Source organism: Rhinoderma darwinii, chromosome 10, assembly GCF_050947455.1.
Source record: "Rhinoderma darwinii isolate aRhiDar2 chromosome 10, aRhiDar2.hap1, whole genome shotgun sequence".
NCBI classification, from domain to species: domain Eukaryota; kingdom Metazoa; phylum Chordata; class Amphibia; order Anura; family Rhinodermatidae; genus Rhinoderma; species Rhinoderma darwinii.
Genome location: NC_134696.1, coordinates 101,910,132 through 101,982,220, shown reverse-complemented (window position 1 = coordinate 101,982,220; position 72,089 = coordinate 101,910,132). Strand labels below are relative to the sequence as shown.

General features: G+C 45.7%; 3 protein-coding genes across 3 annotated transcripts; all 3 read left to right on the top strand.

The window, feature by feature from the left end:
* The first annotated feature begins 19,770 nt into the window (after positions 1-19,770).
* LOC142661647 (uncharacterized) lies at positions 19,771-24,441 on the top strand. Its single transcript, XM_075839067.1, has 3 exons — positions 19,771-19,955; positions 22,005-22,088; positions 23,709-24,441. The coding sequence occupies exons 1-3, from the start codon at positions 19,780-19,782 to the stop codon at positions 24,301-24,303; spliced, it is 855 nt and encodes a 284-aa protein (XP_075695182.1). The 5' UTR covers positions 19,771-19,779; the 3' UTR covers positions 24,304-24,441.
* Positions 24,306-36,125, top strand: LOC142662700 (uncharacterized). Its single transcript, XM_075840913.1, has 5 exons — positions 24,306-24,309; positions 30,174-30,773; positions 31,447-31,728; positions 33,749-33,968; positions 35,044-36,125. The coding sequence occupies exons 1-5, from the start codon at positions 24,306-24,308 to the stop codon at positions 35,198-35,200; spliced, it is 1,263 nt and encodes a 420-aa protein (XP_075697028.1). The 3' UTR covers positions 35,201-36,125.
* Positions 36,126-42,555: 6,430 nt separating this feature from the next.
* LOC142661646 (uncharacterized) lies at positions 42,556-66,891 on the top strand. The gene is made up of 5 exons (XM_075839066.1): positions 42,556-42,708; positions 59,052-59,108; positions 60,223-60,510; positions 61,528-61,714; positions 64,255-66,891. Exons 1-5 carry the CDS (start codon positions 42,654-42,656, stop codon positions 64,367-64,369), a joined length of 702 nt encoding a protein of 233 aa, XP_075695181.1. The 5' UTR covers positions 42,556-42,653; the 3' UTR covers positions 64,370-66,891.
* The last annotated feature ends 5,198 nt before the right edge of the window (positions 66,892-72,089 follow it).

Below are 72,089 nucleotides of genomic sequence, written 5' to 3'. Positions count from 1 at the left end.
AGAGACTTAAGAGTAGAGTCAAAAGAAAAGTGGCAGAGAAATGGCCAGAAGTAGGACATTTTGACAGGTAGGAGAGGCTTGTGGCTTAAAAGAAATTAGGACAAGAGCGCAGGTGGGAGTGAAGTGCTGGAGAAGGGCATCCAAGGAATAGGAAGGGTGTTGGGTTGTAGCTCACCTGTCCAGAAGCTCATGGAAATATAAGATAACCTGCTCAGCGTGTAAAGCAGGGGAGTGTCTATAGTATGTGCATGCTGTGATAGGTGGGTGGCCGTCCAGAGTAAGCAGGGGTGTTTACTCAGGGGAGGAGTTTACCTACAGAGTTGGGTGAAATAAGTGGTGGCTGGGGGTTTCAGATTGTGTATATATATATATATAGTAAAACAAACTATACTACAGAACTATATATATATATACACATACATACACTGTATATATTTTGGACTGAGCTAAGTCATTTTTGGAGTATTTTATGTAGTCCTTTAAGGTGACGCATGAAGGCCACTGTTTGTGATATTGACCATCAGTTATTTACTTTTCCCATCATTACTAAACTAGGTACCAATCAGAACCGCTGAGCTCAGAGGGATCCACATAAATAAAGGGCTGAAATACATCACAGCTTGTATGTGATCTGGTCCAATTAAATCAAATGTCAGTCAAGTCCTGTGTCTTATCCCTCTAAGAGTCTGACGACACATCCAGGGACTGTGAAATAATAAAATGATTGACAAATAATCAGTACTTGATCCCTGGCGCTGGGGTTACCTCTGTACCAGGTACGTCATCCTTATAAATGATATATATATATATATATATATATATCATAGTATAACACTATGTTATATACACAAACAATAACACACCAGGGGCGTGGCTAGACGACCTTCCAGCTTTGACTTCTCCTGCCGCACTGTCAGTCTTTCTGCAATGGCGACTTCTCATTGGCACCCCTTCGCCATCCAACACCTGAGGCAGATGCCTGCCAGTCTACACCCCTGTAATACTCTATTAGCTTTTGATTGCTGTTACCACTAATCCCATAGATCTTTCAGATCTGCGATGTTAAGTTACTGTTTTACTAGTCTACCAAATCAATTAAATGTTTAATATCAGAAGAAAAATATGTGGGAAAAGTAAAAACTTCCTTTTTTTCGCCACCATTTCTTTGCCTCTTTGTCCTAATGACAACACTTCCCTTTCTGACCTTATTCGGCTTGGTCATATAGACATTGTGTGGATTCATTGCTCCATCAATGTCCCCATCCATACACATAAATGCCACTGTACAAGCCAGCTATTATGTGGGCACTGATGTTGATGAAGGGTGGACAAGGTCAGGGGACAGGCAGTGTTGTCATGAGCAGGGCCGGCCTTAGGATAGATGACGTCCTGTGCGAAATTACCTTTTGACGCCCCACCCCATCATAAAAATAATGCCCCATAAAAAAGTATAAATTATAGTGCCCTTTTTAGTGCGTCCACGCAGTATATTGGCCTTCACACAGTATAATTCCCCTTTAGTGTCCCCCATACAGTATAATGCCCCTATAACTGCCCCCACACAGTATAATGTCCCCACAGCTGCCCCCACACAGTATAATGCCCCCATAGCTGCCCCCACACAGTATGTCCCTATAGCTGCCCCCACACAGTATAATGCCCCTTTAGTGCCCACCACACAGTATAATGTCTCCTTTACTGTCCAAAACAGTATAATGCCCCTTATTTCCCACCTCCACAGTATAATGTCTCCATTAGTGAGCCCCACATCGTATAATTCCCCTTTAGTGCCCTCCATACAGTATAATGCCCTATAATTGCTCCCACACAGTATAATGCCCCCTTTAGAGCCCCACACACTGTATAATGCCACCTTTGCTGCCCCCACACAGCATAATGCCCCCTTAATGCCCCACACAGTATAATGCCCCGTTTAGTGCCCCCCTCCACAGTATAATCTCCCCCAAGTGCCCCCACAGAGTACAAATAATGCCTTGGTGCCTGGAGGCCCAGGGAGCGAGCAGTGGTTGATTTTCACTCACCACTCGTAGCTTCTGGGCGCTCCTTCTCTGCTTCGGCCCCGGCGCTGCATAGAGTCTAACACACATCGCATTGTAATGACATGTGACACGTCACGTGTCAGTTTCAGTGCAGCGCCAGCACCGTAGCAGAGATGAAGGCAGCTACAGAGTCGCCGGGCCCGGGTGCTACAGAAATGCAAGGGGAGCCAGTACAGCTCCCCCTTCCTCTTGCTGGAGTAATGCGTCCTATGCGATCGCACAGGTCGCACACCCCAACGGCTAGCCCTGGTCATGAGGATATAGGCGTACAGCAGCTGCAGGAATGGGACCGTTAACATCCAGAACTAAAAACATTGAGAATAAAAAACAGCGTAATAAAATGAAGCCACGACTAATTCTCTTGTGTGGTTCCAGAGCTGACCCTCGGGTGTTGTACAGAGAGATGCAGACCGATCAGGACTACAACACTCAAGAGGAAAATGTTGTGCATCTATGGGAAAATGCTGTGGACCAAAAAACATTCGATTCTCCAAGAGATGATCGGGACAATCTTGTGCAATCAATGAACGAATTGCAATTGGGTAAGTGTCCAACAACCAATAGATGTCTCTGACCTGGAACATTGTAACGAACTGTCCTAATCCTTCATACAAGGGTCCTTCATGTTTATTTTTGGATGTCTTTTATCACTGCTCGAAGATCAATGGGACCCCGACTTGGCCAATCTGAAATGAAGCTGTCAGATCTTGAGATGTTCCTACTTCTCAAACTTGTCATCTGAGAACTTCTATGCTCCATCAGTCAGGGAGGAAGTGGTCCACGTGTAGAGCACCGGCAATAATGATGTTGTGGTCTTATCATTGGCAGCAGAATATGACAGCATAGTCGCAACAAGAGCTTCTTCTTCAGCCTCGGAACCGAATCACACTCGAAAGTGGTCATCCAATGCCAAAAGGTAGGTAAACCAATAGCTTACATGACATAGGAGGTCAACATGGAACCCTTGGGGAATAGGAGACCTGCTCAGGTTATCTCCATCATGTAGGAACCTGAGCAGGGTTCCCCTATCCATAGACATTATAATGTTAGAAAACCAATGAAGATGGAAACCAGTGTGGGTCATGCCACCAATATCTCATAAAATGTATTTTTTTATAGCACTTCTCGAAATATCCAAGTTCAATTGACTTCCTCTTCTGGCACGCCGGGGCGTGGCGCCTCTGATACCGGGAATGATCATCAGGATCTACAGATGGATGGGGATCACCATTTCTCCATGTATATTTGCGCCAGTATGAAGCAGCTTCCTCTGGAGAAGAGTTTGGCATGCAAAAAGGACTTAATAGAGGTTCTCCACAAGCATCTTCTCGCCTCAGCAATATCATCATAGGAGCACAACCCCTTCACCCTACATATCTCCATACATCTACTACAAATTAAGAATGTAACGGACCCACCTTAAAGACAAAAAAAAAGCCCTTAATACAAAATATGATCTGGCTAGATATATTTATAAAGGGTCCTCACCAATATAACCTATTCCCGCTGATTGTATAGTGGACGTTAATATTACTCGTGACCGGCGAATCAAAAAGGGGCAGATATCAAATTACTATAATTGTACAAAATGATATCGGTCACAAGAAAAATCTGTCGCTAATGTCCTGATTTATTTCTAGTAATAAATTATTCTGTATAAATAAGTCATTTATTACTTGTTTATCCAGCGCGGGTCAGTGGTTGGGGGTCAGTGGTTGGGGGTCAGTGGTTGGGGGTCAGTGCTTATGGGCAGTGGTTGGGGTCAGTGGTAAGAGTTAGTGGTTGGGGTACCAGATTTTTCAGCCTTCCTCTACCATATCCAACCTCACAGCCCTCCAAAGTATTTTCAGGTGTTTCTCAGTTCTGATCCGAGACCCGCATCCCATTAAAGCAGAATCAGCAGGGCCTTCAGAGAAGACCAGTTTATGATGGACGATGCCCTGTAGGGTGCCTTCTGTGCCCCCCTCCCCCATATGGTGTACGTCAGAGTATACAAATAATGATACCACACAGTGCCTTATTAAGCACCATACAGCCTGGGCATAAATAACTACGCCATATGTTGGCCAAATAACAGGGCTTTACAGTTGCCTAGATAACAATGCTGTAGAGTGCTCCTACCGCCACACACTGAACAAAATATACGCTTTACAGTGCCTAAGTAGCAGTGTCACACAATGCCAGACTAAGAAAATAAAACAAAACAGTGCTCAAACAATACCACCATACAGTCGCCAAATAATAATGACATATTGTGCTCAAATAATACCAACATACAGCGCTCATATATCACCATACTGTGCTCAAATAATACCACCATACAGTGCTCACATAATACCAACATACACTGCTCAAATAATACCAACATACAGTGCTCAAATAATACCAACATACAGTGCTCACATAATACCTCTATACAGTGCTCACATAATACCACCATACAGTGCTCAAATAATACCAACATACAGTGCCCAAATAATACCACCATACAGTGCTCACATAATACCACCATACACTGCTCACATAATACCACCATACACTGCTCACATAATACCACCATACAGTGCTCACATAATACCACCATACAGTGCTCAAATAATACCAACATACACTGCTCAAATAATACCAACATACAGTGCTCAAATAATACCTCTATACAGTGCTCACATAATACCACCATACAGTGCTCACATAATACCACCATACAGTGCTCAAATAATACCAACATACACTGCTCACATAATACCAACATACACTGCTCAAATAATACCAACATACAGTGCTCACATAATACCACCATACAGTGCTCAAATAATACCAACATACAGTGCTCAAATAATACCACCATACAGTGCTCAAATAATACCACCATACAGTCACCAAATAATACCACCATACAGTGCTCAAATAATACCACCATACAGTCACCAAATAATACCAACATACAGTGCTCAAATAATACCAACATACAGTGCTCACATAATACCACCATACAGTGCTCAAATAATACCAACATACACTGCTCAAATAATACCAACATACAGTGCTCAAATAATACCAACATACAGTGCTCACATAATACCTCTATACAGTGCTCACATAATACCACCATACAGTGCTCAAATAATACCAACATACACTGCTCAAATAATACCAACATACAGTGCTCACATAATACCAACATACACTGCTCAAATAATACCACCATACAGTGCTCACATAATACCACCATACAGTGCTCAAATAATACCAACATACACTGCTCAAATAATACCACCATACAGTGCTCACATAATACCACCATACAGTGCTCAAATAATACCAACATACACTGCTCAAATAATACCAACATACAGTGCTCAAATAATACCAACATACAGTGCCAACATACACTGCTCAAATAATACCAACATACAGTGCTCACATAATACCACCATACAGTGCTCAAATAATACCAACATACAGTGCTCAAATAATACCAACATACAGTGCTCAAATAATACCACCATACAGTCACCAAATAATACCAACATACAGTGCTCAAATAATACCAACATACAGTGCTCAAATAATACCACCATACAGTCACCAAATAATACCAACATACAGTCACCAAATAATATCAACATACAGATGGAATGAGCTCACTTTGCCACGCGCCCCCAGTGGCCAACAGAGCACAAGCAAGAGCAGGAACACTTATGAGGTCATGCCTGAATTAAAAGCAGCTGGGTGAGCTCATTCCATCTGTTCACATGTTGTGGTGCTGTATGGTGGTGTCTGTTGCTGTAGTGCTGCACTTGTGGGGGGACGTGGCCCAGAGCCAAGGAGGCTTGGCACGGTCTGTTAGCATGGGTGCTTTTGGACCACTGGGTTGCTCCCTCTGCAGGAGCGGTGCTGCGGTGGCGGGGGCCGCCATGCGGTGCTGCAGCCAATAGAGTAGGGACCCACTTTAAAGAGGTCGCCGTGAAGTGGCAAGTGGGCTTATACAGTTTGATCAAAATGTTTACAAAGAACCTCATGTTCATGTTTCTAAATTATGCCTAGCGGCTCAGATCAACGTATATACTGTGGATTGTGCGGTCCATGTCTAGTTTCTCACAATGCTGATACCTCTAGATAATAGTCATACAGTACCACTATACAAGGACCATATAATACCTCCACACCATGACCACATATTAACCCCCTCCAGCACCTTCCTGCCCTCTACTCAGACCCCAATCCTGCTGCCTCTTCTAACAGTGCCACCCTACTGCTTCCCCAATACTGTGCCAACCCCAAATATAGTGCCTGTGTGCCGACCAGTGTTCCCAAATATAAATTATAGTGAAATAGCTGTAGTTACCCTAAAAATAGTATTGCCACACAGATCATGTCCCCAAAAATAATAGTGTCACAGAGAGTGGGTCTTGAAAACAATAGTGTCATAGTGTGGGCCCCGAAAAAAAAAGTGCCACAGAGTCGGTCCCAAAAATAAAAGTGCCATAGTGTGGGCCCAAAAAATAATAGTTCCACAGGGAGTGGGCCCCAAAAAAACTAGTGCCACAAAGTGGGCCCCAGAAATAATAGTGCCATAGAGTGGGCCCCAAAAAAACTAGTGCCACAAAGTGGGCCCCAAAAATAATAGTGCCTCAGAGTGGGCCCCAAAAATAATAGTGCCTCAGAGTGGGCCCCAAAAATAATAGTGCCAGACAGATAGTTCCACAAAAAAAGTGCCAAAGTTAGTGCCTAGACAATAATAGTGCCACACAGTGCCCCAGAGAATAATTCTGCAAAATAGTGCACCTGATACTTATAGTGCCACACATAATGCCTTACACAATAATTGTGCCCCTGATTGTAATATAGCCACAGACATAGTGCCCCAAAAATACTAACGTCAATACTGACCAAACTAATATATAATAATGTATCATTTTTATCTAAAACTGGGGAACACCGGCAGAGCTGCATGGTTCGTTACCGTTACAGTGTATCAGAACTCTTCTTTGCTTTAGGCAATAACTTTTACTATTAACAAGTGACTCTGATTCTGAGGTTCCCGTTGGTGCCAAGTCTTTTCTGGGAATATTACACTGTGTGTTGCGTAATTCTTGGATCCCTTGTACAGATATCTAGGATCCTGCCAGTAAGTTATACCCTCAGAATTGGCCAATGTAATCTAGAAAAAGTACAGCGCCCCGCACACAAAATGATCACATGAGAGTTGAAGGACACGTAAACCGAGCGCCGCGGAAACGGGAACATCAAGTGTAACGATAGCCCTAATGTATATTTAATAATCTATGCACTTGGAGGGGTGGTCACTTCCCCCACATAGCAGTAAACCGGCAAAAAGTCCCACATTATAATGAAATATGGTGTGATGTGATCTCTGCTTGCTGTCATTGAATGGGACTATTAATACTTACATCCAGATGTGGAAAATCCTAAGACCTAACACTTCTCACGGATGGAGGTTTGCTACATTTGTATCTTATCCAGTAAATCCTCTGTGAGCTAAACAGTCTGGACTCCAGGCTGATGATATATTTAATCTGCACTGATACATTGTAGCAAACTATCAGGACTTGAATAAGAATGGGAAAGTCCAGAACTTATCGCTAATGATAAAAATCTATTTTATTCCATTTGATTAAAACAGTTAGTAACGCAAAACACCACAAAAAGGTGAGGTGCATAGGGAAGGGTCCCATGTAGCGACGTCCGCAAAACATGGCCGCATGCGGTAGGCGGGGCTTTCAAACAGATTGATATTGGTCGCCGATAAACAGCAGATTTACCTGCAGAACTGCGCGACCATTAACAAGAAATCTTATTGGCCGCATGATTTTGTAGGTAATACTGATGTTTATGTGAAAAATCGCGCAGCCAACAACAATCTGTTTGAAGCCCCGCCCACCGCCTGCGACCATGGTTTGCGGATGATAGATGGCGCCCCGTGCAAAATTTTCTTTAAGCGCCCCACCCCATCATTAAAAAAAAATGCCACATAAAAAGTATAATGCCCTTTCTAGTGCCCCCACACAGTATAATGCCCTTTAGTGCCACACACACACACTATAATACCCCCATAGCTGCCCCATATAGTATAATAATAATATTTAATAATTAATATATTATAACCCCTTTGAGGATGCAGTATAATGCCCCCCCCCCAAGTATATGGTCCTTCCTCCCCTGCCCTGGGGGCCACAAACAACCCCCCTTGTAGATAGTGCCCCCGGAAGATCGTGCCACAGAGCCCCCCTGTAGATAGTGTCATACAGCCCTCACCTCCTCCTTGTAGATATTGCCATACAGCCCTCACCTCCCCCTTGTAGACAGTGCCATACAGCCCCCACCTCCCCCTTGTAGATATTGCCATACAGCCCCTCACCTCCCCCTTGTAGATATTGCCATACAGCCCCTCACCTCCCCCTTGTAGATATTGTCATACAGCCCCCCACCTCCCCTTGTAGATATTGCCATACAGCCCCCCCTCCCCCTTGTAGATATTGCCATACAGCCCCCACCTCCCCCTTGTAGACAGTGCCATACAGCCCCCCACCTCCCCTTGTAGATATTGCCATACAGCCCCCCACCTCCCCTTGTAGATATTGCCATACAGCCCCCCACCTCCCCCTTGTAGATATTGCCATACAGCCCCCACCTCCTCCTTGTAGATATTGTCATACAGCCCCCCCTCCCCCTTGTAGACAGTGCCATACAGCCCCCCACCTCCCCTTGTAGATATTGCCATACAGCCCCCCACCTCCCCTTGTAGATATTGCCATACAGCTCCCCACCTCCTCCTTGTAGATATTGCCATACAGCCCCCCACCTCCCCCTTGTAGATATTGTCATACAGCCCCCCCTCCCCCTTGTAGACAGTGCCATACAGCCCCCCACCTCCCCTTGTAGATATTGCCATACAGCCCTCACCTCCTCCTTGTAGATATTGCCATACAGCCCTCACCTCCCCCTTGTAGACAGTGCCATACAGCCCCCACCTCCCCCTTGTAGATATTGCCATACAGCCCCTCACCTCCCCCTTGTAGATATTGCCATACAGCCCCCCCTCCCCCTTGTAGATATTGCCATACAGCCCCCCCCTCCCCCTTGTAGATATTGCCATACAGCCCCCACCTCCCCCTTGTAGACAGTGCCATACAGCCCCCCACCTCCCCTTGTAGATATTGCCATACAGCCCCCCACCTCCCCTTGTAGATATTGCCATACAGCCCCCCACCTCCCCTTGTAGATATTGCCATACAGCCCCCCACCTCCCCCTTGTAGATATTGCCATACAGCCCCCACCTCCCCTTGTAGATATTGCCATACAGCTCCCCACCTCCTCCTTGTAGATATTGCCATACAGCCCTTCACCTCCCCCTTGTAGATATTGCCATACAGCCCCCCCCCCCTCCCCCTTGTAGATATTGCCATACAGCCCCCACCTCCCCCTTGTAGACAGTGCCATACAGCCCCCCACCTCCCCTTGTAGATATTGCCATACAGCCCCCCACCTCCCCTTGTAGATATTGCCATACAGCCCCCCACCTCCCCCTTGTAGATATTGCCATACAGCCCCCACCTCCTCCTTGTAGATATTGTCATACAGCCCCTCCTCCCCCTTGTAGACAGTGCCATACAGCCCCCACCTCCTCCTTGTAGATATTGTCATACAGCCCCTCCTCCCCCTTGTAGACAGTGCCATACAGCCCCCCACCTCCCCTTGTAGATATTGCCATACAGCCCCCCACCTCCCCTTGTAGATATTGCCATACAGCTCCCCACCTCCTCCTTGTAGATATTGCCATACAGCCCCCCACCTCCCCCTTGTAGATATTGTCATACAGCCCCCCCTCCCCCTTGTAGACAGTGCCATACAGCCCCCCACCTCCCCTTGTAGATATTGCCATACAGCCCCCACCTCCTCCTTGTAGATATTGTCATACAGCCCCTCACCTCCCCCTTGTAGATATTGTCATACAGCCCCCCACCTCCCCTTGTAGATATTGCCATACAGCTCCCCACCTCCTCCTTGTAGATATTGTCATACAGCCCCTCACCTCCCCCTTGTAGATATTGTCATACAGCCCCCCACCTCCCCTTGTAGATATTGCCATACAGCTCCCCAACTCCTCCTTGTAGATATTGCCATACAGCCCCTCACCTCCCCCTTGTAGATATTGCCATACAGCCCCCCCTCCCCCTTGTAGATATTGCCATACAGCCCCCCCCCTCCCCCTTGTAGATATTGCCATACAGCCCCCCCCCCTCCCCCTTGTAGATATTGCCATACAGCTCCCCACCTCCTCCTTGTAGATATTGTCATACAGCCCCTCACCTCCCCCTTGTAGATATTGTCATACAGCCCCCCACCTCCCCTTGTAGATATTGCCATACAGCCCCCCACCTCCCCTTGTAGATATTGCCATACAGCCCCCCACCTCCCCCTTGTAGATATTGCCATACAGCCCCCACCTCCTCCTTGTAGATATTGTCATACAGCCCCTCCTCCCCCTTGTAGACAGTGCCATACAGCCCCCCACCTCCCCTTGTAGATATTGCCATACAGCCCCCCACCTCCCCTTGTAGATATTGCCATACAGCTCCCCACCTCCTCCTTGTAGATATTGCCATACAGCCCCCCACCTCCCCCTTGTAGATATTGTCATACAGCCCCCCCTCCCCCTTGTAGACAGTGCCATACAGCCCCCCACCTCCCCTTGTAGATATTGCCATACAGCCCCCACCTCCTCCTTGTAGATATTGTCATACAGCCCCTCACCTCCCCCTTGTAGATATTGTCATACAGCCCCCCACCTCCCCTTGTAGATATTGCCATACAGCTCCCCACCTCCTCCTTGTAGATATTGTCATACAGCCCCTCACCTCCCCCTTGTAGATATTGTCATACAGCCCCCCACCTCCCCTTGTAGATATTGCCATACAGCTCCCCACCTCCTCCTTGTAGATATTGCCATACAGCCCCCCACCTCCCCCTTGTAGATATTGTCATACAGCCCCCCCCTCCCCCTTGTAGACAGTGCCATACAGCCCCCCACCTCCCCTTGTAGATATTGCCATACAGCCCCCACCTCCTCCTTGTAGATATTGTCATACAGCCCCCCACCTCCCCCTTGTAGATATTGTCATACAGTTACAGTCTCCTTGATGACGATACGACTCCTCGTCATGTGACCAGCCCCAGTATAATCTATGTACAAGCAGGAGCAGGAGTGCAGCGATTACATAGAGTACAACGGGGTCAGTCACATGACGAAGAGTCGTATCGTCATCAAGGAAGACTGTGCCACTAGACATCCGGTCCCCCGCCAGTGCTATAAAAATGTCAGAATCAGCGCGACGAGGGACTGTATATTAGCGAGTGTATCACATACTGCAGGGACTACACGGATAATAATTCTACACCCCACATAAGACCTTTAATTTACCCTGTTGCTTTAACGTATGGAGTTGTCACCGGCTACAATGTCCATCACAGTCCGAGGGTGAACAACAAATCAAACAGAAAGCCGCCGTCTGGGTTGATTGTATGGCCGCTTACTTCTTGTGGTACAGCTTCTATGTATCCTGTATCTATCGCAGCGTCAGACAGGTAGACCACAAGTGGGATGTGGTGGAACCACACAGAGGTTTATTCACAGCAAATTAAACCGGGTGTTTTTCCAACCACAAATAAATCCAAAGGAAAAACAATAGATGCAATAGAACAATAGAAATTCCTACAGAACCTTGTGTCTTATTAGTAACCAAAACTCACCCAGGAACCTCGTCGTGTCTGGCCATAGATTTCCACTTCAGTAGAGGCCACCGGACTCCGCACTTCACGTCCTTGCAGCTCACACATAGCAGCTTCACTGCCCGTCAGCTGGTCTCTTAATTAAACTAGGAGCCGCACCTGGACTCTTAGGCTATGTTCACACGGGGTATTTTGCCGAGTTTTTTGACGCGGAAACCGCGTCGCAAAACTCGGCAGAAACGGCCCGAGAACGCCTCCCATTGATTTCAATGGGAGGCGTCTGCGGCTTTTTCCTGCGAGCAGTAAAACTGCCTCGCGGGAAAAAGAAGCGACATGCCCTATCTTCGGGCGCTCCCGCCTCCGACCTCCCATTGACTTCAATGGGAGGCAGGAGAAAGCGTATTTCTCGCTGTTTTATGCCCGCGGCGCTCAATGGCCGCGGGCAAAAAACGGCGCGATAATTGCCGCGAAAATCGGCGTGCAGGGAGAGGAATATCTGCCTCAAAGTTCCAAACTGAATTTTGAGGCAGATATTCCTCCCCCAAAATACTCCGTGCGAACATAGCCTAAGTCTCTGTTCACATGGAGTTTTTTGCAGGCAGAAATTCTGCCTCAAAATTGCATGTGTAATTTTGAGGCAGATTTTCCTCTGCCTGCACGTAGTTTGCAGCGTTTTTCGCCCGGGCAAAAAACAATGCCAAATACACTTTCTCTGCCTCCCATTGATGTCAATGGGAGGTCAGAGATGTAAACGCCCGAATATAGGGCATGTCCCTTCTTTTTCCCGCGAGACGGTTTTTCCGCTCGCAGGAAAAAATACGCCTCCGCCTCCCATTAAAATCAATAAGAGGCATTTACGGCCATTTTTGGCGCTTTTTCCAACGCGGTTTCCGTGTCAAAAAACGTGTCAAAAAAGTCAGTGTGAACTGGCCCTAATGGTATGTTTACTTGGAGTTTTTTGCAGGCAGAAAATTCTGCCTGGAAAAATCAGCTCCGTTTTTTTTTAAGTGGTTATGCACCACACGCGGATTTTGACGGGATTTTTGACGCGTTTTTCTGAGTTTTTTTATAAGCTAACTTTTCAACAGAAAGATGGATTAATCGCGTCCACAAAACGCGTAAAAAAAACACATTTATTTCCGTCTCCCATTGATTTCAATGGGGTTTATGAGGCGGAAAACAACTCAAGATAGAGCATGCCGCTTCTTTTTCCCGCGGTAAAAAAACGCCTCCACCTCAATTTTGGCCGTTTTTTGCAGCGGTTTCCACTGCAAAAACTGCAGCAAAAAACTCAGTGTGAACAGGGCCTTAGTCAGACAGGGAAAAAACCTGAAGGTGGGCGTTTGCTCTGGGGTTAATAGCACCGCAGTCACAGTGGCACATACTTGCCATCTAGCACTTTGCCTGCTAACTGCTTACACTATGTATGCTGTAAAAGCTGAATCCGTCAGGTCAGCTGGACTGACGGCTCGGCTGAACGCTGGTCCTTCATGTCTCTCACACGCAGGATCCAGTTATTATCAATCACATCTAAGTTCATGAACTTAGATATGATCGATGATAATCGGGACACCAGAGTTCACCGACGCCGTCAGTCCTTCTGACCTGACGGATTCGGCTGTGACCGCTTGATACAGCTTTTACATATACAGAACACAGAGAAGCTGTATCTCAAAAAGGAAACATTTTTTACAATAAAAACCAATGTAAAAGTTACATAAAATCTAATAATACAATGTTCTGTTTAACAAAAAATAAATAAATGAGTTTAAAGGTTTGTGTTTCCTTTATGTAAACGTCTCTTCTCGTAGACACTTGTTTACTATGACGGGAATGTTTGCAGCAGCTTTTATTTGTCTGCCGGGTCAGATTTTTTAGCGCTATTATTTCTACAGCTCTGGGGCAGCAGCGCATCAAATACCTTTCACTGTGTTGTGTAGTTCAGCGCACAGGCGCACGTACACCGGCGGGAACTTATTGTGAGGTCACATGTTGCGGCATTGGAGCTGAATTTTTTGCATCATTTTTGCCGAAAATTGCAAAATCACAACAGAACCACAAAAGATCAATAATAAAACGATCGTAATTGATCGTGCCACTAAAAAAAATCATCGTTATTGGCGTCACTATAGGTGGAAGTGAATGCTGCTCATAGTGACATTTAGGCTGGGTTCACACACCCTATTTATGGACGTAATTCGGGTGTTTTAACCTCGAATTTCGTCCGAAAGTACGGCTCCAAAGCGTCGGCAAACATCTGCCCATTCATTTGAATGGGTCTTACGATGTTCTGTGCCGACGGTCATTTTTTTACGCGCCGCTGTCAAAAGACGGCGCGTAAAAAGACGCCCGCGTCGAAGAAGTGCATGTCACTTCTTGGGACGTAATTGGAGCCGTTTTCCATTGACTCCATGGAAAAACAGTTCCAATTACGTCTGTAATGGACGCAACGAAAAACGCCTCAACATGCCGTTCTGGCTGAAATGACGGAGCTGTTTTCTCCTGAGAACAGCCTCGTAATTTCAGGCATAACGGAGGCTGCCGTGTGAACATACCCTTACACTAACCAAGAGGGGCATAGGTTGTGTTCATCAGTATATCTGGTGCAGACCATTGGATAACATGTCTGTACATGTATACATAATATATATATACATGACCCTGGATGTGGCCATGAAAACCTCCATTCTTTATACTGCAGGCTGCACCCAGAGAACCATCAAACATTCTGACTCCTTTCTTCATCATCGTCATTATTATTTCTAATATTATTACTATTACCATCATCAACATATAACAATCAGTTGGATTTGAACCCAGCGTTACAAGGTCACAGGGATCCACAGATAAACATTGAAGAGAGGGATTAAAGGCCCTTTTACATCGGCCAATTAGCAGCCGGTGCAGCCGAGCGCCGATCAACGAGACATCATTGATCGTCGCTCGTTTGCTTCAGTCACACGGAGCTATGTATGGGACGAGCGGTCATTACTCTGATCACTCGTCCCCATACATCATCATCATGTCGGCAGCGCGTCTCCCTGTTTACACACCAAGGTGCGCTGCCGACAACGATAATATTTCACTTTTTTAAAACGATACGACCAGCGGATGATCCGGCGTTTGATCGTTCATCGGCTGATCGCTGATCTGTTTACACAGGACAATTATCGGCAACGAGTGTTAGGCATCATTTACATTGAAGTCAATGGGTGCGTGAAAACCACGCAGGTCGCACGGAAGCACTTCCGTGCGAACTGCGTGGTTCGCGCAACGGCTGTCATTCTCTGAATGTAAACAGAAAAGCACCACGTGCTTTTCTGTTTACAAACATCCAAACGGAGTGTCAAAATGATGGCGGATGCGAGAAAATCTCGCAGCCGCGCATCATACACTGATGACACACGCAGCTGTTAAGTGCCTTTTGAGCATGCAAAACGCCGCGTTTTTTGCATGCACAAAATACACACGCTCGTGTAAATCAGGCGCAGCTGTTGTGCGAACCACGTCGTTTTCATGCACCCATTGACTTCAATGGGTGCGTGATGCGCGAAAAACGGGGAAATATAGAACATGTCGTGAGTTTTACGCAGTGGACTCACGCTGCGCAAAACTCACGGACTGTCTGCACTGGCCCATAGACTTGTATAGGTCCGTGCGACCCGCGTGAAAATAACGCGTGTCACACGGACGTATATCACGGTCATGTAAATGATGCCTAAAGGCGATGTAAACCTTTGAAAGGGATTTATTTTTTATTTGTTTTTTTAATAAAAAAGTCAATCACTGTGTTTGGGGAAACTTTATAATAAGTTTTTATTAAAAAAATATTTGTACTTTTTGAGATACAGCTGCTTTGTATCGTGTGTACAGAGCAGCTGTATCGTGCGCTGAGACCTGAATCCGTAAGATCCGGGGGACTGACGGGTTCAGTGACAGCGGGTCCTGCCTGTCTCTGAGACGCAGGATCCACCTATAATCTATCACATCTAAGTTATGAATTTAGATGTGATCGGTAACAGCTCGATCCTGCGTCTCAGAAACAGGCAAGACCCGCTGTCACTGAAACCCGTCAGTCCCCCGGATCTTACGGATTCAGGTCTCAGCGCACGATACAGCTGCTCTGTACACACGATACAAAGCAGCTGTATCTCAAAAAGTTAAAATAATCTGTAATACAAAACTAACTATAAAGTTTCCCCAAACACAGTGATAGACATTTATATATAAATCCCTTCCAAAGGTTTACGTTGCCTTTAATGCAGCTTTGAGACTCTGGCCGGACGTGACGTGATGACCCAGGAAGAGATCGAAGGAGACAGAAGTTGCGTACATGAAGGAACGTGGAGTCACCGGATTTCACATCTTGCTCTCGGGGAAGTGACGGCTCTGGGTATAAAGGTCGGTCCATGTGTTTTATCACTTTATGTTTGTATTAGACGTTGCCTGGGATCTGGGTGTTCCTGTCTTCTGTTCTCGGAGCGTTCTCTATTATGGCGTCCACAGGCATTTCTATGAGAGCTGAGATCAGGGCGTGGATATATAGGGGGTGCAGAGGTATCAGTCCCATCCTTACCCTGGTGCCTGAGGGCAGCGTCAGACTCAGGATCTTTGGGCCCACCAGAGGAGATGATTCTGAGGGACCAAACTCCATCTTTATAGAACTTTTAACTTCATCATGGTCCTTGTTGTCATCGTTGTACACACAGGATATCTCATCAGTAAAGTCTAATAGGTAAGTTGTAAATAATCAGATAAGAAATAGACCCCAGTGGTAAGTGATTGGCTCCAAAAAGCTCCAAATGGGGTTGTCTTCTGCTGGACCATTATTGTGCCTGAGGGGGCCGCTCTGCCACATAAGATGACACCAGTGTTATATTGGCACATGGTCGGGGGACAGTTATAGATTTTGGATTGGGGTCCAGGAACTTCAAGTTACGCTTCTAAGACAACATATCTGCTTGTCTGGGGTCTGTATTTATTTAGGGGGTCTGGTCTGAGCTCTGTTCTTATGTAGAGGGTCTGGTCCTTGGTCTGTATTCATTTAGGTGGTGTGGGTTCCCTATTTACGTAGGGGGTCTTGGGTCTGTATTTATTTAGGGGGTCTGGTCTGGGGTCTGTATTTATTTAGGGGGTCTGGTCAGTATTCTATTTATTTAGGTGGTCCATTCTGTATTCATTTATGGGGTTCTCTATTTACTTAGGTGGTATTGGGTCTATTTATTTAGGGGTCTCGTCTGGGGTCTATATTTAGAAGGTCTGGTCTGGGTTCTGTATTTATATGGGGGTCTGTATTTATTTAGGGGTTCCAGTCTGTATTCACGTATGGGAGTTCTCTATTAACTTAGGGGGTTTTGGGTCTATATTTATTTAAGGGGTCTGGTCTGGGTTCTGTATTTATATAGGGGGTTTGTATTTCTTTAGAGTGTCTAGTCTGTAGGGAGTGTGGGTTCCCTGTTTACTTATTTGAGCAGTGAATGGCGGTATTATTTGAGCTCTGTATGTTGGTATTATTTGGTGACTGTATCGCAGTATTATTTGAGCATTGTATGATGGTATTTACATAGGCTTTGGGCTGCATTGCTAAATGGTACTGTACAGTATATTATTTTTGCACTGTTTGGCATTGTTGTTTAGGCTGTGGCGAAACCAGCCGGTAACACATTTCAATTTTTGCAGCTGTTTCATCCTGTGCAAAAAAACTTGCAAAACATATACAGGGTGGGCCATTTCTATGGATACACCTAAATAAAATGGGAATGGTTGGTGATATTAACTTCCTGTTTGTGGCACATTAGTATATGGGAGGGGGGAAACTTTTCAAGCTGGGTGTTGACCATGGCGGCCATTTTGAAGTCGGTCATTTTGTATCCAACTTTAGTTTTTTCAATGGGAAGAGGGTCATGTGACACATCAAACTTATCGAGAATTTCACATGAAAAACAATGGTGTGCTTGGTTTTAACGTTACTTTATTCTTTCATGAGTTATTTTCAAGTTTCTGACCATTTATAAAATGTGTTCAAAGTGCTGCCCATTGTGTTGGATTGTCAATGCCGCCCTCTTCTCCCACTCTTCACACACTGATAGCAACACCGCAGAAGAAATGCTAGCACAGGCTTCCAGTATCCGTAGTTTCAGTTGCTGCACATCTCGTATCTTCACAGCATAGACAATTGCCTTCAGATGACCCCAAAGATAAAAGTCTAAGGGGGTCAGATCGGGAGACCTAGGGGGCCATTCAACTGGCCCACGACAACCAATCCACTTTCCAGGAAACTGTTCATCTAGGAATGCTCGGACCTGACACCCATAATGTGGTGGTGCACCCTCTTGCTGGAAAAACTCAGGGAACGTGCCAGCTTCAGTGCATAAAGAGGGAAACACATCATCATGTAGCAATTTAAGATATCCCGTGGCCTTGAGGTTTCCATTGATGAAGAATGGCCCCACTATCTTTATCAGAAACGTGTAAATAACTCATGAAAGAATAAAGTAACGTTAAAACCAAGCACACCATTGTTTTTCTTGCGAAATTCTCGATAAGTTTGATGTGTCACATGACCCTCTTCCCATTGAAAAAAACGAAAGTTGGATACAAAATGGCCGACTTAAAAATGGCCACCATGGTCAACACCCAGTTTGAAAAGTTTCCCCCCTCCCATATACTAATGTGCCTCAAACAGGAAGTTAATATCACCAACCATTCCCATTTTATTTAGGTGTATCCATAGAAATGGGCCACCCCGTATAATATGTGAGTCATAACAAAGTACGCCATGCACGATCATGCCACTTTCATCGACAGCATTACTTGTTTGCTCACATTCCTTTTAACCCCACACCAATTAACCCCTTCACAACTCGCGCTGTAATACTACAGAGCAGAGAGTAATCCAAAGAGGACCTGCGCTGTACGGTTACGGCACACTGACCACGTGGGTACTGCTACTATGCCCAGTTCCGCATCTGTAATATATAGTTGCAATCCTGCTCTGACCATTGAAATCAGAGAAACAGCTGATCTCTATCATTGAACCCTTTGTATGTCACTATTAAAGCAGATTGCAGCACACATGGGCAGTGCAAGGAGGCATTCCTCTCTGATCGCATCACAGGGATATGTCTATATGCAAACACATCATTAAAATTGATTAAAAAAATCTGTGAAAAGAGTATGGATTTGAAGAATATGGCCGCTTTCTTGCAAAAACAGCGCCACACCTGTCCATAGGATGTATACGGTATTGCAGCTCAGCCCCATTCACTTCAATTGAGCCGGCTGCAATACCAGACACAACCTATGAACAGGTGTGGTGCTGTTTCTGGAAGATAGCTGCCATATTTCTCTAAACCTGAACAACCCCCTTACGACTAAAAACGGACCAGTCTTTAAGGGTTTTTTATCAATCATTATCGGATCATATTATAAATATATTCTGCTCTATGGGACTGGGATTTTTTTTACAAAAACTGCAGCTCTCCCCAATTTTAGCAGCTAATTGGCCGATGATGTCATATGCTGCTTCAGCTGATTGGTCAGAGCCCTCACTGCAGCTCCAGCCTTTAGACTCTTTCAGAAGCAAGACTCAGACTCATTCACTTTAAAGTCAAAGTTACTGGAAAAATTGCAGAAAGGGACTCAACAAAAGTAAAAAATATCACAAAAATAAACTAAAACAGACAACATCCCAAATATTGAAGTGACTCAAAGAGTCAGTTACTGACTCAGACGGGATGATGAAATAAGTTACATGTTTGGGTAACTTGCCAAAAGGACTAAACCACATAGAGGGGGGGTGATAAATTACTACTTCCGGGCATCACAGCTACTGTAGTTTGGTTTGAGGGGCCCTTGCTTGTCCAGGGGCCCCTGATAATAGATCAAAGTTCCATAGTTTGAGTGTTTTTTAAAATTTTGGTAAATAATTTTTTAATACTTTTTAACAGGGAAAAATATTCTTATATGGACTCTACCAGAGAAATGATTCCGCGACGTCCCTGTGTACAGTACATTGTGAGATCTGACTGCAACAAGGATTTACTGCGGAGCTCTCCCTTACATCACCCCCGCTTTGTCCCTGCTGCACCCCCACATCACCAGCGACTGAGTGAGGAAGAAGAAGACGGAAGAAGTGACAGGTAACTTTTAGAGGGGAGATCATGCCCGGTATAAGGAAGATTTCCAATATCTTTAGTTTAGAAAATCAGTCACCAAATTGTAGAGGATGAGCGAGGATCGGAGACGTCACCCTGCCGGGAAGGATCCTCCAGATTTATACATTGTTGCATTTCATTCACATTTAACAGTGATGGGGGGGGGGGGGGGGGATTTCTGCGCTTCTTATCCCATTGCAGAACACAATCCAGCTTCTTACTAGCCTGAAACGGCTGATAACAGAGAACAAGCGCTCATAGAGTTCCATCCAATCTGGGATTTTTTGGTTTTATTATTGCTTTTTTTAGTTTTTTCTTTTTTAGTTAATGTATTCCTTCAGGATTTTAGAGGCAGATTTTGAAATGCCGGTGATGCTTTTTTTTTTTTTTTTTTACGGTATTCTTTAGGTGCTTTTTTTTTTCCTAATAAATCCAGTGCATAAACCACGGCCAAAAAAAAAGCTTCAAACGGGCGGCGCATTTTTTTTCTGACTCCCATGGATTTCAATGGAGGTTCAGAGGCGGAAACAACTCCAAGAACGGACATGCTGCTTTTTTTCCGCAAGCGGGTTTACTGACCTGAATAGCGCTGTCTCCCTGATTCCAGCGCTATTTTCTTTTTTTCCTGGACCCTCCCTGTTCCAGAGATATGGGGTACATGCAACGTTTTCATCACTTTTTATTTAATTTATTTGTGGGAGATGAGGAGACCAAAAAATAGACATTCTGGCGTTTACAATTTTTTTTTTTAAGGCGTTCACCGTGCGGGATAAATAATGATATATTGTGATAGTTCAGACTTTTACGGACGCGGCGATTCCAGTTATGTTTATTTTTTATTTTTCTTACTATGCTCTAGGGGGAAAATGGGAAAAGGTTTTTTTTTTAACTTTTAATTTTTATTTATATTTTTACATAAAAAAAACTTTATTTTAGCCATTTTTCCTTTTTTTATTAGGCCCCCCTAGGGGACTTCATCCAGTGATCGTTAGATCGCTTGTACTGTATACTGCAATATAATGTATTGCAGTATATCATCTTTGTGACAGGCCGGAGGCAGCGCTTAATAGGAGCACAAAGATGGCGGACCTGGGGGCAGCCATAGCAACCATCGCTCCCCGCGATTTCATTGCGGGTGGCGTGATGAGCTGTTAGAGGGGGTCGTCCCCCTCTTTCTAACAATTTAAATGCTGCTGTCGCTATTGACCGTGGCATTTAACGAGTTAAATGAGTTGGATCGCGCTCGAAGCCGACACCAGCATCATATGGAGCGGGTTCATTCCGTGAGCCCCTTCTATACTTCCCCTACCCGAATTTGGCGTATGGGTACGTCAAATGTCGGGAAGGGGTTTTAAAGCTTGTCAGTTTATGGCGTATTGCCAAGTATGAACTTTCTAAACACCAGACAACGAGAGTTGACAAAACAACTTTCATGAAATAGTTTTTGATAGCTTTTGGGAACACCTAAGAAAAACACACGCTCTCGGCTGTTTTCTACAAGCTGAGATATGTGTAACACTCTGTACACGGTTTCGGTTCCCTGCAGCAAAATTCAAAAATTCTAAATTCAAAGGGGTGAAAAAAATGCAAGAACTTACGCGTTTCAGATCCTTACATCCACCACAAGAAAATTCACGAGGCAGCTTGAGGGTAGTTCATGCCCGTTGGCTCACTACCGCAAATTAGCATATAGAAAGTCAACACAACAGTGGCCATATCCCTGGAAAAGGGGAGTCCAGGAAAAAAAGATTAACCGCGCTGGAATCAGGCAGACAGCGCTACTCACGTCAGTAAAACAGCCCAACTTATATGACATATGAAGTCCTCTTTAAGTTTGTTTTTATTCGATAGTTTCAGAAAAGAGTAATACCGGGGAGTGGAAATGGATTCTCTCTCCAATTATGAAAAAGGCGTCAACAGCAAGACGGGTATATAGAGGGCAAAACTAGAGATTCACGTTACGCTTGTTTTTAGGCAGTGACTTTTGATGCATAAATATTATATATCTTCTAAAAATATATGTTTTATTTACAGGGGAAAAGTGAGTGCAAAGAAAATGCTAGTTTTTCCAGTACAAGAGGCATTAAGTCAAAAACGAAGCAGTGCAATGGATTATGGGTAATTCATTTTTATCTAATTCTTGAAATAAACTATTCTCAAAATGTTCAAAAATATGTCACTAGTGAACAAAACGCAGTGCGGTATTCTAATCATTAATTCAGGCGCCAAACATAATATATAAATATATAAAAAAAAACAAAAATCCACCCACAAGTTACTGATCAAATCTAAGATTTACTACTGTATATATTTAAGAAATGATTAAAAAGTAACAAATGGTGCTAGAGCAGTGATCCCCAACCACCGGGTCGCGGACCAATACCGGGCCGTAGATCATTTGGTGCCGGGCCGCTGATCATTTGGTGCCGGGCCGCGGATCATTTGGTGCCGGGCCGCGGATCATTTGGTGCCGGGCCGCGGATCATTTGGTGCCGGGCCGCGGATCATTTGGTGCCGGGCCGCGGATCATTTGGTGCCGGGCCGCGGATCATTTGGTGCCGGGCCGCGGATCATTTGGTGCCGGGCCGCGGATCATTTGGTGCCGGGCCGCGGATCATTTGGTGCCGGGCCGCGGATCATTTGGTACCGGGCCGCGGTATCTAGTATCCTCCCTGGTGGCCTCAGGGAATTGTGGTGCAAATAAGCAGCGTTTACGTAAATACAATTGATATGCTGCGGAATAAAATTCTGCACCGCAGGTCCATTTCGGAGCGTTTTTTCTTCTCATTATTTACGCAGCGTGTGGATGACATTTGTTCTCTCTCATCCACTTTGCTGCTATTGTATTATGCTGCGTATTATAATACAGGTATGCGCCATATTTACGCAATGTGTGAACTGACCCTGACCCCCCCCCACACACACACACACACACACACACACACACACACCTGCCGGACCCTGGAAAAAAATTTTGGGGATAAAACTAGTCCTCGGTGCAAGAAAGGTTGGGGAACGCTGCGCTAGAGAAACCGTTTTCTCCCATCTGGAGATTTATTTTGCCCACATTTCCCAAGGATCGTCCTTAAGACTCTCTACCAGCTGTATCTCCGGAAGGAGAATCAGTGCCTTCCAAGAGCTGCCGCAAAGGCATCTCACCCATCCAACCAGAACCTTACTAAGTGCTGATGAGGAGCAACAACCCTGAAACAGATGGATCTCCCAGGTTTGGCTACTAAAGTTGTTGTCCTGGTAGGACAACCCCTGTTTGAATTCCCTAATAGGACTTATAGATGTCTTAGAGGGAAATCCCCCGCTTGGGAGCCTCTCTGTGTTCCAAAGTTTGACTCCCGCTCTAGCACCGGATAGGTCATCAGTATATGATTGATCCGGGTCCGAGACCTGGACCCTTCATTGATCAGATTCATCTAATCCCTTCTTCAGGTACAAACATGATAAACAATCTAAAAAATATGATATTGTTTGCATCGGATGAGGAGATTAGATCAATCCTGGAACGCTTACTACATTCCTACAACCACCTGCATTGTCAGTGCCCGCAATATACCCCGCTTTATTTCCCATACGTTTGGTGGATATCTATGAGGTTGTTTTGTCCGGAATATCTTTTAGGGTTGGAGCAGAAGTCAAGTTTTCACTACTGATTGATTATTGCTGAGCTTCGCACATTTCAAGACTTTCTAACCAATCAATTTCCTCCCCTCACTCGTTCTCTAGATCTTTCGAGGGGACGATTCTGAGCATTGAAGAGACGCCCAGCCAAATAATAGAACACAAACACGGTGAAAAAAAGAACTCAACATCTACCGATAGCGGAAAACGTAACAATGTTGGCGTAAACAAGACACAGGAGACAAATATAGACGTCACCTTAGGTGGCAACTGTGCAACTGAAGATCGTGGTCCAGATTCCAAGTCTCCCATGGACAATGGACAAGACAACACTGAATTGTTATGCACCAGCCCCAACAGTAATGGATCTGAAGCCTTTGAAGACCAAAGTAAAACCTTTGAGGGCACTAGTCCCGAGGAGAACGCTTCTACAGATGTTCAACAAGATAATGTCCAAGAGGCCATGAAGCTGGATGACAACACAATAGGGTCTTGTGCACTTTATAATGATGCCCCCATAGTCCCTGAGTCCGAGGATAGTACTATAGCAGGTTTTGAAGAGAAGAACCTGGCACCTGAAGGCCATGTGGTTGGCAAACCCAATGATGATAAACTTGACCATCATGAGACTAAAGAATGGTTTTCTGGACCCATTCAGACTAGTGGGAATACCACCAACTTTATCGAAAGTGATGATTAGAGATGAGCGAACTTATCAAAAGTTCGGTTCGGCTAGTTCGCCGAATTTCACAAAAAAGTTCGGTTCGGACCGAACTAGTTCTGACCGAACCTGTCACTTACGTGCGCCGAGCATGCTACTGTCCAGGGCGCTGATAGAGTTAATGGGCTGCGCTAACTCTTTCAGCAACCTTCACAGTACATGCTCGGCGCGCGGAAAATACCATTTAAATGTAATAAAAAAATAAAAATGATACGTTCGTACTTACTTTCCTCCTGTCCGGCCTCCAGCGATGACGTTTCATCCCTTTCGCCGCTGCAGCCAATCACAGGCTGTAGTGGCGGTCACGCACGTCAGGATGACGCTTCATCCCACGTGACCGCCTCTGCAGCCAATCACAGGCTGCAGCGGCGACATGAATGAAACGTCATCGCTGGAGGCCGGACAGGAGGAAAGTAAGTATGAACGTATTATTATTATTTTTTGGCATGTATGTATGTTGGCATGTATGTATGTATGTATATCTGTGCATGTATGTTTGCATGTATGTTGGCATGTATGTATATATGTGCATGTTTGTATGTATATTTGCATGTATATATTTGCATGTATGTATGTTTGCATGTATGTATTTTTGCATGTATGTTGTCATGTATGTATGTATGTATGTATGTTGTCATGTATGTATATATGTGCATGTGTGTATGTATATTTGTATGTATGTATGTATGTTTGCATGTATGTTTGCATGAATGTATGTATATTTGCATGTGTGTATATATATATATATGTATGTATGTTGTCATGTATGTATGTATGTTGTCATGTATGTATATATGTGCATGTATGTTGGCATGTATGTATATATGTGCATGTGTGTATGTATGTATATTTGCATGTATGTATGTTGTCATGTATGTATGTATATATGTGCATGTATGTTTGCATGTATGTTGGCATGTATGTATACATGTGCATGTTTGTATGTATATTTGCATGTATATATGTTTGCATGTGTGTATGTATGTTTGCATGTATGTATGTTTGCATGTATGTATGTTGTCATGTATGTTTGTATGTATGTTGTCATGTATGTATGTATATATGTGCATGTATGTGTTTGCATGTTTTTATTTTTGCATGTATGTTTGCATGTATGTTTATATATGTGCATGTATGTAATTATGTTTGCATGTATTTATGTTTGCATGTATATTTGTGCATGCTTGTATATATGTATGTATGTATCTTTGCATGTTTGTTTGTATGTATGTATGTTTTCATGTGTGTGTGTATGCATGTATGTATGATAGTTTGCATGTATATATGTATGTATGTTTGTATATATGTATGTATATTTGTATATATGTATGTATGGCCATGTATGATACTGTCTGCTGGCGCCCTGTATCTAAGTCAACTTCGCGGCAGGCTTCTATACATGGTATAACAGTCAGTATCACACATTAAACTGAATCTAAGCCTACAACATGTTTTATTTCATTATTTTATTTTTTTACAGGTTTGGTGTTTGGACTACGTCGGTTTCGAGGACTACTTAGATGACGGTTTTTTTTCTACAATAAAATGGTTAATGAGGGTTGTGTTGGGGGTGCTTTATTTCAATAAAATATTTTATCTATATCTTTGTCTTTTTCTTTTCAAATTTTATTATTACCACTTTAGTAATGACCGCTGTCTGAGTGACAACATCCATTACTAATGCGAGGCTTAGGGTATGTTCACACGGCGGGGGTCCGTAACGGCTGAAATACGGGGATGTTTCAGCCTGAAAACATCCCCGTAAATTCAGCCGTACCGGCATGTGCAGGCGCTTGAACGCCGCGTCAATTACGGCCGTAATTAGCGCTGCTATTCATTGGAGTCAATGAATAGCGGCTCCAAATACGGCCAAAGAAGTGACAGGTCACTTCTTCTACGCGGGCGTCTATTTACGCGCCGTCATTTGACAGCGGCGCGTAAATATACGCCTCGTGTGAACAGACAAACGTCTGCCCATTGCTTTCAATGGGCAGATGTTTGTCAGCGCTATTTTCAGACGTAATTCGGGGCAAAAACGCCCGAATTACGTCCGTAAATAGGCCGTGTGAACATACCCTTAGTGTTAGCCGGTGCAGAGGCTAACACTAACCACCATTATTACCCCGGTACCCAAAACCACCAGGGGTGCCGGGAAGAGCCAGGTACGATCCAGTACCCGACCATCTGTTGTGATGGTCGGGTCCTGGGGCGGCCGCAGGCTGGTATTACGAGGCTGGGAAGGGCCAAAAACAGTGGACCTTCCCACCCTTGTAATGCTAGGCTGCTGCTGCTGTGTTGTATCTGGCTGGTTATAAAAGTGGGGGGGACCCCACGTCATTTTTTTAAATTATTTATTTATTTACATTTTTTTTTTAAAAAAGACATGGGGTTCCACCCAATTTATCATAACCAGCCACATACAACACAGTGTTATTAGCCTGGGAATGGACAAAACCAGTGGCCCTTCCCACCCATGTAATGCCAGACTGCTGCGGCCTTGTATATGGCTGGTTATTAAAAATGTGGGGGACCCGTCTATTGCTAAATTTGTTAAATTCCAAAAAAAAAACGACGTGGGGGTCCCCCCCATTTTTATAACCAGCCCGATACAACACAGCAGCAGCAGCCTAGCATTACAAGGGTGGGAAGGTCCACTGATTTTGGCCCTTCCCAGCCTCATAATACCAGCCTACGGCCGCCCCAGTACCCGACCATCACAACAGATGGTCGGGTACTGGATCGTACCAAGCTCTTCCCGGCACCCCTGGTGGTGGTGGGTACCGGGGTAATAATGGGTGGTTAGTGCTAGCCTCTGCACCGGCTAACACTAAGTACCGCCTTAATAATGGACGCTGTCAATCAGCCAACCACCATTATCTAGGCACTAATAAAGTTTGAAAAAAAAAACACAAAGACAATTCTTTTTTATTGAAATAAGAAATCCCCAACAAAACCCTCGTTAACCATTTTATTAAAATTTGAAAAAACGCAGATCTACGCAGTAGTCCAACGAATCGAAGACGTAGTCCAATCGGTACATCAAAATCTGCAACAACATAAAAAAACAGTTATCAATGTGAACAATACCAATACTTCTACTCACCTACACACATATATACACGCACACACAAACAAACAACCATACACAGACACACACATATATACACAAACACAACAAGATATACACACACACATAAACAGACAAACACACACATATACACGAACTCACACATATACAAACAAAAACACACATATCCAAACACACACACACACAGTTATACACACATACACGAACACATATACACAAACACATATACAAACAAAAACACACATACCCAAACACACATATACACAAACACATATACACAAACACACCCATATATACACACAAACACACACCCATATACACACATATACACATATACAAAAACACACACAAACATCTACACACAAACATATACACAAATACACCCATATATACACAAACATATACACAAAACACATATACACAAACACACCCATATATACACACACACATATAAAAACAAAAACAGACAAAGTCACATACCCAAACACACATATATACACAAACACACATACACAAACACGGTTTCTTTTAAATGCTGCTGGGGAACCCGCTCGATCCACTATATACGGCTGCGCTACAGTGCAGCATTTAAAAGAAACAGGATCCTGACCTGTCCATAGAGTTTAAGGCAGCACAGAGTATTTCAGGAGATGAGCGTGCAGATTCAGTGCTGCTGCGAACTCTGCTCTTACCATTACGTAGCTCTCAGTCTGTTACCTCTCCTCCACTCCTGTCCTCCAGAACACCTTCACATGATTGGCAAGTCACCACGTAATGGTAAGAGCAGAGTTCACAGCAGCACAGAGTATTTCAGGAGATGAGCGTGCGGATCTTGTGCGGGGTGGTGACTTGCCAATCACGTGAAGGTGTTATTGAGGACAGGAGTGGAGGAGAGGTAACAGACTGAGCTACGTAATGGTAAGAGCAGAGTTCACAGCAGCACTGAATCTGCACGCTCCTCTCCTGAAATACTCTGTGCTGCTGTGAACTCTGTTCTTACCATTACGTAGCTCAGTCTGTTACATCTCCTCCACTCCTGTCCTCAATAACACCTTCACGTGATTGGCAAGTCACCACCCCGCACAAGATCCGCACGCTCATCTCCTGAAATACTCTGTGCTGCTGTGAACTCTGCTCTTACCATTACGTGGTGACTTGCCAATCATGTGAAGGTGTTCTTGAGGACAGGAGTGGAGGAGAGATAACAGACTGAGAGCTACGTAATGGTAAGAGCAGAGTTCACAACAGCACTGAATCTGCACGCTCATCTCCTGAAATACTCTGTGCTGCCTTAAACTCTGTGGACAGGTCAGGATCCTGTTTCTTTTAAATGCTGCACTGTAGCGTAGCCTTATATAGTGGATCGAGCGGGTTCCCTAGCAGCATTTAAAAGAAACAGGATCCTGACCTGTCCACAGAGTTTAAGGCAGCACAGATTATTTCAGGAGATGAGCACGGGCAGCCGTTCGTTTTTCCGAGCCGTGCTCCCATCATGCACACGACCGTAAAAACACCCGTTATTGCGGGTCGTAATTACGACCCGCAATAACGGGCTCATAGACTTCTGTTACCCACGGGTACCTTTCCGTATTCTCACGGGAAGGTGCCCGTGCCGTTAAAAAAATAGAACATGTTCTATTTTTCTATTTTACGGGCCGTGCTGCTATAATTATAATGACAGCACGGTTCGCAAAAGCGGCCAGCTGCCCGTGGCCGGCCGGCCGTGCTCGTACTTACGAGTCGTAATTACGAGCACGGCCCGTAAAATAAAAAAATAGAACATGTTCTATCTTTTTAACGGCACGGGCACCTTCCCGTGAGAAAACGGGAAGGTACCCGTGGCTAACAGAAGTCTATGGGCCCGCTATTTCGGGTCGTAATTACGACCCGTGATAACGGGTGTTTTTATGGTCGTGTGCATGAGGCCCCGTAATGATGGGTGGCTACATGTGTGCACCCGTCATTACGGCAGCGTTGCTAGGCGACGTCAGTAAGGGTATGTGCACACACACTAATTACGTCCGTAATTGACGGACGTATTTCGGCCGCAAGTACCGGACCGAACACCCTGCAGGGAGCCGGGCTCCTAGCATCATATTTATGTACGATGCTAGGAGTCCCTGCCTCTCCGTGGAACTACTGTCCCGTACTGAAAACATGATTACAGTACGGGACAGTTGTCCTGCAGAGAGGCAGGGACTCCTAGCATCGTACATAAGTATGATGCTAGGAGCCCGGCTCCCTGCACTGTGTTCGGTCCGGTACTTGCGGCCGAAATACGTCCGTCATTTACGGACGTAATTAGTGTGTGTGCACATACACTAAATAGTCACTGTTCAGGGTGCTGAAAGAGTTAACTGATCGGCAGTAACTGTTTCAGTACCCTGGACAGTGACTACCGATCACAGTACCTGTAAAAAAAAAGACGTTCATACTTACCGAGAACTTTCTGCTTCCTCCAGTCCGGTCTCCTGGCCGTTGCCTTGGTGACGCGTCCCTCTCGACATCCGGCCCGACATTCCTTGATGACGATGCAGCCTTGTGAGCGCTGCAGCCAATCACAGGCTGCCGCGGCCTCTGCAGCCAATCACAGGCTGCAGAGGCCTCTGCAGCCAATCACAGGCTGCTGCGTCAGAAAAGGTCGGACTGGAGGAAGAAGAGGGACTCGTCAACAAGACAACGACCGGGTACGTATGAAATGCTTTTTATTTTATTTTTAATCAGCAGCCTCTTTTCTCTATCAGTGATTGATAGAGATAAGTGGCTCCCGATTTGTATAATGTTTTTGACCGGGTTCGGTCAAAACGGGTTCGGCCGAACCCGGTGAAGTTCGGATTCGCTGCGAACCGAACTTTACCGGAAGTTCGGACCGAAACCGGGTTCGGTTGTCCCGGTTCGCTCATCTCTAGTGATGATGATACTAATAAAGATGCTAATGTGAGAAGAAGTAGGAGCAAAGCTAGAAGGAGAAGGAGCAAGCCCAAAAGACGAGGTAATAACATCTCCGAAGACAATAATCCAGAAGATAAAACTTCCCCAGCTCATGGAAAAGACAACAATGGCGTCTCACCCAAGAGACTCAAGAGCCAAGATCAAACTCAAGCCGCTAAAAGACGTTCTAATGCCTCGGCCACCACTAGTCCCACCTGCTTCCAACAAGATGGCAATGTTCCAGTGGTCACTAGACTCGATGGCCATACTGCCTCGCCCTGTGGATCTGAGACCTCAGGGGTCAAGGTGGAAAAGCCAAATTACCGTAGAAGTCCTTTCAAGTCCTCGAACAAGAGCAACGGTTCATGGAGCGCTACAATTTCTGTTTGGATAATTGTGTTTCTGATTCTGCCTCTAACACAAGTGCAAGGTAAATACAAATTTTAGTCCTATACAGCTTACATAATACCGCCATGTGGTGGCAAAATAATACTGTTATATACATCTTACATAATACAGCCATATGTTGCCAAAATAATACTGTCCTATACAGCTTACATAATACCATGTGGTGGCAAAATAATATTGTCATGTACAGCTTACATAATACAGCCATATAGTACTAAAATAATCATGTCATATACAGTCCACATGCCACTATATACTTCTCAAGTAATATGCAGTATCCCAATAATACACCCTTAAAGAAACCACATAATATTGCCATTTAGTCCCCACAAAGTACTGTCAATACCACCATACAAAATAAAACTGGGTGGTTTTTGGGTCAAGATATGTAGGGTGTTTACAGGTTACACCACCTAGTGATTAATGGTGATATCCTAGCCCAGGCTGTCAATGGCTACTGGACCGGTTTATCCGCTCCACCCTCAGGTTACTCTTGGTGGTCTTGTCTTCAGGAGCCCCATGGGAACCCAACCCTGAGGAGGTGACGTTACAGGGGCACAGGCAGAGGAGCTCCAGGAACTTCATAGTTAATACCTCTGCGCAGGAATAACTGGACTCCAGGCTGATACATTTTAGTACCTGCACTGATACATTGTAGCAAACTCGTTAACTGTATATTTATTGTTTGTCTGCAGCTTCCACGGCAGAGCCACAATGGCGGCAGTCCTTGTTCTGTACGAAGAACGTATCGCTATTCAATCAAATTCTAACCTTTAGGAACATGGAAAGCCGCGAGTATTGTTCATTCAACTCTACGAACGCTCCGTCCGTCCATAACTGTTCCCAATTAAGATCTTGGGTTATTGTGAAAAATGAATTCTGTGTAGAAATGTTGACGGAGGGCCAGGAGAACATGGACTGTAGAATGGAGTATGGAAATAATCAGAATGGAGAGTCCATGAGTTCAGAACGTGGAGGTAAGAAGTATTTATCTGGTGTGATCTGCTCAAAACGTCACCCTGAGCTTCCTATTTCCTTGTGGAGCTTCCTCCGTGTCATAACTGAATACAGCACAGAGTATTTCAGCATGTGATGTGAAGAAGCGAATAGAGAGAAGTGGAAGTTTAAAAACTTAGAAGGAAATTTACTATTACATTTGCGCCAATATTCTGGTAATGAGAAGTGACACATAAGAGCGCACTAATAATGTGTCGAAAAAGGGGGCTGGGCTTAGCGGGAGGGGCGGGGGCATCATTGTTCGGATAGATTTATAATAATTTATGCCAGATATTGGTATAAATTATGGCGCTGATAGCAGGTATAGTAGCGAGCCCCTAATATTAAAGTTAAGAAGACTCCAGAGACTGGACCAAGTATAACAGGGTTAAGGGGTTAATAAGACTTTCAGGCTTTTAAAGGGCCAGTGTCCATCCCTGAGAAAATGGCAGCACTTAACTCCAATCCCAATTAAGCTGAGTCCGTTGCGAATAATAAAGTTAGTCCTGCTGTAACATTGTTTGCATCTGGTGGTGTCGCACATGTGGTGGGTATGACTGAGGTCACTGCTTTCTGGTGGTGTGGCACATGTGCTGGGTATAGCTACCTTCTGGTGGTGTGGCACGTGTGGTGGGTATGACTCAGGTGGTGACCTTCTGGTGGTGTGGCACGTGTGGTGGGTATGACTCAGGTGGCGACCTTCTGGTGCTGTGGCACGTGTGGTGGGTATGACTCAGGTGGCAACCTTCTGGTGCTGTGGCACGTGTGGTGGGTATGACTGAGGCGGCTCACTTCTGGTGCTGTGGCACGTGTGGTGGGTATGACTCAGGTGGCTCCCTTCTGGTGCTGTGGCATGTGTGGTGGGTATGACTGATGCGGCGGCCTTTTGGTAGTGTGGCACGTGTGGTGGGTATGACTCAGGTGGTGACCTTCTGGTGCTGTGGCACGTGTGGTGGGTATGACTGAGGCGGCTCCCTTCTGGTGCTGTGGCACGTTTGGTGGGTATGACTCAGGTGGCGACCTTCTGGTGGTGTGGCACGTGTGGTGGGTATGACTCAGGTGGCGACCTTCTGGTGCTGTGGCACGTGTGGTGGGTATGACTCAGGTGGCGACCTTCTGGTGCTGTGGCACGTGTGGTGGGTATGACTGAGGCGGCTCCCTTCTGGTGCTGTGGCACGTGTGGTGGGTATGACTCAGGTGGCTCCCTTCTGGTGCTGTGGCATGTGTGGTGGGTATGACTGATGCGGCGGCCTTTTGGTAGTGTGGCACATGTGGTGGGTATGACTCAGGTGGCTACCTTTTGGTGCTGTGGCATGTGTGGTGGGTATGGCTGAGGTGGCTACCTTTTTGTGCTGTGGCACGTGTGCTGGGTATGACTCAGGTGGCTAGCTTCTAGTGATGTGGCACATGTGGTGGGTATGACTCAGGTGGCTAGCTACTAGTGGTGTGGCACATGTGGTGGTTATGATTGTGGTCACTGCTTTCTGGTGCTGTGGCACATGTGTTGGGCATGACTGATGTGGTTGCCTTCTGGAGGCTCTGACATGAGGGTTCAATAGTGGTAGTGAGAGGGACTGTCAATCTTTCCTTCTGGATAGAGAACATGGCCTATTCCCCTTCTGGGATGACAAAAGGGGTGAAACATCATGGTCTCTCCCTACAGCCAGGCCCGGTGCAGGAATGAGGAATGTAGTCCGTCTTCTGGAGAAGCAGTGAAGCATGTCCTCACCTCCTAGGTCTAAAATGGTGCAGCTTCTCATAAATATATATATAAAAGGGGGTAGATATTGTGTATGTGTGTATATAAGGGGATAGTTTCAGGAAAGAATTGCGCAGATCTTGTGGAAGGTCACAGATTGACAGTTATATCATGGAAGGAGCATGGTTCCAGCAGCACAGAGTATTTCAGGAGAGGAGTGTCAGCACCTTGAGTCTTTCGTTACTTTGATGTCATATGTGGCCACTTTTATCACATGATTGACAACTAGTTTTATTTTTCAGCGATGCTCAATGAAGAAGCAGTGATGGACAAACTATGGCAATACTCCCATCCTCCTGCCACCCATCCTCCTGTCACCCATCCTCCTGACAGGGCAGCAGAGCCACAGCTTGATAAGGACAACCCCGATATCGTGAAGATATTTCTAGGAGTTCTTCTACCTGCTATTATTCTTGCTCTTTTGTTTGGGATATTGTACAAATTCTCCCCAAAATTTAGGAGGTAACTTATACATTTAACATTTCATAAACAAACAAAAAATTGCCTATGGGTAGCGACCAATCAGAGCTCAGCTTTTTCTGTTTGGAAAAAAAGGGCTTTATTGCCAATAGTAACCGCACAACTCCGCTGACCCTTGACCCAGGTACCCCAAACTTTGTTCTTCACAGCCAAAACCCACTAATACAGCACCCTCTGGCTTATTCATGGAGGGGCCCATGTGGGTCCACAATTTCCCGGGCTCTATAACACTAGTGCTGATGGTAAAGGCAGGACGGGTGCATACATTGGCAATGTGGGGACAATCATCCGCGCTGGTGCAGGCATATTATGCCATTACAAAACCCTTGTAGCCCTGTAAGATGTTGACCCTCGTGGCCGCGTCTGCCAGGGATGCCCTATTGGCCCACATTACGGATTTGCACAAGAGAAAACAAAGTGCGAGACTATTAGCTCCTCAAAACCCAGCATGAGACTATCTTTGTAGCATGCCAGATTACCAGGTGTCGGACTAACAGACTTTTACTGCATCATTATTATCATTTTATTGCCTTAAAGGGGCTTCAAATGCAATGCAGGGGCGTAGCAAGGGAGGGGCTCCCAGGGCATGTGCCTTGGGGGCTGGGTGCCAGGGGAAGAGCAAAAATAAGTTATTTTGCCCTGGCCAATTTATTTAGATACGAGGCCGGGCAACAAACTGATCCTTGGCCCTGGGTGAAGGAAAACTCAGCTACACCTGAGGCTCAATGGTAAATATTACGTCTCGCAGTATTGGACCCGTGGCCTTCAATCAGCCCGGGGCAACATATCCATAGGGGTTGTATATCTTACGTGGATTTTGGTGTTTTCTTACTCCCGGATTTGAAAAAATTCCCAGCAAATTGTCTTCCTATGAAGATGTCCCTATATATACTTTATGTATGGGTGAGATGAGGGAGCCCCAATGGGGCAATGGTCAATGAATATGGGAATGTGATTATTAGAGGGTAAATCAAGGTCAGGAATAGACTCACTGGGACAGTTTTTCATAGGACGTTTGGACCATTTAACCTCATATACTTTTCAATTACTTTGACAGCAACGTCAACTCCCTCATATCTTCTCTAAGAAATTGCTGGACCAACAGTAGCCGCAAAACTGACTCCAACGCCAACCCCAGTGCCATACCGTTACAATCTGTTTCTTCCACAAATGGAGCCGTCAACGGACATCTTCTCAAGAACAATATCATCTGAGCTGCTCCTCGGCTGGATATCCTTCTCAATCAAATAGACGACTCGGCTCTTCCGTTTCCTTTGTGTTCTTCTTCTTCTGGATGATTTTTAGGACTCGTTCCTCTATCAGAACCATGAATTAATCATGTATTTTGAGCTTTATACCCTAAAGGTGTGGTCTGGCTCAGAAACCCCCTTTCAAATGCCCTACAAGGATATGTTGCGGTAATAAGGGGAGGTCCACCAGTTGGGAACCATCTTCTACTCGCTAGAACCAAGAGTTGTGTCAAGTTCAGTTCTGGTAAACTCTAGTGTTCGTTGACATCAAGGGAGGCCATTGAACGGTGCCAAAGGTACAAATCTATTCCCCAGAAATGTAAATCAGGGAAATTTGATATCAATTCCTAAACTGTGGTCAAAGATGATGATGACCAATAATGTTTACTTTATAAAAATCCACTAATGGTAAGACAAACCCCAACCTCAACCTATGGTTCTGGCGGCTATCTTCCTCTCCCTGGCAGCCAGGATTGGAAGCACTGGTGGCTCATATGAATGGACACTCGCTTGCCGACCATCCTTTAGGCCCATCTGGATGGCTGGATGGTCATTGGCCATACAACATTGACGGCTGGACATTTGCTTGTTTTCCGCCTTATGATAAGTGGCATGCACTGGTTAGGCATGGTAGCCAATCAGTGATCAGAGTCTGGTCACACTAGCGCTGTTAGGATATGTTCATATGAGGAACATACCTTAACATAGATCGTATAGCATTAACAGATTTTTGTTTTATATTATTGTCCCAAGATACTAGTAAAAAAAAAACAACTTATGTCAAAGTTGACCTTCTGACGATCATCATGTGAATCTGAAATTATAAAAAAAAAATTAAAAGCAAATCTCCTCTGGTTTGTTGTCTACAGCTCCTACGAAATCCTATGCATCTCCATGGTAACAGACTACAAGCACACTCTGTGTAGTCTGATCCTGCAGTCATACTCCCATCTGATCTTTATTTTTATCCTTAAGGGACAGGTAGAAAAGAGTAACATATGTTTGCAGGACCAGACTACACAGGGCTTGTTTGTAGTCTGTAACCATGGTGACACACAGGTCTTTATAGGAGTTTTATACACACAAAATAGTAGGGCCTTTTTAATTGTGATTATTTGCAAAGTTACTTCATTTTCTATTTTAGATGCGCTAGAACAATGGAAAATAATGTGAATCTGGGCCTTCACCGTAAGCCATACACGGCTCAATATGTTGGCCCACTCAGCCACTAGTTCGACCATTAACTATTCAGTGTCAGACATTGCTTCTACTAGAGCAAAATGTTCTCAGTGGACCCATCCAACCCTAGCACTATTGAGCCCTTCTAATGATCGGAAGGGTTTATGCAAGGACATTTTTATGTTGAACAATCTCCTTGCGATGACGCAATTCTTCCCCTTGCCCACCAGGGGCTCATGCACACAGCGTATTACAGATCTGTGCTGCACAGATGTCTAATACTGCACCCGTAGACTGTTATGGGCTCATACTGTACCTCCATGAGCCTCTGATTTTATTTGGATGCTCAGAGATTATTTCTCACAGATTTATATGGAATCCTTGAGAAAAATAAAAAAATTGGATGCCATATTACCGAGGTATTCTCCTATAGAAACATTGCTCCTATGGGGAATACGGTGGATAACAGAAGCACCAATCTGCGGTACATGGAGTATCCATGGGCCCATAATAGGTGTGCCGCCATACAGGGCTTTGCCATATGCATGAGACCTAAAGGAAATGATCAGACTCCAGTTGGGTTGGTGGTCTACGAACCAGAAGATGCACCGCCACTCATTGGAGTCAGGTAGACATCTCTGATAATTGCCAGCTTAAGGCTATGCTCACACGTGACTTCCATAGGCACATCCGAAGTGGATTTTTTAGAAAAACCAATGGCAGAAATCTTCAGCCAAGACACGGGTTCCTGCAGCGGATTGGCCAACGGATCCACATGCGGGTTAGCTCCACGGTAATTCAGTTAGGCCAATCCGCAGCTTTTTAGCGCAAAATTTGCACCAATATTAAACACGCTGCATATCCTTAAATTCTCAGCGCGCGTAAATGTTGCTGAGCGTGTGAATAAAGTATCAAATATCCCATTCACATGCGTGGCCGGCGGTTTGTGAGCAGATTCTGTCGGATTTAGTTGTGGAAGCTGCACTTTAATCCTAACAGAATCCCGAGCGTGTGTGAACATGGTCTAAGATGTCCCAGGAAACTTTGACACGTGGAGGCGCGGTTTCCTGGGATAATTCCATATATAGTAATTGTACAATTTTTTGTATTTTTTTTAACGGAAATTTTTGAAAAAAATAAATATTTATATATATATATACATAAAGGGGGAGAATTATAAAAACTGAACAGTAAATGTGGAGCGGTCATCCATACAATTTTTATTACAAGTAACTAAAATATAAATATATTAGTCATTATATTCAGCAAGGTGCAAAAGTTTTAGGCAGTTGTGGAAAATTTCTGCAAATTTAAATGCTTTCCAAAATAGAAGTGCAAATATATATTATCAATTAACAAAATACAAAGTGAATGAACAGAAGAGAAATCTAAATCAAATCAATATTTGGTGTGACCGCCCTTTACTTTCAAAACAACATCAACCTCTTCCCGCAGGTCAAACATATTTAATCTGAAATTGTTCTCAGTGTGTGTAGAGATTCAGAGATTCGATTGTGAGCCGGACAGGGATGGATGGGAGAGAATATAATCTGTGTACTGCGCTACAGAATATGTTGGAGATATAGCAATCTGGGAAATGATTAATTCATGATAGCTTATGATTTTTTTTTTTGTATTGGAAACTATTGTTCTGTAAAATTCCAATGGAACCTGATGAGTGGATTATCGGACAGTCATAGGAAAGTATATTATCTGTATATTATCGGTAAGAATCGAGAACCTCCAGAGAGGCGATTCCAGATAAAAATGAACATACAACCCGCTGCTATCACTCTCTAGTCTCATAAAGATCAAAATTCTGGATTGTTGGTTGCTGGATTAAAGGATATTTATGCTATTTAGAAAACCTGAATATATTTCGATATTTAATTAGTGTAAATGTTATATATTCCGTAAAGGAAAATTCAGGGGAAAACAAATACATTGTGTTATGTCTACTGCGTGGGCTAAGGGGCGGGGCACGACACAGACTTCTTTGCTGATCTGTGAGTCCTAGTTTCATGCTCCGCCCCCTCCACTAGACACAACACAATGTATCTCTTTCCCCCGGAATGTTACAATGTTCATCTCTGAGGACCTGGAGTATAAATGATCTTGTCCATCAAACTGAGGATTCGCCAATGATTAGTAAATGGGAATGAGAAAGAGATGGAGTAGTTTCCTATCTCAACATCACTAGTTTTTCTTGTTCTAATCTCTTTAGTAATATGCTGCTTGTAATCTGTTAAAATTATTAATCGCTGATATAATTTTTTTGCCGAACTGAATCATATTAAATAAATAATACAGAGGAAATGTGTGTGTTCTGCTTTACTACTACAAGAGCTTATAGTCGACCTCCAAAACTGGAAGCCAGAAGATCCTTTCTACAGGGGGAACTTTCTAAAGGGGGCACTGTGTGTGGCACTATCGAAAGGGGGCACTGTGTGTGGCACTATCTAAAGAGAGCACTGTGTGTGGCACTATCGAAAGGGGGCACTGTGTGTGGCACTATCTAAAGAGAGCACTGTGTGTGGCACTATCTAAAGGGAGCACTGTATGTGGCACTATCTAAAGGGGGCACTGTGCATGTGGCACTATCTAAAGGGAGTACTGTGTGTGGCACTATCCAAAGGGGGCACTGTATGTGGCACAATCTAAAGGGAGCACTGTGTGTGGCATTATCTAAAGGGAGCACTGTGCATGTGGCACTATCTAGAGGGGGAACTGTGTGTGTGGCACTATTTAAAGGGGGCACTGTGTGTGGCACTATCTAAAGGGAGCACTGTGTGTGGCACTATCTAAAGGGAGCACTGTGTGTGGCACTATCTAAAGGGGGCACTGTGCACTATCTATGCTGTTTTTTTAACATTATTATTATTGGTCTGCACATATCCAGTAGCCTAACCCTTTATATTAGGGCTCGTAATATAAACGGCTAGGCTGGTGGAAACATGCGGACCAATACTTGTAGTGTAAAAGCCAGAGGGTAGTGGGAGCGTTGTGAAAATAATTTGTTTTAAAGTGTATGCATTTGGAAACCCTCCTTTAAAAATTCCTGAGTTTGCCCCTGGCAGGAAATCTGGAGTAGAATTACCTTATATAATCTCTGTTACCACTGTATAATGAAGAGGGCACACTTCCTCTACAGGCAGAAGACAGGCGACCCTACGCCCTCTGTGGTCTCTTTATAGACTCTTCATACAACATCAGCGCGCATGAGTCAACGTTTCACTTCCCTACTAATATGTGGTGTCCAAGCACAGGTCAGTGAACTATCATTTTAATTTTTATTTTTTTTCTACGTCAACTCCCCCGCTGCTCAAGGAGAATATTTTATTTAGAACGCTGAAATCTCCGAGCTGCGGCTGTTAGTTTACAGCTGAGGGCTTGGAGATTAGGTAATGCACTGATTTCATTGGTCGCTGGAGGTGTGATCGCTGTGATGAGCCCAAAGTGGAAATTGTGGTCTGGCGTCACTTCACACAGAAACATCTAAACAATAAGCGTCCTTATATATCCACACTAGAACAAAGTACCTATAGAAATGTGTTTTGCATATAGATCCCCCAAAGAAACCCCCAGACCACAACAAACACCACAACACGCGTTTCGCCGTCTGCTTTTTCAAGGGGTAATAAATAGTGAGGAAGCTTGGTCTTAAGTCGGAGGGATAGTCAGATAATCCAATCAGGGCGCTTCATGCATGCTGCACACAGGTGTTACACAAAGACATGGATCTCCAGTTAATTAATCACCTTGCAAATAACCCTGCATAGCGTCAATGCGCGCATGCGTGATACTCACTCACAATGCGTAACGCCATCTTGAAAGAGGGCAACTCTGTTTCCATACCTCGTATCTATCCCAAACTGACATTACTCGACTGGTAAGTGATATAATATAATAATAATTAACTATATGAATATCTAGTACGATATGATCGAGTGGTCCCATATACTGCACATTTAAAAAACTGCCATGAAAATGCTAAGATGAATGTGCTGCACCGAATACAGTGCCGGGAGCCGGGCTCCTAGCATCATAGTCCCTGCCTTTCCGTGGAACTACTGTCCCATACTGAAAACATGATTACAGTACGGGACAGTTGTCCTGCAGCAAGGCAGGGACTCCTAGCGTCGTACATAACTATGATGCTAGGAGCCCGGCTCCCTGCAGTGTGTTCGGTCCGGGACTTGCGGCCGAAATACGTTCTGTCCTTTACGGACCGAACATGCTCGTGGGAATCCAGCATTAAAGTAAAAGAACTATTAAAAATCTTATGTGGAAAAAGTAATATCCTGTCAGTAAATAACGCTGCCGTGATGAACTCCTACACACAGAGATAAAAAGTGCTCAAAATCAAAGTAACGCTGCTATAAATATACAACACAAAGTACAGCACAAACCCCCCCCCCCGCCAGGAAGAGCATCGCAGCACATTGATCTTAGCATCGTCATGGGAGTTCTTCACGCGTGCGGTTAATTCATTCTCACATTCGCCTCATTCCAGTACAGAGGGGTTTTTGTTTTTTTGTTTAGTGTTTTTTGGCTCGGTGCCGTGTCGCCTGCCAGACTCGGACAATTTCAGGCAGTTGGTGATTCTTTTTTTCATATTGACCTCATTGAGTGTTGAATTTTTTTAATGGTATATATATATATATATATATATAACAAAAAAAAAGCTTCATTGTAATGATGGGGGTAAGGAAACAGACAAGTGAGCCCTAATCTACCCGCCACTCAGTCCCTGCCTACTTGCAACGACCCGCCCTAGGCGACGGGGTACAACTGGGCGGCGGTCCCTACGCTCAATAAGTGCATGACAGACAACAGACAAGGGTACACAGAAGCAAGGGAAAAGGGGCAGTTGCCCACGGGAACACCGTGAGCAACAAGAGTGGTGAACGAGCCGAGTCAAACCAGGAGTGTACGAGGTACCAAACGCAGAGCAGGAGAGTAGTCAGTAAAGCCAGGGTCAAACCAGGAGTGTACGAGGTACCAAACGCAGAGCAGGAGAGTAGTCAGTAAGCCAGGGTCAATATGAAGCAGGGTCAAATAGTTCAAGAAGCTGCAGCAGGGCCAGGAAACCACACGAGAAGAATCACAAGCAAAGGAGGAACAGGAAAGGCAGGTATAAATAGACAGAGGGCGGGAGCTAACTCCGTCTGGCCAGTCTGTGATAGGCTCTCCCACTCCTAAGCCTGCCATCCTGAGTGGTGGAAGATTGAGTCAGTCTCACAGACATAGAAGCAGGTGCAGACTGATTACCTATGGGAGTATACACAGAAGCTGTGCCTGGCAGATCCTTAACATTCATACTTACTTGTAGCCATGGCGGCACGTCCCTCTGCCGACCTGCAGCCCGGTCTCCTGGGAAGACGTATCATCCAATGTGACTGCTGCAGCGGTCACATAGGATGAAACTTTACCCCAGGAGGGCGGCCTGGAGGAAGAAACACAGAATTCTGGGTAAGTATAAGATTTTTTTTCTAAGTTGCGTTTTTTGTGGCGGAATCACTGCGCATCTCCCGAAAAAATCGCAACATCTGCTAATTGTTGTGGATTTGACCTCCTATTGAATTAAACGGAGAAAACTCGCAACAAATAAGCAGCGGATACAAAAATACATACCGCTCATCATTTACGCAGCGTGTGGAGGAGTTTTTTCTATCTCATCCCCTCTGCTGCTAATTTATTACGCTGCAGATTTTTTGCCGAAAATTCTGTTGCGCAAAATGCGCAGCTGATCCGCCCAGTGTGAACCGACCCTATAAATTGTGGGATTTTCCACGCTGACGTTACACCGTATACGTGGTGTGAATTTAGCCGTACCCATATTGCGTGCAATGCTCTGCAGCCTCGAGTCACTAGACCTTCAGACTTTTCTATATCAGGTCAGTGTGATACTACAACTCCCAGTGTGATACTACAACTCCCAGTGTGATCTGTAAAGCAGAGGCTGATTACTGCATCATGCTGGGATTTGTAGTTCCATAACATTTGATCTCCAGAGTCAAAGATTCCTGATTGTACAATTTCTGTGACGTACATGTTCTGCTCTGGTAACCACGCCTCGCACAGGACGCCTCATGATTTGTCATTTCCTAGTTGCTGTTTTAGTCTTTGCCAGGCTGCAGACGAGTCGCATGTATCTCCTTCTTATATCCAGATCCCTACATTTATAGGGACACGGTGGGTCCATCTGCACCCCCGGATTCCAGGATCGGTGGCACACATGGAGAAGATATCTTTCAGCCTACCCGTTAACTTAGGAAGAGTCTTCAAGCCAGGTATTGTCTCCACTTGTTTCTTCTGTATTGTTGTAATCAGTTGATACATTGTTGCATTTCACACACATGTTACAATTTTACAAAAGTGTCAGGCTGGGTTCACACGAGCATGTTCGGTCCGTAAAGGACGGAGCGTATTTCGGCCGCAAGTCCCGGACCGAACACACTGCAGGGAGCCGGACTCCTAGCATCATAGTTATGTGCGACGCTAGGAGTCCCTGCCTCGCTGCCGGACAACTGTCCCGTACTGTAATCATGTTTTCAGTACGGGTCAGTAGTTCCAAGTAGAGGCAGGGACTCCTAGCGTCGTACATAACTATGATGCTAGGAGCCCGGCTCCCTGCAGTGTGTTCGGTCCGGGACTTGCGGCCGAAATACGTTCCGTCCTTTACAGACCGAACATGCTCGTGTGAATCCAGCCTTATCTTCCCTGATGAGACGGGGCTCGTCCACACGTAACGGAATTGCTGCGTATTTTCCGTCCGGAATATATATATATATATATATATATAAGCAGAATTCAGTAGCAGCAAAGTGAGTGAGATTTAACACATGTCATCCATACGTTGCGTAGAATTTCCAAACAGAAATTCACCTGCGGTGCGTATATTTCGGACAGCAGCGTGTCAATTCCTGCTGCGGATGTGGACTGAATTGCTGCGAGGAGACGTCACCATCTCCCGTCATTGAGAAAACACAGCAAAATCCGCACAGTTTTCTGCAGTAATTCCATTACATGTGGACAAGCCTCTAACAGATGTAGCAGAGCTGAACTTGATATTAGACACACCCCTCCTGGTGTGAGCCAAAATGTTTTTTTTCCGGATGTTATTTTGCACTGTAATGAAAGCTCTGCTACACGTGTACTGGATAGATCACATGCGTGTAACCCCGCGGGGAGACCGACACCTGTGAACTATTCGGATTAGTACCAGTGCAAATGACTATTGTAAAGTCAACAACCCTGACTTGACAAACTTTTTTTTCGCCATTGATTTTAAAAAGCCATAAGTTTTTATATTCTTCCATCGATGTAACCGTCTGAAGTTACGAGGGTACAGATCATGTTTAGTCTTACACGGGACGGTACTATGCGATGATCTTCTGATGGCTTATATAATCTTTTTTGTATACTTAGTATAATAAAGCATTACTGTCTGTCAGTGTAAAACTGACAGGCATTCTATTCGTGTGCGCTTTTGGCCTAGAGCTTTGGCAGGGCTCTTTATTGCCTTGACAATCCATCGGCGGTCTGCGATCACATTCACAGGCCACCGTAATTATTATTATTATTTTATTATTATATTATTATTTTATTATTATTATTATTATTATTATTTTATTATTATTCTTTTATTATTATTATATCATTATTATTACTATTATTATTATTATTTTATTATTATTTTATTATTATTTTATTATTATTATATAATTATTATTACTATTATTATTATTATTAATAATAATAATAGTAATTATAATGATACACTGTAGCTATGGGTTTAGCACGGGGCGGGGGCAAAACACATCTGAGTGGGCCCCCAAAGCATTTTTAGAACTGCAGAGGCGCATCTGGCAGGGTTCGGCTTATGTAATCCGTGTAGTTTGCTGTGCTACTGTTTCTGTAAACTTCCATATAAGTGAATGGGTGTTACGCAAACAGAATAGCATAGCGAGCTACACTATAGTGCCTAACCACACAGTATAATGCCCCCATAGTGCCCCCACACAGTATAATGCCCCCATAGTGCCCCCACACAGTATAATGCCCCCATAGTGCCCCCACACAGTATAATGCCCCCATAGCTGCCTCCACACAGTATAGTGCCCCCATAGTGCCCCCACAAAGTATAATGCTCCCATAGCTGCCCCATACAGTATAATGCCCCCATAACTGCCCCCACACAGTATAATGCCCCCATAGTGCCCCCACACAGTATAATGCCCCCATAGTGCCCCCACACAGTATAATGACCCCATAACTGCCCTCCACACAGTATAATGTCCCCATAGTGCCCCCACACAGTATAATGACCCCATAGCTGCCTCCACACAGTATAATGCCCCCATAACTGCCTCCACACAGTATAATGCCCCCATAGCTGCCCCCACACAGTATAATGCCCCCATAGCTGCCCCCACACAGTATAATGCCCCCATAGCTGCCCCCACACAGTATAATGCCCCCATAGCTGCCCCCACACAGTATAATGCCCCCATAGCTGCCACCACACAGTATAATGTCCCCAAAGCTGCCCCCCCACAGTATAATGCCCCCATAACTGCCTCCACACAGTATAATGCCCCCATAACTGCCACCACACAGTATAATGCCCCCATAGCTGCCCCACACAGTGTAATGCCCCCATAGCTGCCACCACACAGTATAATGCCCCCATAGCTGCCCCCACACAGTATAATGCCCACATAGCTGCCCCCACACAGTATAATGCCCCCATAACTGCCTCCACACAGTATAATGCCCCCATAGCTGCCCCCACACAGTATAATGCCCCCATAACTGCCTCCACACAGTATAATGCCCCCATAGCTGCCCCCACACAGTATAATGCCCCCATAACTGCCTCCACACAGTATAATGCCCCCATAGCTGCCCCCACACAGTATAATGCCCCCATAACTGCCTCCACACAGTATGTCCCCATAGCTGCCTCCACACAGTATAATGCCCCCATAGCTGCCCCCACACAGTATAATGTCCCCATAGCTGCCCCCACACAGTATAATGCCCCCCATAGCTGCCCCCACACAGTATAATGTCCCCATAGCTGCCTTCCACACAGTATAATGCCCCCCATAGCTGCCCCCACACAGTATAATGCCCCCCATAGCTGCCTCCACACAGTATAATGCCCCCATAGCTGCCTCCACACAGTATAATGCCCCCATAGCTGCCTCCACACAGTATAATGCCCCCATAGCTGCCTCCACACAGTATAATGCCCCCATAGTGCCCCCACACAGTATAATGCCCCCATAGCTGCCTCCACACAGTATAATGTCCTCATAGCTGCCCCCACACAGTATAATGCCCCCATAGCTGCCTCCACACAGTATAATGTCCCCATAGCTGCCTCCACACAGTATAATGCCCCCATAGCTGCCTCCACACAGTATAATGCCCCCATAGCTGCCCCCACACAGTATAATGTCCCCATAGCTGCCTCCACACAGTATAATGCCCCCATAACTGCCACCACACAGTATAATGCCCCCATAGCTGCCCCACACAGTGTAATGCCCCCATAACTGCCCCCACACAGTATAATGCCCCCATAACTGCCTCCACACAGTATAATGCCTCCATAGCTGCTCCCACACAGTATAATGCCCACATAACTGCCACCACACAGTATAATGCCCCCATAGCTGCCTCCACACATTATAATGCCCACATAACTGCCACCACACAGTATAATGCCCCCATAGCTGCCCCACACAGTGTAATGCCCCCATAACTGCCCCCACACAGTATAATGCCCCCATAACTGCCTCCACACAGTATAATGCCTCCATAGCTGCTCCCACACAGTATAATGCCCCCATAGCTGCCCCCACACAGTATAATGTCCCCATAGCTGCCCCCACACAGTATAATGCCCCCATAGCTGCCCCACACAGTGTAATGCCCCCATAACTGCCCCCACACAGTATAATGCCCCCATAACTGCCTCCACACAGTATAATGCCTCCATAGCTGCTCCCACACATTATAATGCCCCCATAGCTGCCTCCACACAGTATAATGCCCCCATAGCTGCCTCCACACAGTATAATGCCCCCATACAGTATAATGCCCCCATACAGTATTATGCCCCCATAGCTGCCTCCACACAGTATAATGCCCCCATAGCTGCCCCCACACAGTATAATGCCCCCATAACTGCCACCACACAGTATAATGCCCCCATAGCTGCCTCCACACAGTATAATGCCCCCATAGCTGCCCCCACACAGTATAATGCCCCCATAGCTGCCCCCACACAGTATAATGCCCCCATAGCTGCTCCCACACAGTATAATGCCCCCATAGCTGCTCCCGCACAGTATAATGCCCCCATAGCTGCCTCCACACAGTATAATGCCCCCATAGCTGCCTCCACACAGTATAATGCCCCCATAACTGCCACCACACAGTATAATGCGCCCATAGCTGCCTCCACACAGTATAATGCCCCCATAGCTGCCCCCACACAGTATAATGCCCCCATAACTGCCCCCACACAGTATAATGCCCCCATAACTGCCACCACACAGTATAATGCCCCCATAGCTGCCTCCACACAGTATAATGCCCCCATAGCTGCTCCCACACAGTATAATGCCCCCATAGCTGCCCCCACACAGTATAATGCCCCCATAGCTGCCCCCACACAGTATAATGCCCCCATAGCTGCCTCCACACAGTATAATGCCCCCATAACTGCCACCACACAGTATAATGCGCCCATAGCTGCCTCCACACAGTATAATGCCCCCATAGCTGCCCCCACACAGTATAATGCCCCCATAACTGCCCCCACACAGTATAATGCCCCCATAACTGCCCCCACACAGTATAATGCCCCCATAACTGCCACCACACAGTATAATGCCCCCATAGCTGCCTCCACACAGTATAATGCCCCCATAGCTGCTCCCACACAGTATAATGCCCCCATAGCTGCCCCCACACAGTATAATGCCCCCATAGCTGCCCCCACACAGTATAATGCCCCCATAGCTGCTCCCACACAGTATAATGCCCCCATAGCTGCCCCCACACAGTATAATGTCCCCATAGCTGCCCCCACACAGTATAATGCCCCCATAGCTGCCCCCACACATTGTAATTCCCCCATAACTGCCTCCACACAGTATAATGCCCCATAGCTGTCCCCACACAGTATAATGTCCCCATAGCTGCCTCCACACAGTATAATGTCCCCATAGCTGCCTCCACACAGTATAATGCCCCCATAGCTGCCCCCACACAGTATAATGCCCCCATAGCTGCCCCCACACAGTATAATGCCCCATAGCTGCCTCCACACAGTATAATGTCCCCATAACTGCCTCCACACAGTATAATGCCCCCATAACTGCCACCACACAGTATAATGCCCCCATAGCTGCCCCCACACAGTATAATGCCCCTATAGCTGCCTCCACACAGTATAATGCCCCCATAACTGCCTCCACACAGTATAATGCCCCCATAGCTGCCTCCACACAGTATAATGCCCCCATAGCTGCCTCCACACAGTATAATGCCCCCATAGCTGCCTCCACACAGTGTAATGCCCCCATAGCTGCCACCACACAGTATAATGCCCCCATAGCTGCCCCCACACAGTATAATGCCCACATAGCTGCCCCCACACAGTATAATGCCCCCATAACTGCCTCCACACAGTATAATGCCCCCATAACTGCCCCCACACAGAATAATGCCCCCATAGCGGCCTCCACACAGTATAATGCCCCCATAGCTGCTCCCACACAGTATAATGCCCCCATAACTGCCTCCACACAGTATAATGTCCCCATAGCTGCCCCCACACAGAATAATGCCCCCATAGCGGCCTCCACACAGTATAATGCCCCCATAGCTGCCCCCACACATTATAATGTCCCCATAGATGCCCCCACACAGTATAATGTCCCCATAGCTGCCCCCACACAGTATAATGCCCCCATAGCTGCCTCCACACAGTATAATGCCCCCATAGCTGCCCCCACACAGTATAATGCCCCCATAGCTGCTCCCACACAGTATAATGTCCCCATAGCTGCCCCCACACAGAATAATGCCCCCATAGCTGCCTCCACACAGTATAATGCCCACATAACTGCCACCACACAGTATAATGCCCCCATAGCTGCCCCACACAGTGTAATGCCCCCATAACTGCCCCCACACAGTATAATGCCCCCATAACTGCCCCCACACAGTATAATGCCCCGATAACTGCCCCCACACAGTATAATGCCCCCATATCTGCCACCACACAGTATAATGCCCCCATTGCTGCCTCCACACAGTATAATGCCCCATAGCTGCCTCCACACAGTATAATGCCCCATAGCTGCCCCCACACAGTATAATGCCCACATAACTGCCACCACACAGTATAATGCCCCCATAGCTGCCCCACACAGTGTAATGCCCCCATAACTGCCCCCACACAGTATAATGCCCCCATAACTGCCCCCACACAGTACAATGCCCCCATAACTGCCCCCACACAGTATAATGCCCCCATATCTGCCACCACACAGTATAATGCCCCCATAGCTGCCATCACACAGTATAATGTCCCCATAGCTGCTCCCACACAGTATAATGCCCCCATAGCTGCCATCACACAGTATAATGCCCCCATAGCTGCTCCCACACAGTATAATGCCCCATAGCTGCTCCCACACAGTATAATGCCCCATAACTGCCTCCACACAGTATAATGCCCCCATATCTGCCACCACACAGTATAATGCCCCCATAGCTGCCTCCACACAGTATAATGTCCCCATAGCTGCCCCCACACAGTATAATGCCCGCATAGCTGCCTCCACACAGTATAATGCCCCCATAGCTGCCTCCACACAGTATAATGCCCCCATAACTGCCCCCACACAGTATAATGCCCCCATAGCTGCCTCCACACAGTATAATGCCCCCATAGCTGCCCCCACACAGTATAATGTCCCCATAGTTGCCCCCACACAGTATAATGTCCCCATAGTGCCCCCACACAGTATAATGCCCCCATAGCTGCCGCCACACAGTATAATGCCCCCATAGCTGCCTCCACACAGTATAATTCCCCCATAGCTGCCCCCACACAGTATAATGTCCCCATAGTTGCCCCCACACAGTATAATGTCCCCATAGTGCCCCCACACAGTATAATGCCCCCATAGCTGCCTCCACACAGTATAATGCCCCCATAACTGCCCCCACACAGTATAATGCCCCCATAGCTGCCCCCACACAGTATAATGTCCCCATAGTTGCCCCCACACAGTATAATGTCCCCATAGTGCCTAACATAGTTACATAGTTTGTAAGGTTGAAAAAAGACACATGTTCATCAAGTTCAACCAAGGGATGGGAAAGGGGAAGTAAAAATTTCTACACATAGGAGCTAATATTTTTTTGTTCTAGGAAATGATCTTTGCCTTTTTTGCAGCATCTCCTGTCCCTGCTGTGACGGCTCCTGCGGTGACTATTCCATAGATTCACAGTTCTCACAGTAAAGAAGGCTTGTCGCCTCTGCAGGTTGAACCTTTTTTCTCCAGACGGAGGGAGCGCCCCCTTGTTTTCTGAGGGGGTTTTACATGGAACAGGATTTCACCATATTTGTTGTATGTGCCATTCATATATTTATATAAGTTAATCATGTCCCCCCTTAGTCGTCTTTTTTCAAGACTAAATAGGTTTAATTCTTTTAATCTTTCCTCATAACTTAGATTCTCCGCGCCCCTTATTAGCTTTGTTGCTCTTCTTTGTTTTTTTTCCTCCTTTCTATGAACTGGAGCCCAGAACTGAACTGCATATTCTAGATGAGGCCTCACTAATGCTTTGTAAAGTGGTAATATTATATCCATGTCCCGCGAGACCAGGCCTCTATAATACACGACAATATCTTGCTGGCCTTTGAAGCAGCTGATTGACATTGTGCTGTTATTTAGTTTATGATTTACAAGTTCACCCAGATCCTTCTCAACAAGTGACTCCCCCAGTGTAGCTCCCCCTAGGACATATGATGCTGTAGGTTGTTGGTACCCAGATGCATAACTTTACATTTATCTACATTAAACTTCATTTGCCAACTGGACGCCCAAACACTCAGTGCATCCAAATCCGCCTGCAATTCACAAACATCTTCCATAGTCTGAACTATATTGCATAGCTCGGTGTCATCTTCAAAAATAGAAATCGTGCTATTAATCCCATCCTCTATATCATTAATAAATAATTTGAATAATAGTGGTCCCAGCACTGAACCCTGGGGTCACCACTTATAACCGGGGACCATTCAGAGTAGGAATCATTGACCACAACTCTCTGGATACGGTCCTTGAGCCAATTCTCATTCCAATTACAAACAATACTTTCTAAACCTATAGTCCTTAATTTACCCATTAGACGTCTATGAGGGACAGTGTCAAATGCAACACTATTAAAATGACCGGCTTAGAGAGGTATATTATGCCTAACAGGGATGGGGTGAGCTGTCCCTCATTCAAGTGAACCTCATAGATTGAAAAAAACAATACAACCCATGTGTGATCGGATAGTAGATGGGAATGAAGGGGAAATAATACATCAAGTATCGATTAGCAAAGGTGGAGTGCACAGTAGGGTAAACTATGCGGTAATGTCTATATGCCCAAGGCACGCCACTAAACTATATGCCAATTGATACCTGTGGATTAGTCTGGTTATGACCGCTTTAATAACACCGGGAAGGTGTTAAGCAACCACAAACCAATGGCTTAACCAGATCTCGGCAACTCACTCACACACCCACATACTCCAAATACAACGTGGTGCCGAATGATCATCGTGACACTTACAACCCGATGGTAATTTTCTTCAAGAAGGTCCTGAAGTTCTGATTGGTGAGTGGAACTATAATGATTAGTTCTGACATGACTGGTGTATTGTAATGGCCGGAAGGAGGTGAAGGGAAAGTGAGCCCTAATCTACCCACCGCCCTGTCCCTGCCTACTTGCAACGACTCGCCCTAGGCGACGAGGTACAACTGGGCGGCGGTCCCTACGCTGTCTAAGTGCACAGGAAAACAAACAGGGAACATGCAAGGGAAGGGGCAGTAGCCACGGAACGCCACGAGGAAACGGAGCGGCGAACGGACAGACAGGACCAGGACGAAGTGAGTACACCCAAGCGGGCAAGGAGACAGAAGCAAGCCAGGGGCAAAGCAAAGCAGGTCAAGCAGAACTGCAGCAAGGCAGAAGCACGGCAGAAGCAGGCTGGAGCAAGCAGCAGTGGGGCCAGGAATCCAAAAGAATTACAAGCACTGAGGGAGAGAACAGGGCAGGTAATAAAGGACAGGGGGCGGAGCTAACTCCGACAGACCAGGCCGCGATAGGCTCTCCCACTCCTGAGCCTGCCACCCTGGTTGGTGGGAGATGGTGTCAGTCGAACAGGTCTGGCCTCAGGTGTGGATTGATTAATCCCAGGAGTATACCTAGATGAAGTACCTGGCAGATCCCTAACAGTACTCCCCCTTTTATGAGGGGCCACCGGACCCTTACTAAGGGGACCCGGTTTAGTGGGGAAGAGAAGGTGGAACCTCCTGATCAATACCCCAGCGTGAACATCACGGGCAGGTACCCAAGTCCTCTCCTCCGGCCCGTATCCTCTCCAATGGACCAGGTACTGGAGGGAGCCCTGGACCATCCTACTGTCCATAATCTTGGCCACCTCGAATTCCACCCCCTCAGGGGTGAGAACGGGAACAGGAGGTATCCTCGAGGGGGACCAGGACGGGGAGCAGCGTTTAAGGAGGGAGGCATGGAAGACGTCATGTATGCGAAATGATGGGGGGAGCTCCAGACGGGAGGATACAGGGTTGAGGACTTCAATGATCTTATAAGGTTCAATAAATCGGGGAGCAAACTTCCTGGACGGGACTTTAAGGCACATGTTCCTGGACGACAACCAGACCAAATCCCCGACGACAAACCGGGGGTTAGCAGAACGTCTACTATCCGCCTGAATCTTTTGTGCGCTCTGGGACGCCTCTAGGTTCTTCTGAACCTGGGCCCAGACGGTGCACAGTTCCCGATGAACATCCTCTACCTCAGGATTATTGGAACAACCAGGGGAGACGGAGGAGAATCTTGGGTTAAACCCGAAATTACAGAAAAACGGGGAGACCCCTGACGAGTTACTGACCCGGTTATTCAAGGAAAATTCAGCAAGGGGAAGGAATGAGACCCAATCGAATTGACAGTCAGAGATGAAACACCTTAAATATTGTTCCAGGGATTGGTTGGTCCTTTCCGTTTGGCCATTAGTTTCGGGATGGAAGGCGGAGGAGAAGGACAGATCAATCTCCAACTTTTTACAAAAAGCTCTCCAAAATAAGGAAACAAATTGTACCCCTCTGTCAGAAACGATATTGACTGGGGCCCCATGGAGACGCAGGATGTGTTTCACAAACAAAGAAGCTAACGTCTTGGCGTTAGGTAGCTTCTTAAGGGGCACAAAGTGGCACATCTTGCTGAAGCGGTCGACTACCACCCACACCACCGACTTGCCCTGAGATGGAGGCAAATCGGTGATAAAATCCATGGAGATATGGGTCCAAGGTCTCTGGGGAATGGGCAAGGAACGTAGTAGGCCCGCAGGTCGGGACCTAGGGGTTTTGGACCTAGCGCAAACCTCACAAGCGGCGACGTAAGCCCTAACGTCTTTAGGCAACCCAGGCCACCAATAGTTTCTGGTAATGAGGTGTTTGGTGCCCAAGATGCCAGGATGACCAGATAGAGCGGAGTCATGGTTTTCCCTGAGTACCCTCAGCCGGTATTGCAGGGGAACAAACAGTTTGTCCCCAGGGACGTTCCCGGGAGCTGCACCCTGATCAGCCGCGATATCAGAAGCTAAATCAGAATCCGTGGCAGAGACGATTATACCAGGGGGTAAAATACAAGCAGGATCCTTCTCAGAAGGAGGATTGGCCATGAAACTACGTGACAGAGCATCAGCCTTAATATTCTTGGACCCAGCCCTATAGGTAACCAAGAAATTAAATCTGGTAAAGAATAGTGCCCACCGAGCTTGTCTAGGATTAAGCCTCCGGGCCGATTCTAGGAAAACCAGATTCTTGTGATCCGTAAGGACCGTTACCTGGTGTCTGGCCCCCTCCAGGAAGTGCCGCCACTCCTCAAAAGCCCATTTAATGGCTAGAAGTTCGCGGTTGCCAATATCATAGTTACTCTCCGTGGGCGAAAACTTCCTAGAGAAGTAAGCACAGGGGCGGAGATGGGTGAGGGAGCTGGTACCCTGGGACAAGACGGCCCCCACTCCCACCTCGGAAGCGTCAACCTCCACAATAAATGGCTCCTCTTGGTTGGGCTGAATCAGCACGGGGGCCGAGATAAAGCACTTCTTGAGGGTCTCAAAGGCCTGGACGGCCTCAGGGGGCCAATGGAGGACATCAGCACCCTTGCGGGTAAGGTCCGTAAGAGGCTTAGCGACGACCGAGAAGTTGGCAATAAATCTCCTGTAATAGTTGGCGAACCCTAAAAAACACTGTAACGCCTTAAGGGAGGCAGGTTGGACCCATTCCGCCACAGCCTGAACCTTGGCAGGGTCCATGCGGAATTCATGAGGAGTGAGGATTTGCCCTAAAAATGGTATCTCCTGTACCCCAAAGACACATTTTTCAGTCTTAGCAAACAGATTATTCTCCCGAAGGACCTGGAGCACCTTCCTGACATGCTCCACGTGGGAGGACCAGTCCTTGGAAAACACCAGTATGTCATCAAGGTATACAACAAGAAAATTACCCAGGTACTCTCTCAGGATTTCATTAATAAAATTCTGGAAGACAGCAGGGGCATTACACAACCCAAAGGGCATGACCAGGTATTCGAAATGACCCTCGGGTGTGTTGAACGCAGTTTTCCACTCATCCCCCTCTTTGATGCGGATAAGGTTATACGCCCCCCGTAGATCGAACTTAGAAAACCATTGGGCTCCCTGAACCTGATTAAAAAGATCCGGAATCAAAGGAAGTGGGTACTGGTTCCTTACGGTGACCTTATTCAGGTTACGATAATCAATGCACGGCCTAAGACCACCATCCTTCTTCCCCACGAAGAAGAAGCCAGCACCTACAGGAGAAGTCGAGGGGCGAATGAAACCCTTGGCCAGGCATTCTTGGATATATTCCCTCATAGCTTTACGTTCAGGACATGAAAGATTAAATATCCTCCCCTTAGGAAGCTTGGCACCAGGCACCAAATCGATAGCGCAATCGTAATCTCTATGGGGGGGCAACACCTCGGAGGCCTCCTTAGAAAACACATCGGCGAAGTCCTGAACAAACTCAGGAAGCGTGTTTACCTCCTCCCGGGGAGAAATAGAGTTAACAGAAAGACATGACATAAGACATTCACTACCCCATTTGGTAAGCTCCCCAGTATTCCAATCAAACGTGGGATTATGCAACTGCAACCAGGGAAGACCTAATACCAGATCGGACGATAATCCCTGCATCACCAGTACAGAGCACTGCTCCAAATGCATGGAGCCAACCAAGAGTTCAAAAACAGGAGTATGCTGAGTAAAATAACCATTAGCAAGGGGAGTTGAGTCGATTCCTACTACAGGGATAGGATAAGGTAAATCAATACAAGGCATCTTTAGAGACATAGCAAATTCCACAGACATGATATTAGCAGATGACCCTGAATCCACGAAAGCACTGCCCGTGGCAGCCCGGCCAGCAAACGAGACCTGAAAGGGAAGCAAAATTTTATTGCGTTTCACATTAACGGGAAATACCTGTGCGCCCAAGTGACCTCCCCGATGATCACTTAGGCGCGGAAGTTTTCCGGCTTCTTATTCTTGCGCCTGGGACAGGTGTTCAGTAGATGCTTGTCGTCCCCACAGTAGAAGCAGAGACCATTCATTCTGCGAAACTCCCTACGTTGTCGAGGGGACATGGAGGCCCCCGAGTTGCATAGGTACCTCCGAGTCCTCCGTGGAGGGGCGAGGAGACGGGACCTCGGGGGGGATCGCAGAAAAGTCAGAGGGGAGCACACTGAAGCGTTCTAGCTGACGTTCCCTGAGACGTCGGTCAAGTCGTACTGCTAGGGCCATAACCTGGTCAAGGGAGTCAGACGAGGGGTAGCTAACCAGCAGATCCTTCAGGGCGTCAGATAATCCTAACCTAAACTGGCACCTTAGGGCCGGATCGTTCCACTGAGAAGCTACGCACCACTTCCTAAAATCAGAACAGTATTCCTCAACCGGTCTCCTACCCTGACGTAAGGTCACCAGCTGACTCTCGGCTAAGGCAGTCCTGTCAGTCTCGTCGTAAATGAGTCCGAGGGCAGAGAAAAAACGATCAACAGAGGAAAGTTCAGGGGCGTCAGGAGCCAAGGAGAAGGCCCACTCTTGGGGCCCTTCCTGGAGTCGGGATATGATGATACCCACCCGCTGGTTCTCGGAACCTGAGGAGTGGGGCTTTAGGCGGAAATACAGTCTGCAACTCTCCCGGAAGGAGAGAAACGTCTTACGGTCCCCTGAGAACCGGTCAGGTAACTTGAGGTCAGGTTCTAGAGGTGAGGTGAGGGGTACTACTAAAGCAGCGTCACCCTGATTGACCCTTTGGGCCAGGGCCTGGACCTGTAGGGAGAGGCCCTGCATCTGCTGGGCCAGGGTCTCAAGGGGGTCCATGATGGCATCAGCGTAGGAGAAATGGTAGACTAGGTAAGGGCTTGTAATTATGTAGTGGCCGGAAGGAGGTGAAGGGAAAGTGAGCCCTAATCTACCCACCGCCCTGTCCCTGCCTACTTGCAACGACTCGCCCTAGGCGACGAGGTACAACTGGGCGGCGGTCCCTACGCTGTCTAAGTGCACAGGAAAACAAACAGGGAACATGCAAGGGAAGGGGCAGTAGCCACGGAACGCCACGAGGAAACGGAGCGGCGAACGGACAGACAGGACCAGGACGAAGTGAGTACACCCAAGCGGGCAAGGAGACAGAAGCAAGCCAGGGGCAAAGCAAAGCAGGTCAAGCAGAACTGCAGCAAGGCAGAAGCACGGCAGAAGCAGGCTGGAGCAAGCAGCAGTGGGGCCAGGAATCCAAAAGAATTACAAGCACTGAGGAGGAGAACACAGCAGGTAATAAAGGACAGGGGGCGGAGCTAACTCTGACAGACCAGGCCGCGATAGGCTCTCCCACTCCTGAGCCTGCCACCCTGGTTGGTGGGAGATGGTGTCAGTCGAACAGGTCTGGCCTCAGGTGTGGATTGATTAATCCCAGGAGTATACCTAGATGAAGTACCTGGCAGATCCCTAACATGTATATACCATTATGTCATAATCATGTAATTTTGTATATTTGCTATGTTGTATTGTTATTTATTATATATGTATTTGCACTTGCACTTTATGTATCAATTTTTGGATTGTATTTGATACCGTATAACACATGGATACAATGGATTTTCTGCACTTTACACTTTATTTGTATTTTAATGAGATTAATTATGTAAATGCTTTTTGCTCCATATCAACTGCTATCACTCAGTGCGTCACTGCTTGACAAAGGTCCTATTGTTGGAGTGCTGCAAGATTTCTACTTTTGTATATTGCTCTGTCCTTGCATCGGGACAACTTGCTTGGACCTATACATCTACACTTAGTGAGTGCTGCTGCTTTCTGTTGTTATAAATATATATATATATATATATAAACAAATAAAAATAGAGGCAAGAAGTATTATACCTAAAAACAAATGATAGATTTTGTTGAAGAATAGCAAAGTTTATTATACATAAAAGCACAAGAGTAAATATTCAACATAAAACAAAGAACAGACAACGCAGGGGGCAGGGCAGGAGCGTACTTAGAAATCACGGGGCCCCAGCAAAAGTCGTAATTGCCCCCCCCCCCCCAGAAAAACAGTGTCACAGTTCACAATAATAATTTTTGGTAGTGTACACTGTAAAAGTAGCCTGGCCGGGATGAGAATATCGCAGGAAGACAACCTGAAACAATGATACAAAGTATTTACTGTAAATGTAATTAATGTACGGGAAGATACCAGAATTGGAGGTTTAAATGTATTTGCTGCCTGAGGCGGGGGAGAGGGGTCTGGGGAATACCCGGCCAGGGAAGGAGCAGCGCACATCAAGTTCCAACACTCAAAAGAAAAGGTCAAATGCAAAACTTAGGGTATGTGCACACACACTAATTACGTCCGTAATTGACGGACGTATTTCATTTCGGCCGGAAGTCCCGGACCGAACACAGTGCAGGGAGCCGGGCTCCTAGCATCAGTTATGTACGACGCTAGGAGTCCCTGCCTCGCTGCGGGACAACTGTCCCGTACTGTAATCATGTTTTCAGTACGGGACAGTAGTTCCACGGAGAGGCAGAGACTCCTAGCATCGTACATAAGTATGTTGCTAGGAGCCCGGCTCCCTGCACTGTGTTCGGTCCGGTACTTGCGGCCGAAATACGTCCGTCAATTACGGACGTAATTAGTGTGTGTGCACATACCCTAACAATGATTAACAGATCCTATATAGTGACAATTCATCAGTGTGACGCGTGCCGCTCCGTGACGCCGTGTGCTTGCCTTGTTATGATGGCAGCCGGCCAAGCGGCAGCCGCCACCCGCAGTGTGCAGCCCTCACTCTGCGGCAGGACAAGGAGCGGCCACAACCCAGAATCGCAGGTTACGGGATGTTCAGGGGCCCCGCTTAGCAGTGATACTTTTTAATACTTTTGAACCAAAATTATTTGTTTTTGCATCATCGCCTTCCAATAACCAAAACGTTTGTATTTTTCTGTCGATGTCGCCATACGCTGTTTGTTTTTTTTGCTGGGATGAGATATAGTGTTCGTCGGTATTATTTTAGGGGACGTGGAACTTATTGATTAGCTTTTATTATTATTTTGGGGTCAATGGAAAAAATAACAATTTTGTCGTTGTTTTGTGCGTTTGTTTTTTTTATGGCGTTTAATAGTTCATTCTGATCGCGGTGATACCATATAGGAGTATTTTTATTTACAAAATGTTATCCACTGGCAGTAATCAATGAATGTTCCTACCGAATAACAGCAAGCAGAGATCTTGAAAACCGTGAGGAATTAATACAGGAAGCTTATTGGAACATTGTATCACTTTTAATTATGCAAAAAATGACATTAATTTGCTGAAACCGGAATATACAACTTTAACCTCATATTTTTGCTCTTTTTCTTCATGCGTGGGATCTTCCTGGTGCGATGTCATATGCTTTACCCTCAGAGCCAATCAGCACGCGTCTTACACACAAGCTGAAACAGAGAGACTGCCGTTTCAACCCTTTTCTTCCCCTTCCCCCTCCTCCCTGTTTCTGTTTTACACTAGATGGATTTTTTGGGGGCTGAGGAGGATTCTGAATATTTTTAGAGGCTGGGATATTGGGAGCTCTGGGCCTGCGCTCCTATATTCACATACTCGTCATTATATAACAGGACATTATAAGGCAGGTGTAATATATAATAGTCTATATGACATTCATTTGCTCAGGTGTCATCATTCTGTAACTATGGCTGCTTCTTTTTTTTTTTTTTTTGACAGAAGGCTTCCTCATATCTCTGGTTTTGATGATTCTGACCGCCACACAGTTAGCACAAGGTAAATGGTCTATGTTTAATTATATGTCCCATCTCAAAAAATCACAGAAAAAAAGCCATACTAAGGCCCTATTCACACTGAGTTTTTTGCAGGCAGAAAATGTTTGCACCACAGGCATTTTTTGACACTTTTTTTTTTACGCGTTTTTTTCCGCGGAAAAAAGGAAAAGGAAAGAAACCGAGAGCAGTTTTTGCCATAAAACGCATCAAAAACGCATCTCCCATTGATTTCAATGGGGTTTTTGAGGCGGAAAACGCCTCAAGATAGGGCATGTTGCTGCTCTTTCCCGAGAGCGTTTTTTTTCCACTCGCAGGAAAAAAACGCCTCCACCTCCCATTGAAATCAATGGGAGGTAATTACGGCCGTTTTTTGCCGTGGCAAAAAAAACTCTGTGTGAACAGGGCCTAAGGCTTCGTTCACATTTGCGTCAGGGCTCCGACTGAAATAAACAGAAACCATAGGTTTCTGTTTGCATCACTTTTGATTTTAATGGTGACGGACCCGGTGCGAATGGTTTCCGTTTGTCACCGTTGTGTAAGGGTTCCGTCGTTTTGACGGAATGAATAGCGCAGTCGACTACGGTACTGATTTTGTCAAAACGTTGGAACCCTTAAACAACGGTGACAAGCGGAAACCATTCGCACCGGATCCTTCCTCCATGGAGCATTGTGCTTGTCTGCATCCGGTTGGGATCCGGCGGGTGAGCTTGCCCTTGTATCAGAAAGTCAGGCTTTTCTGTGATTTTTTTTTTTTTTCCAGTAACAATTTGTCACCTTTTTCTGTGGTTTGTAAATATATCTCAGCTCAGTGTAAAATGATTAGCTGTGAAGTGATGGGCTACATATGAAAAGAGCTTCCAATACTAGTGACACCATGACAACACTTCCTGCCACTTCTGCTCACATTTCTTTTAGGGCGTGTAAAACTCTGAGCAAGCCGTTTAAATCCAGTTTTCTTTTTTTTCTAGCACAGATGTGAATGTTTGCTGTATGATGCATTGTCTCTGGAATGACATTGACCTTTTGAATCACAGGAAGTGTTGTCATGGGGACACTGATACATTGTAACATTCCTATGCTTTCAGTTTTTTACTGCCATTACTTTTTGTCTGCAGCTCCCCCAGGGCAGGCGCTATGGCAGCAGTTCAGCTTCTGTAAGACGGACGGATCTCTATTCAATAATGTTTTGACCGTTAAAAACATGGAGGACCGGAGCCGCGAGAATTGTTCATTCAACTTTACGACCACTCCGCTCTTCTACAACTGTTCCCTGTCCGGATCTTTGTTATTTGCGAAAAATGGATCATGTATAGAAATGCTGACGGAGGACCTGGAGACCAAGACCTGGGGAATAGAGTATGGAAATCATCCGAATGGACATTCACTGATAGCAACTCCTGGAGGTAAGAAGGATTTATCTGGTGTGATCTGCCCAAAACGTCACCCTGAGCTTTCCATTCCCATGTGGAGCTCCCTCCGTGTCATAACTGAACACTACATGGCGGCAGCACAGAGTATTTCAGCATTTATTGTGAATGAAGACAAGTGGGAAGTCATGTAATGGCAGTTACATAGCCGAAAAAAGCTGCATTTCAGAAGCACAGAGTATGTCAGGAGAGGAGTGTGCTGATATAGTGAGAGGTCACACACTGTGTGTCACATAGTGGAAAGAGCAGGATCTCCAGCAGCACAGAGTATGTCAGGAGAAGTGTGATATCTAGTGTGATAGCTAGTGAGAGGTCCTATACTGTGAGTCACATACTGGAATCAACAGTATCCCAGCAGCACAGAGTATGTCAGGAGTGTGCTGATATAGTGAGAGGTCACACACAATGTCACACAGTGGAAGAAGCAGGATCTTTAGCAGCACAGAGTATGTCAGGAGAAGTGTGATTATGTACTGGGAGGTCACACACTGTGTGTCACATGGTGGACAGAGCAGGATCCTCAGCAGCACAGAGTATGTCAGGACAGGAGTGCGGATGATTTAATGGGAGGTCACATAGTGGAATGAGCAGGATCACCAGCAGCACAAAGTATGTCAGAGTAGTGTGATTATCTAGTGGGAGGTTACACACTGTGTGTCACATAGTGGACAAAGCAGGATCCTCAGCAGCACAGAGTATGTCAGGAGGAGTGTGATTATCTAGTGGGAGGTCACACACTGTGTGTCACATAGTGGACAGAGCAGGATCTCCAGCAGCACAGAGTATGTCAGGAGGAGTGTGATTATCTAGTGGGAGGTCACATACACTGTGTGTCACATAGTGGACAGAGCAGGATCTCCAGCAGCACAGAGTATGTCAGGAGGAGTGTGCTGATCCTGTCCACTCTCGTGATGATGTTGGATCTCGGGTCTCTTGTTACTTTGATGTAATCTGTGGCCACTTTTAGGATTGAACACAAGTTTTATTTTTCAGAGATGCAGAACGAAACTACAGTGATGAACAAAATATCCGCCTACTGCCATCCTCCTGACACGACCGCAGAGCCACGACAGAAGGACAACCCCCATATCCTGAAGATAATTGCAGGAGTTCTCGTACCTGTTGTTGTTCTCGTTTCTGCAATTTTCTTACTGTATAGATTCTGCGAAGACTTTAAGAGGTAACGTCCACATTTTACATTTCATGAACTTTACCATTGAAGTCTCAAGTGTAAAAACGATCCCATAGAAAATCGCCCGACCCTTGACCCAGGTACCCAAAAAATTATTTGTTCAATGTATGCAGGAGGGCTGCATACACTGACACTGATGGCACTGGGGCATGCATACGTGTTAGGCCTTATTCACACGAACGTGTATTACGTCGTGCTACGCGTGTATCCGCTGCGTAAAACTCACGACATGTCCTATACTTGTCCGTGTTTCGCGCAGCACGCACCCATTGAAGTCAATGCAAATCAATGCAATGCAATGCAAATTCCGCACGGCACACGGAAGCACTTCCAGGGGATGCGCATGATTCGCGCTACAGTTGTTAACTGGTTCCCGACCGCTGGCTGTGTTTTTACGGCCTGCGGTCAGGGTCCTTAAAACCCGAGCCATAGACTTTTTATGGCTCGGGTTTTAACTTGCTGCCCGCGCAATCGGGCAGCTGAATGTCGGGTCTCCGGCTGTCAGTGACTGCCGGGGACCCTGAGGAGAGGATAGAAGCAGCTTTCGCTGCTTCTGTCTTCTCTGATGACTGTCTTTTACACAGCGCTCAATGAACGCTGTGTATAATAATAGAGGCAGCGGCCGCGCCGCTGTCTCTATTCGTCCCGGTGATCATGTGACTGGTCACATGATCGCCGGGTGCCGTTACTGACAGACTGTTGCTGGGTCTTACTAGACCCGGCACAGCCCTATTAGTCACAATCGTCACTGTGAGAGGGCTGATTTCCCCTGTAACTGGGGCTGCTGTGCAACTCCAGATACAGTGGAAAAACATGGACCTTTGAGGGACAGACCATAGTAATAAAAAGATAGTAAAGTGCAAAAAAAAATAAAATAATAAATACACATAAAATACCCACCCCAAAAAAAAAACGTTCCCCCTCCGCCAATCATTGTTGTAACGCTAGCGCTGACCCAATTTAATATATTAAAATTTACGGTAGACAATGATGATCACAAATAAAAGGTCTATTTTAGGGTAAAACGTTATTACCAAAAAAAAAATAGCTGAAACGTAAAAAAGCTTATTTTTTTACTATTGTTTTCAAACTTTATGAATAAAAATTCTAAAATAGCAAAAAAGGTGTGTATAAAAACGCTAAAAAATGAAACCTGCATTGTCTACGGAAAAAACGTCGCAAAAATCACGTCGTTAGCCCAACAAATAAAAAAGTTATAGCCATTTAACTAACACGTGCTAAAAATGGCTAAACGGTGTCTGGTCCTGAAGGCGCAAAATAGCCCGATCCTGAAGTGGTTAAAGAAGTGAAGGGAAACATAAAAGCCCCTCCTTCTTTACTGTGTCGTATCATAAAAACATAGTGTGATAATGACGCGAAAATCTCCCAGCCACGCACCATGTACAGATGCCACACTGAACTTTTGCGCGCGCAAAACGCACACGCTGATGTGAATCTGGCCTTATGCTGTGAAAAAAACCTTCATAGCCCGGGAAGATGGTGGTCCCCTCATGATGACAACCCTCATATCCCCTCATGATGACGACCCTCATGATTATGACCCTCATGTCCCCTCATGATGACGACCCTCATGTCCCCTCATGATGACGACCCTCATGTCCCCTCATGATGACGACCCTCATATCCCCTCATGATGACGACCCTCATGATGACGACCCTCATATCCCCTCATGATGACGACCCTCATGATTATGACCCTCATGTCCCCTCATGATGACGACCCTCATGTCCCCTCATGATGACGACCCTCATGTCCCCTCATGATGACGACCCTCATGTCCCCTCATGATGACGACCCTCATATCCCCTCATGATGACGACCCTCATGATTATGACCCTCATGTCCCCTCATGATGACGACCCTCATGTCCCCTCATGATGACGACCCTCATGTCCCCTCATGATGACGACCCTCATGTCCCCTCATGATGACGACCCTCATGTCCCCTCATGATGACGACCCTCATGTCCCCTCATGATGACGACCCTCATGTCCCCTCATGATGACGACCCTCATGTCCCCTCATGATGACGACCCTCATGTCCCCTCTGCCAGGAATGCCCCATTGGCACACACTATGGACTTGCATAAGAGAAGCCAAAGTGTGATAGTATTTCGTGAGTTCCAGACTATTTTTGTAGCATGCCGGATTATCAGGATTTCCAAACCAACAGACTCCTTCTGCATCACTATTATTACCATTGTGGTTCTTCATATGAACGCCACGTTACGTCTTACAGTATTGGGCCCGTGGTCTTGAATCCGGCAGGGGCAACATCTGCAGAGAGGTTGAATTTCTTGCATGGGCTTTTGAGGGATTTTTTCCTACAGTTGTGTTCCGATGAAAATGTCTGTAGTGTTTATATGTACAACGGAGGGACAACGGAGGGACAATGGGGTCCACGGTCAATAGGAATGTGTGTATCGTATCAGATAATATCTCCAGTTCAGGAACAGACTCGTTGGGGCCATTTCTCTTCACATTTTTTTTTTATTACTTTGACAGGTGGGTCAGGTTACTCGTATCTTCTCTTGTAGGAAGCGGTACCATCAATGCCACCGAAACGGGCACCAACCCTAATGCCAACAGCACACCATTGATCCAGCCTTCTGCAAATTGACGTGTCACTGGAACTCTCTGCAATGGGGAAACGTAATAATTACATCACCCGTTAGTAACCCCGTAACTGGAGGTCCTTCACAGACGGCTTTGTAGAAGACTCGATTCTATGTTCTTTGTGTTCTTCTTCTTCTTCTGGATGATTTTTAGGACATTTACCTCTTTTTAGAACCATGAATTAATCCTGTTTTTTGGGAACAAGCTTCATAACGTTGACTTGAAGCGGTGATCTGGTTCAGAAACACTCCTTTAAAGTGAGGTCCACTCGTTGGGAACCATCTTCTGCTAGCCAGCGCTGCTAGGTTCAGTTCTGGTAAGCTCTAGTGTCCGTTGACATCAAGGGATGCCCATTGATACCGGACAGACACCTTGAGAAAAGGTAACATTTTTTATTTTAAATGCATTGTCCATAAATTTTCCGGAATGCAAATCTCCGGGATTTGCCTCGAACCGTGGGCAAAGACAGCCCATAGTTGATGAAGACCAAAAAGGAGTTTATATTATAGAAAAATGCAAACGGTAAGACGAGAAGTCCCCGGCTGCCCCCCAACCTCAACTTAGGGTTCTGGCCGCTATCCTCCTCTCCATGGATGCCAGGATTGGAAATTCTTTTTTTTTTTTATTGCCCTAAGACTTTAAGTAAAAAATTAGAACCACCGAAGTCCAATGGGACAACCCCCGTTCATTTAACCTTCTGACGATCATTCGGGATGCCGTTGGATCAGCTCCAGAGAAGACGGAGAAATAAATCAATACTCAGGTCCAGTTGATGGCCATCCATGTGATGCATGGACTAGCTGGGTCCACTTGGTGCCTCGTGTAGAGGAGCCTCCTATATTAAGGTCTTGTGACCTAACAGGTAATATTAGGGGTTGTCTGGAGAAGACATATTTAAGGGGTTGTGGAGAATTAAAAAAAACATGGCAGCTTTCTTCCAAAAACAGTGCCACCTCTTTCCATGGGTTATGTCTGGTATTGCAGCCCAGCTTTATTGAACTGAATGGGGCTGAGCCGCAATACCACATACAACCTGTGGACAAGTGTGGTGTTTTAGGAAGGAAGAAGCCATATTTTTCTAATCCTAGACAACCCCTCTAAAGCTGGCCATACACATCACAGATGTCAGCCAACATCTAGCTCTTCGACACCCACGTAAACATACACATTTGGATCAGCTGAGCGTGCGTGCTTATCACATTAACCCTGAGTTAACAAAGCCTCAGGCTTGGGTACACATTAGATTGTTGACCATCCACTATATAAAAACCAGTAGGATCTGCCAACAGTTACTCAATGTGTATGGCCATCTTTACTTTGCCCTAAAGTAGCATGTGATTTTAAAATGTAACAGTGTATCTAAAAGAAAATGAAGCAAATCTTCTCTGGTTTTGTGTCTACAGCTATAATGTGTCTCCATGGTAACAGACTACAAGCAACCTCAGTGTAGTCTGATCCTGCAGTCATACTCCCATCTGATCTTTATTATTTTTTTTCTTTACATACATTTAGTAGGATAGCAGGAAGTAGAGGACAGAGAGTAACATATGACTGCCGGATCAGACTACACAGAGTTGGTTTGTAGTCTGTAACCATGGAGACACACAGGTTTGCATAGGAGTTGTAGATGTGAAACAAAAAGATTTTTAATTAAGATTATTTGCAAAGTTACTTCATTTTTTATCTTAGATGCTCTGGAACAATGGATAATAATGTGAAGTTGGGTCTTCACTGGAAGCTGGCCATACATGGCTCAATATATTGGACACTTTTTTGATCATTAACTAACCAGTGTCGGACCTTGGGTGTACTAGAGGAAAATTTTTTCTCAGAGCCCACCTTGCAGTGGACCCATCGGACCCTGGCACCATTGAGCCCTTCTGATGATTGGAAGGGTTTAGGCAAGGACATTTTCGTGTTGAAAAACCTTGTGATGACGCAATTCTTCCCCTTGCCCACTAGGGGCTCATGCACACGGTGCATTACAGATCTGTGTTGTAAAGATGCCCAATATTGCACCCGTAGACTGTTATGGGCCCATACTGTACCTCCATGAGCCTCTGATTTTACATGGATGCACACAGAGGTTATTTCTCACAGATTCATATGGAACCTATGAAAAAAAAATAAAAATTGGGTGCCGCATTATGGAGGTATTTTCCTATAGAAACATTGCTCCTAGGGGGAGGGATACGGTGGCTCACAGAGGCACCAATCAGCGGTACATGGAGTATCTATGGGCCCATAATAGGGTGCGCCCTACAGGGCTTTACCATGTGCATGACATCTACAGGAAAGAATTAGACCCTAGCTGTGTTAGTGGGGGGTCTATGAACCAGAAGATGCACCGCCACTCATTGGCGTCAGGTAGACATCTCTGACCATTGGCAGCTCAAAAACTATGTGTATCATTGAAAACTTTTTATTTATTTTTTGTTATGCGTTTTTATACATTTTCTAAATGGACATTTATCAAAATTTTTTGCGGTGCAGCTGCTATATATGCACTAAACATAAAAGCTGCATAGCGCCACTATAAGTTGAATCCGTCAGTCTCGCAGCGGTCTTACACCGAATATAACCCGAATACCGATCACATCTGAATTTCTGAACTCAGTATAAGGGATATTCTATGTGTAAGAGGCACGCAGGAGCTGCTGTCCGACGAGCCGCCTGTCCAGCAACTGACGGACTCAGTTTACAGCGGCGCTCTGCAGCCTTTATGTCTAGTGCGTACATAGAAGCTGCTGTGCAAAAAATGTAAGAACATTTCAATTTGAAAAGATGTAGAAAAACACATAACACAAACATTTCATTAAAGTGTAGCTAAACGTTTGACAAACCTCTGACATGTCATAGTGACGTGTCAGAAGTTTGGATTGGTGGGGGTCCGAGCACTGAGACCCCCAACGATCACTAGAATGAAGCAGCTGAAGGTCTCGTGTGAGTGGTCAGCTGCTTAGTTTCTGTTCGGCTTTTTCCGGAAAGCCGATGTATCGGAGTACGGGCTCATAGACTTTGTATTGAGTCCGTACTCCGATACATTTATTTCCGGAAAAAGCCGAATAGACACGAAGCGGCTGAGCGCTCACACGAGACCTTCAGCTGCTTCATTCTAGCGATCGGTGGGGGTCTCAGTGCTCGGACCCCCACCAATCCAAACTTCTAGCGTGTCACTATGACATGTTAGAAGTTTGTCAAACGTTTAGCTACAGTTTAAGAAAATAAAGGTTACAAATATTTACACAGCCTTTAAGGTTATGTTCACACGTCACGGCCACAGGCAGATCCGAAGTGGATTTTTTTTAGAAAAATCTGAGGTTAAAATCCGCAGCGGATTGGCACACGGGTTTGCTCCATTGATAGGGTATGTTCACACAGGGCGGATTCGCTGCGTAAAAGCACACAGCGTATCCACCGTGTGCGCTGCGGAGAATTCCGGACGAATCGCCATGATTATGTAGCCATGGTGACGCGTCCCTCCGTCGTCCTGCAGCCCGGCCTCCTGGGATGACATTTCATCCCATGTGACCGCTGCAGCCTGTGATTGGCCTGTGAAACAACATCCCAGGGGGCCGGCCTGGAGGAAGAAACACAGAATTCTGGGTAAGTATAAGATTTTTTATTTTCTGAGTTCTGTCTTTTGCGGTGGAATCGCTGCTTTTCCGACGCAAAAAAAACGAAATCTTCTATTTGTTTTTCGGGTTTTACCCCCCGTTGAATTCAAGGTGGAAACCCGCAACACAAAAGCAGCGATGACACAAATACAATTGACATTAAAAACCGCACCGCAGGTCAATTTCTGAGCGTTTATTCCACTCATTTTGCGCAGCGTGTGGAGATTTTTTTCTATCTCATCCACTCTGCTGCTACTGTATTATGATCCGGATTTTCCGCAACGAAATCCGCAGTATTTACGCTACGTGTGAACTTACCCTAATTCAATGGATCAAATTTGCGGCTTTTCAACGCGGAATCGGCAGCAATTATGATCGCGGTGTTGAGTTTAAAATCCGTGTTCTTTATTCCGCGCCTAAATGTTCCTGAGCGTGTGAATAAAGTCTAAAATATCCCATTCACATTCATGGCCGGCGGTTTGTGAGTGGATTGTGTCAGGATTGAGACGTGGAAGCTGCGCCTTAATCCTAACAGAATCCTGAGCGTGTGTGAACATGGCCCGAGATGTCCCAGGAAACCTTGAGAACGTCATGTGAAGTGACGATTTTTTTATTTTTTTACCTCTAAACTCTTTTTAATACTAAAAAAAATATAAATATATATATATATATATATACAATAGGGGGGAGTTTTATGTAAAGGAAATCTGGAGCTTTCGTCCATAGCGCCCAATCAGATTTGACATGGCGATTTTCTGAGGCGCTGCATCCTGATTGGCTGCTATAGTACATTGCTTTATTTTCCTTCAACGTTTTTATATGGGGTTGGAGGGGTGTTTGCAATTTAATTTTTATTGCAATTAACAAATACAATATTACAAGGATAAAGGAATGTATCAATTGCGAGAGAAATGATCAGCGCTGGGGTCCTGGGTTCGAATCTGACCAGAGGCATCATCATCGGCATGGAGCTCGTATGTTCCTCTCGGTTTCTTCCCACAGATCAAAAATATTTAATATGAAAATATTCTCAGTGTGTGTAGAGATTCAGAGATTAGATTGTGGTCCCACGGGGGACAGGGATGGATGGGAGAGAATATAATCTGTGTACTGCGCTACAGAATATGTTGGAGATATAGCAATCTGGGAAACAATTAATTCATGATAGCATTAGGGGTTCATATAGGATTTTTATTTTTTTTTGCTACTGGAAACTTTTGTTCTGTAAAATTCCTTTAATTCAGCATAGTGGATCCTGATGAGTGGATTATCGGACAGTCGTAGGAAAGTATATAATCTGTATATTATCTTTAGGAATCGAGAACCTCCAAATAAAAAGCTAACATACAACACGCTACTATCACTCCCTAGTCTCAGAATTATAAAAAATTCTGGATTGTTGGATGCTGGATTAAAGGACTTTTTTTTAAACTTTATTTAGGAAATCTTTTTGAGTTTTGAAATTTTATTTCTGTAAATGTTACAAATTTCTTGAAGGAAAACTTCATGGGCTAAGGGGCGGGGCACGACACTGATTTCTTTGCTGATCTGTGAGTCCTAGTTTCATGCTCCGCCCCCTCCACTAGACACAACACAATGTATCTCTTTCCCTCGGAATGTTACAATGTTCATCTCTGAGGACCTGGAGTATAAATGATCTCGTCCATCAAACTGAGGATTCACCAATGATTAATAAATGGGAAAGAGATGGAGTAGTTTTCTATGTCAACATCACTAGTTTTCCTTGTTCTAATCTCTTTAGTAATTTGCTGCTTGTAATCTGTTGGAATTATTAGTCGCTGATATAATTTGATTCATATGAAATAAATAATATAAAAGAAATGCTTGTGTTCTGCTTTACTACTACATGACCTTATAGTCAACCTCCAAAACTGGAAGCCAGAAGATCATGGCACTTTCGACAGGGGGCACTGTGTGTGGCACGATCTACAGGGGGCACTGTATGTAGCATGATCTACAGGGGTCACTGTGTGTGACATGAACTACAAGGGGCACTGTGTGGCACAATCTACAGAGGGCACTGTGTGTGGCATGATCTACAGGGGGCACTGTGTGTGGCACGATCTACAAGGGGCACTGTGTGTGGCACGATCTACAGAGGGCACTGTGTGTGGCACGATCTACAGGGGGCACTGTGTGTGGCACGATCTACAAGGGGCACTGTGTGTGGCACGATCTACAGAGGGCACTGTGTGTGGCACGATCTACAGGGGGCACTGTGTGGTTCATCTACAGCAGGCACTGTGTGTGGTTCATCTACAGCAGGCACTGTGTGTGGTTCATCTTCAGGGGGCACTGTGTGTGGCACGATCTACAGGGGGCACTGTGTGTGGCACGATCTACAGGGGGCACTGTGTGTGGCACAATCTACAGGGGGCACTGTGTGTGGCACGATCTACAGGGGTCACTGTGTGTGTGGCACGATCTACAGTGGGCACTGTGTGTGGCATTATAATCAACCTCCAAAACTGGAAGCCAGAAGGTCTTATTAGGAATGACTAAAGTTTTTCCCTGGCCCCATGTTATGTACTATATGCCCGGTCTTCTTAAATGTGGGTCATTCATCTCTATATAGTACTTATACAGCAGGTCCCATGTCAGCTCTTGGCACCTGACAACATCTGTTTAGTTTGGAGGGGGCATAACTACAGGAGGTAAAAGTCAAATCCCGAGCCTTGGTGCCTGAAAGGGCCAAAAACCCTCTCTCCACATAAGAAAGACACTGGTCTAATGATTGTCAGATAGTATGTCGGCTTATCCAGGATATCTGTTCCAAAACTGGAAAAAAAGCGCTTGTCTGGCGCTGCCCCGATGTCATCGTGTAGTGAACGAAACTTTTATTTACAGTATCAATTAGGGAACGCGTTTTGGGGTACGCAGGACCCCTCAATCAGGTCAGAAATATGGACAAGTGTACACACACTAAGGCCCCATCCACACGACTGCAGTTTTTATCTATAGACCAATTCAGTTCTATAGGCCACTGAAACCTTTCCGTGTATTCACGGCTGTGTGTCCAGACTGATCCGCAAAATATAGAACATGTCTTATTCTTATCTGCAATTGCGGCACGGACTTGCCCATAGAAGTCTATTGGCGCATGTAAAATTGCGGACGGCCACGGATGTGCATCTGTAGACGTCTGTATTTGCGGTTGCGTTGCTATGTGACGGCAGGGGATTCCCCTAAGATAATTACAACTGAGCGATCATGTGACCTTTTCAAGGGGTTGGGATATGTTGGTGACATAATTTGTAACCTCCATTTTTTTTTGGGCGGATCCGTAAATACGGATGCACTACGGATCGTATTAGCGGACAGCGGGCCAGATGTGCCGAATACTTGTGGATGACTACGGATCCGTATTGGCAGTCAGTAAAAAAACACTACAGTCGTGTGCATGGAACCTTAGGGTATGTTCACTCTGAGGAATTTTGCGCCGGATTCCGATGCAAAATTCCGCCTCCCATACATTTCAATGGGAGTCGGGTGCTTATTTTTCTCGCTAGCTGATTATTTCAGTTAGCGGGAATAAGAAGCGTCCGGCTCGATCTTCGGGCAGATTCTGCCCGAACCTCCCATTGGCGTCAACGGGAGGGAGGAATATTTCCTCGGTGGATTTTGTGGCGGAGTCCGCCACGCAAAATCAGCTGTATGAACTAGCCCATACAAGTAGCGAAAAAAATGCCCTAGAATGCTCAGGTCGGTACCGCTCCTCTCCTAAGGGCAGTGAACAGTCACCAAAGACGTGGGCACATCTGACCCGATTAATTTAAGGTTCCATGAAGTCAATAAACTAATAAATAAGTATATACAGAAGTCAGAGTTCCGGATTATAATAGTGTTCAGTGATTGTTAGTTCTAACTTCTCTCAATATGTTTCCTGTGGTTTGTAACAGAATCCTTTTGTGTTGGGATATTCAGTAACCACATGTAACAAATTTTTTTTGTTCGGCAGTGCGTCCTCGTTGCAGAGAGGATGGGGGGGGGGGGGAGACCGACAAGTATGTTGGGCTGTGGTGACTAGTGATGTGGTGTAGCGCTGTACTCTCTGGGTATAGGGGTGCGATAACGTGGGTAAGACGC

What these genes read in the sequence shown, in the direction of transcription:
- LOC142661646 (XM_075839066.1), top strand. Translation starts at nt 42,654, where the DNA reads ATGGAGAAGATATCTTTCAGCCTACCCGTTAACTTAGGAAGAGTCTTC. An exon ending in CGCCACACAGTTAGCACAAG is followed by an intron (nt 59,109 to 60,222) that starts GTAAATGGTCTA and finishes TTTTGTCTGCAG; the next exon opens with CTCCCCCAGGGCAGGCGCTA. An exon ending in ACTGATAGCAACTCCTGGAG is followed by an intron (nt 60,511 to 61,527) that starts GTAAGAAGGATT and finishes TTTATTTTTCAG; the next exon opens with AGATGCAGAACGAAACTACA.
- LOC142661647 (XM_075839067.1), top strand. Translation starts at nt 19,780, where the DNA reads ATGGACTCTACCAGAGAAATGATTCCGCGACGTCCCTGTGTACAGTAC. An exon ending in GAAGACGGAAGAAGTGACAG is followed by an intron (nt 19,956 to 22,004) that starts GTAACTTTTAGA and finishes TTTTATTTACAG; the next exon opens with GGGAAAAGTGAGTGCAAAGA. An exon ending in AGCAGTGCAATGGATTATGG is followed by an intron (nt 22,089 to 23,708) that starts GTAATTCATTTT and finishes CTCGTTCTCTAG; the next exon opens with ATCTTTCGAGGGGACGATTC.
- LOC142662700 (XM_075840913.1), top strand. An exon ending in CATGAGTTCAGAACGTGGAG is followed by an intron (nt 31,729 to 33,748) that starts GTAAGAAGTATT and finishes TTTATTTTTCAG; the next exon opens with CGATGCTCAATGAAGAAGCA. An exon ending in TTCTCCCCAAAATTTAGGAG is followed by an intron (nt 33,969 to 35,043) that starts GTAACTTATACA and finishes TTACTTTGACAG; the next exon opens with CAACGTCAACTCCCTCATAT.